Source organism: Zingiber officinale, chromosome 4B (genome assembly GCF_018446385.1).
Source record: "Zingiber officinale cultivar Zhangliang chromosome 4B, Zo_v1.1, whole genome shotgun sequence".
Classification (NCBI taxonomy): domain Eukaryota; kingdom Viridiplantae; phylum Streptophyta; class Magnoliopsida; order Zingiberales; family Zingiberaceae; genus Zingiber; species Zingiber officinale.
In genome coordinates, this window is record NC_055993.1 from 97,616,910 (window position 1) to 97,688,998 (window position 72,089).

At 40.6% G+C, this 72,089-nt stretch overlaps 2 protein-coding genes, 1 long non-coding RNA gene and 1 pseudogene across 3 annotated transcripts in view; all 4 read right to left on the reverse strand.

Moving 5' to 3' along the window:
* Positions 1 to 1,779: 1,779 nt before the first annotated feature.
* Positions 1,780 to 41,150, reverse strand: LOC121978431 (annotated as a pseudogene).
* A 1,247-nt stretch (positions 41,151 to 42,397) lies between these two features.
* LOC121978432 (aluminum-activated malate transporter 13-like) lies at positions 42,398 to 42,912 on the reverse strand. The gene is made up of 2 exons (XM_042530779.1): positions 42,780 to 42,912; positions 42,398 to 42,701 (listed from the first exon to the last, which is right to left on the reverse strand). Exons 1-2 carry the CDS (start codon positions 42,857 to 42,859, stop codon positions 42,398 to 42,400), a joined length of 384 nt encoding a protein of 127 aa, XP_042386713.1. The 5' UTR covers positions 42,860 to 42,912.
* Positions 42,913 to 45,738: 2,826 nt separating this feature from the next.
* On the reverse strand, positions 45,739 to 46,771 carry LOC121977757. The gene is made up of 3 exons (XR_006111032.1): positions 46,660 to 46,771; positions 46,423 to 46,556; positions 45,739 to 45,947 (listed from the first exon to the last, which is right to left on the reverse strand). It is a non-coding gene; the product is annotated as an uncharacterized LOC121977757 (long non-coding RNA).
* A 24,539-nt stretch (positions 46,772 to 71,310) lies between these two features.
* Positions 71,311 to 72,089, reverse strand: part of LOC121977758 (benzyl alcohol O-benzoyltransferase-like) — a 1,408-nt gene continuing 629 nt past the window's right edge. Inside the window, exon 1 of the mRNA XM_042530189.1 lies at positions 71,311 to 72,089. This exon is cut by the window's right edge and continues 629 nt beyond it. Within this exon, the coding sequence (XP_042386123.1) occupies positions 71,333 to 72,089 (757 nt within the window). The 3' untranslated portion in view covers positions 71,311 to 71,332.

Below are 72,089 nucleotides of genomic sequence, written 5' to 3' on the forward strand. Positions count from 1 at the left end.
TTTTGTCCTTTCTCTGTGCTTCTGGGGAAAAAGTACCTGACTTGAACGTCGGAGGGTCTGACCCGAGGAATTTTTCCTTGGTTCTTGATCTCTAACGCAGAGGCGGCTTGACTGAGTGTGCGCAGGACCCTCGCTTCGTCATCACCCCCCGTCATCCGCTCGTGTAAGCTCTCCCGGCGAGTGCTAGATCGACCAGGCTTCGCAGCGACTTTCCGTCAACACCAGCGACAGCGTGGCCTGCCTTCATCCGACTCAGCTTCCGGATGGGATCAATTATCAACCAATAATTCTTACTGAAAAACTTGTTGATCCTCAAGGAAAACTTGTTGATCTTGGAGGAACTCTTGGTAGAAGCATTACTCTAAACTTAGTTTTTTCAATCTCGGGCCATGATGCAAGATGATCTGAATATCTTTCATAATATTTTTAATAATTTTTGAGTTTTTTTTATATTTAAGGTATTTTTTTTGCCAATTTCCTTCTTTTATATTTTTGAATTTTGAGTCTGTTTAGGGATTTGAAAATTGTGAGTCTGTTAAGAATTTTTTTTTTCTTTACAAATTAGAATTTTTGAATTTATATAAATGTCTTATTAGTTGATGTTTAGGATAAAGTTTTGGGTTTAATAATAATTTTCAAGAGTGTCGTTTATTTTCCTATTTTCCGATACTCTTCGGCATCAACAGGTTTTAAAAGATTATTTTCAATATTCATACATAAATCAACTATTTAATAGTCCATAGGATAATCATAATCTTGTCTGACGTCAAGGATTAAAGTATTTTTTTTTTAACAATTCTTTTATCTTGAATCGTGTCTCCATGCATTTTATTTGATTAACAATATTTAAGAGCATGAATAAAAATCTTATATTCTTCGATTTTTAAATTATCAAAATCTCTCCGCGATTGTCTTCTTCTTTACTTGAAATTCTTCCTTTAATATTTGCAATGCTTCTTTTGTGTTCATGAAATAAAAAATAAGAGGAAAAATAGTTTTCCCAACCCTTTACTGAATGTAAGATAGTGATTTAGGGTTTTGCTTTTTTATTCTTTTAGTAATTTTTCATAATATTTATCGTTGCTGATTGAGATTTTGTACTTGTCGTCATCAATAATATCCCAAAAATCTAACGAGATAAAGAATGTCCGCATTTAGCTGTTTCAAACTTATAATATTCGCATTCAAAGTCGGTATTTAGCTTGTAGAATATGCAAATAAAGTAGATGAAATTCCCTTTAGAAAAATAATGCATGAGCCCTGCAGGAATTTTTTCCATAGATTCAGGTTGTGATATTTCGAAAATTCTGTTCTATCTTCAATAAAAAATCAGATCAAACTTGTTGTCAAACTTATTGTCAATATATATAGAAATATGAGAAGGCAGTAGCAGTAATTAGGAAGATAAGAACGAGCAGATCGAAATGAGGGAGCATAGAGATTTAAAGAAATGAGATTATAGATTAAAATGAGAAATGCTCAAAATGGAAGAATCTACATTAAAGTTAGTCAATCATATTAATTTTTAATAAGCTTGGGAAGCAATTATTCATTTATTAAATTTTGACCGTACAATATAAAGAATAATTATAATTCTTATTTTTTTAGTGCATCATTAGTGGGATATTTAGAGATGATATTTCCCAAAATATCACTCAATCCCAAGTATCCTCCATCGGAAGGGATATTGGAAAAAATAAGCTCTTAAAGTAACAAGCTTAAACTTTATTTTTATTAGCGAGTTCAAAGATTACATATTAATATCATTTAATATGGAAATCAAATTTTAGACTTTAGAGACAATGTTGGTTCCCCGCACTGTGACTGTTGCTCCGTTGCGTCCTTGTCATCGACCTCCTCCATCAGGTTGTGCACTTCTTGTGTGATCCTGTCCATGGTAGGGGCCAGTAAACACACTGGGACGACGATCCCCTCCTCCCCCTTGCTATTTTTCATAGATACGTAGAAGCTTGACAATCCAGGAATGGCTCCGACTCAACCCTTCCCTGGGCCTCCGTACGCTGCCTTCCCCCACCCGAAATCAACGTCTCTGAACCCTAACCGAGTCACGTCGGAGACCACGTACGACCACACCATCGTGAAGTGCGGCCGCCCGCGCAGCGCCATCAGGTCCGCCAGTGACCTCATGTACTCGTCGCTCACCGCCGACTTGGCCTTCTTTACCAGGTCCAGCGCGTACCCGATGGGGTTGCTGGACAGCTTTCCCGCCGTGGACACCGCCACCGGGAAGGCGAATGTGTTCCCGTAGTACCCTGCCGGGAGGCCCAGGCCGGATTTGCCACGAGCGTTCACGACAAAGATGATCCGGACCTCCTCCTCAGCGTTGGCTCCGATGGCGACGGTGCGGCACTTCCAGAGGAAGGCAGTGAGGATCTCGAAGGTGGAGCTGTTCCGGAGGTGCTCCGGAGCGTGGCGCCGGAGGGAGGCCACCTCAGCCTTGCCGAAGAAGAAGGAACGGTGTACCAGGTCGTCGATGTTAAAAGAAGAATAGAAAGAAGATAAAAATATTAGAGTAATAATTAATCTTATTGTTCATTGATACTTGCCCTCAAGACAATACAATATATAGTGTTTAAACAAGTACTTGGTCAATTAACCAATTAATAAATAACAGAATAATTCTAAAAATTATTATGAGAATTATTCTAATAATTATAACATAATTATTAGAATAATCCTAAAATTAATTTAATTTGATTTGATTATTTGATCCGGTCAATTATGGTATTTCTCTTTTATCTCTTTTACCCCCTGACAAACTTAACGGGAGATCTTTGACGTTGAGTTTGCTTGCTAACTTGTTGAAACATTGTCTGGATAAAGGCTTAGTAAAGATATCAGCAATTTGATCCTCAGCAGAGATTTAAGAGACAGATAATTGTTGAGTTGCCACACGTTCACGAACAAAATGAAAATCAATCTCCACATGTTTTATACGAGCATGAAAGATTGGATTTGCTGTGAGATATGTTGCTCCAATATTGTTGCACCAAATTTTTGGTGCAATATTTGATGCAAGATGAAGTTCAGAGAGAAGTGATTGAAGCCAAATAATTTTAGACGTTGTATTTGCTATAGCTTTATATTCTGCTCAGTACTTGAACGAGAAACCGTAGGTTGCTTCTTCGAATTCCATGAGATAAGATTTCGTCCAAGAAATATTGCATATCCACTAGTTGAGTGTCTATCTTCAGGAGAACTGGCCCAATCCGCATCACTATAGGTATGTAAATCTCGAGACGATTGACGATATAAAAGAAAATCATGTAGAATAGTACTTTTGAGATAGCGAAGTATTCTTTTTACATTATCCCAATTTTGTTCAGTTGGAGCATGCATGAATTGACAAGCACGATTTACTACAAAAGTAATATCAGGGCGTGTGATAGTGACATATTGTAAGGCTCCAAGAATGCTTCGATAAATCTGTGGATCAGACAGAGCAGGAGAGGATGAAGATGGAGAGTTGTTTATAGCAATTGGTATAGAGACCAGACGTGCTCCATCCATTTTGGCTCTTTGAAGAAGTCCAGTAATGTATTTGCTCTTAGAGAGAAGATAGCCATCCTCATGTGGAATAAGCTCAATACCAAGAAAAAAATGAGCAATGCCCAAATCTCGGATAGGAAATTCTTGATTGAGAAGACTTAATAAAGTTATGATGCCCTTGTGATCATAACCGGTTATCAGGATGTTATCTACATAAATAAGAAAAAATATCATGGACCCATCATTATATTTTTGAAATAGAGACGAGTCCGTCTTTGATCCAGAAAATCCTTGAGCTTGTAACCAATTGGATAGTCAATGAAATCATGCACGAGGAGCTTGTCGAAGATCATATAAGGATTTCTTAAGTTGGAAAACATGAGATGGAAATTGTGGATGAATGAACCCAGGTGGTTGCTCCATAAATACAGTTTCCTCAAGATGACCATGGAGAAACGCATTTGAGATGTCCAATTGGCGTACATGTCAATTGGAACTAACAACTATCAATAATAATAGTCTGACAGATGTAATCTTGATGACTGGACTAAAAGTGTCATTGAAGTCAATACTTGGTTGCTCACTAAAACCTTTGGCTACAAGTCGAGTTTTGTGTCGTTCAAGAGAACCATCAGCTCGATACTTAAGATGGAATACCCATTTAGAGCCCACAACATTCATTAAGGAAGTGCGTGGAACTAGACTCCATGTTTCATTGCGAAGAAGTGCATCAAATTCTGTAGCCATTGCACTATGCCAATTTGGATCCTTGTTTGCTTGCGTAAAACAAGTTGGTTCAATGGATTTTGAAGAGACCACTAGAGCCCGTGGAAGAGGATATCGAGTCACATTTGGTGGGCAACGTTCATAAATGTCACTAATGGGAAGCATGTGACGAGGAGCATTATCATCTGAATCACTTGTTGATGGTGATGAGGAAGTAGACTGACATGGTGATGTAGATGACGGACTTGCATTATCCGAGGATCCAGAACTATAGAGCATATTATTTTCGACCGGCGAGGTTTCCAAGATTGGAGTAGCATCCTGAGGTGATTCTGATGGTATAGGGGAGTTATTAGAGAGCGGAGCAGGACCTAGGATGTCATCATTTTTGACAATATTAGGTGGTATTAAGAAGGTGCCACCTGTATCTGGAGGACAGATCGAAGAAGATACTGAAAAAGGGAATAGAGCCTCATCAAAAGTAACATGTCGTGAAATATAAATTCGACCTGTTGGTATATGTAAGCAACGATAACCATGGTGCAAATTGCTGTAACCAAGGAAAACACATTGTAGTGAACGAGAGTCAAGTTTGTGTTTAGAGTAGGGGCGTAACCATGGATAACATGTGTAACCAAAAATTCGAAGAAAAGTGTAATTAGGAGTTTGATTATAAAGTGTTTCAAAAGGACATTAATGATTGAGCAATGGAGTAGGGAGTCGATTTATGAGATATACAACAGTGGTAACAGCTTCATCCCAAAATTTACGTGAAACTGATGCATGATGAAGAAAAGCTAAGGCAGTTTCGACTATGTGTCTATGTTTTCTCTCAATAGAGCCATGTTGTTCTGGAGTGTGAGGACAAGAGACTCGATGAACAATTCCACAAGAGACAAGATGACGATGGAGAGCTTGATATTCACCTCCCCAATCAGAATGAAAAGAAAGTATTTTACGATTAAAAAATCGTTCAACTTGATTTTGAAATTTACAGAATATATCCAATAAATAAGATTTTCTTTTCATAAGATAGATCCAAGTATATTTACTAAAATGATTAATAAAGGTAACATAATATTGGAAACCTTGGTTAAATAAAACAGGTGCAGGGCCCCAAACATCAGAATGAATTAATTCAAGTGGGAAATTAGAAACATAATCGGTTGAATAGAAAGGTAGCTTATGACTTTTAGATTCCATGCAGGCCCTACATGAATGAGATGGAGAGGAGGTAATGGAAGTAGGTAAACCATACCTATTGATGATTGACTGGACAATATGAAGAGAAGGATGACCAAGTCGAGCATGCCAAGCTGGTTTATTTGTACGTTCACCAACAAAAGCTTTGATTGAAGAACTTTGAAGATAGTAGAGGCCATTTTTTATTCCCCCATGAAACACAATAGCATTTGTTCCTTTATCTTTTATAAGATAATGATTATGATGAACCTCAAAAATGACATTGTTATCAAGACAAACTGACGGGTAGAAAGTAAATTTTTAGTGATAGATGGAACATGAAAGACATTGCGCATGTGAAAAGTTCGATTAGATAAATGAATATATGTGTTTCCAAGATTAGCAATTTACAAACCTGAGCCATCGCCTACTTGAACCGTATCTGAGCCATAATATGACATTATGTCTGTAAGGATATTATAATCCGATGTGACATGATGAGTTGCTCCAATGTCAATATACCAATCAGTAGATGAAAACTCTGGGGTTTTACCGCAAGTAGGCACAGATGAGAGAGCTTTAGGATATGCTTGTGAAATAGACGGTTGTCTTGAGGCTATAGAACCACCAATGAAATTTGAGGCAAATCTTTTAGGGCATAGATTTCCCTGATGGCCAATGATGTGACAAATTTAACATTTTACTCGAGAGCAATCAAGTCTTTTTGGGAATAAATTTCCAGTATGACCAATGATGCGACAAATTTGACATCGGACTGAATTTTGTTTTTGACCTCCTTGATAGTGTTGAGTATTTGACATCTAAAGTAAAATAACTTATCTTGTAGAGAGACTGGATCGCCGGAAGGGGGCCTTTCGCCTGGAGAAACTCCCCTTGGAGGAAATAGAAGCCTTGGCTGGAGCAACCACTTGTTGTCGACGTTGAGGTTTGGCCGGCGTTCGATGGACAACAGCGGTAGCACAAAAGGAGAAGCCCTTTGTCGTCTTGTTTTGCGGTTTCAAACAAAAAAGAAACTCCTCTTTTGTCTTGGGCGGCGACAGAAAAAGGAAGGGAAGAGGATTTATGAGGGAGAGAGAAGAGAAACAGGAGAGAGGAAAGAAAAGATTAATTAAAAGAAAAATAATAATAATAAGAGAATAGAAATAGAAACGTGATAATGTTAGCGGTGAAAGAAGGCAGACACCGTTATGGTGGGAGAATTAAGAGAAAGAGAAGGAACGAAGGATCATGGCTCTGATACCATGTTAAAAGAAGAACAGAAAGAAGATAAAAATATTAGAGTAATAATTAATCTTATTGTTCATTGATACTTGCCCTCAAGACAATACAATATATAGGGTTTAAACAAGTACTCGGTCAATTAACCAATTAATAAATAACAAAATAATTCTAAAAGTTATTCTGAGAATTATTCTAATAATTATAACAGAATTATTAGAATAATCCTAAAACTAATTTGATTTGATTTGATGATTTGATCCGGTCAATTCTGGTAATTCTCTTTTATCTCTTTTAGTCGAATGGGACGATGGTGCCGGGGACGTCTTCATACTCTCGGTGGACGCAGGTGACTCGGGGAGGGTGTCGCGCCTCCAATACCTCACGCAACCAGACCGGAGCTAAGGAAGGGCTGGCCGCCCCTCGTGCCAGCTCCGCCATGGCGTACATGAACTGAACGATGCCGGAACCGTCGAACATCGTGTGGTTGTGGCGGAGTATGAAGACGATGCCGCCGCACAGTAACTGCGTCACCTGAATCAATAGAAACGGGCAATGGAGGACGCCATCCGATCCAGGGACATTCCAGAGGAGCTTCTCTAAACAGGGGAACGACGGCTGCAGGGCGTTGCCGAACTGATTAAGACGGACGTCAGCGTCGGCCTCAATGAACAGCACGCCCTCACCGGTGCACTCCACCACTAGCTGTTGGTTAGTCCTAGGAAAACGTACCGATTCCACTATACAAAAATTTTTGTACAAGTGTCGAACATTTCCTTAAATAACCTATTGTGTTCTTTAGAAGTTAAATTAGGAATCGCAGACGGAACTTAACATTATTGATTCCAAATTTAACTTATGTGTTCTTAATGGTTTAAATTTGAATCGCAAGCGGAACTTAACACTATTGATTCAAATCCACCTAAGTTATTAATTCCATAAATATTAATTTCCAAAATTAGCTTCCAAGACTGCATGGCGAGGCACATGACCTTCTTGGATATGGGACCAACCACCACCGCCTAGGCAAAGCCTTTTAAGGAAAGCTAATATTTATTTCCTTAAATAATTCTAGGTTAACCAAAAAGAATAATCGAATCACAAATTAGAAAAAGAAGAAAACACAAACTCGAAAAACTAATTCGAAAAACTAGATCTAATGGCTCTTGTGTTTTGAATTCATACAAAAGAAATACAACTAGTATGATGCGGAAATTGATTACTAATTATACCTTCCTTTGTAAACTTTAATGACCTCTTGATCTTTTACTGTATTCCTCTTCTTATCCCAGACGTTGTGTGGGCAACGATCTACCGAGATGAGAATCCACCTAAGCCACCTTCTTCTCCAAGCAAGATTCGGCAACCATAAATATTCCAAGAATAGATGTGGTTCGACCACCACCACCAAGCTCCAAGGGATGCTTCCTTTCTCTCCTTCTTCTCCATGCTAAAATCCGGCCATCTTCAAGCTCCATGAGTTTACAAGATCCGGCCAATGAAGAAGAAAGAAAAGGAAGAAGCGAAAACTAATAGGACCGGCCACCCCAACCTGCAGGGTTTAATATGACAATCTTTATGAGCTCCTCTTAGGGACATTATCAACCTAGATTACTAGGACACAGTTTCCTTCTATAATCAACAAGTCACACTATAAGTAACATCATTTCCCAACTTATCGGGCTTATTGATTTATCGAACTAAATCTCACCCATTGATAAATTAAAGAAATGAATATCAAATATATGTGCTTGTTATTATATTAGGATTAAGAGTACACACTTCCATAATAACTGAGGTCTTTGTTCCTTTATAAAGTCAGTATAAAAGGAAACTACCTCTAATGGTCCTACTCAATACACTCTAAGTGTACTAGTGTAATTATATAGTTAAGATAAACTAATACCTAATTACACTACGACCTTCTAATGGTTTGTTCCTTTCCATCTTGGTCGTGAGCTACTGTTTATAATTTATAAGGTGCTAATAACATGATCCTCTGTGTGTGACACCACACACCATGTTATCTACAATATAAATTAATTGAACAACTACATTTATCATAAATGTAGACATTTGACCAATGTGATTCTTTTTTCTAGATAAATGTTTATACCAAATGCTAGGCTTTTAGTATACACTCTAACAATCTCCCACTTATACTAAAAGACTAGGCTGTCATATCTGCTGCCATACATCTGATTCCCAACCCTTCAACATGCCCATCAAAAGCTCTTGTCTTAAGGGCCTTAGTGAAAAGATCTATAGGTCATCATCTGATGCAATCTAGGCGGCAACAACTTCTCCTCGTTAGATGATTTCTCGTATTGGGTGGTACTTGAGCTCTATTGTGTTTACTTGCCTTATGGACTCATGGTTTCTTCGAGTTTGTTACTGCACCAATATTATTACAATAAATTGTAATAATCTTTGGACAAACTAGAAATCATATCTAAGTCCATCTTGAGGTTACTGAGTCATTCAACTTCTATAGCTGCCACTGAGGCTGCCACATACTCAACTTCCATAGTGGAGTCTGAAAAGCACCTATGCTTAACATGTTGGTGCAATATCCCTCAGGTCAAGGGTGACCTGGTTAACCAAGCTGAGTCTTGGTTAGGGTTTAGATGTTTGACAATAAGATATTGATTGAAGAAGAGTCAAGTAGGTCAAGGTTGACTGGATACTTGATTGGGAAGTCCTAACTGGAATGTCAGGCAGAAGGAAATCCTGGTGAGTGAAGCCAGGTGAAAGTCCTAGTGAGTGAAGCTAGGCAGATGGAAAACCCTAGTGAGTGAAGCTAGGTGAAAGTCCTAGTGAGTGAAGCTAGGCAGATGGAAAACCCTAGTGAGTGAAGCTAGGTGAAAGTCCTGGTGAGTGAAGCCAGGCAAGGAAGGAAATCCAGATGGATCAAGGATGATCGGACATCTGGTGTTGGGAAGTCCAAGTAGGTCAAAGGATTGACTGGATACTTGGCAAGGAAGGAAGTCCAGATGAGTCAAGGTTGACCAGACATCTGGTGGAAGTCCAAGTAGGTCAATGGAGTGACCGGATACTTGGCACGACGAGTAAAAGTCCAAGTGGGTCAAAGGGATTGACCGGACACTTGGTGGGAGTCCGGCAGGTCAAGGTGACCGGATGCGAGGCATGATGTACCAACAGTCAAGGTTGACCGGATGTTGGTTAGGGAGGTTTGAGACTTGGTTTGGGCAAAAACCAAGTCTTGGATCGATCCGTGGATCGATCCGGTCGATCGATCGGTGGATCGATCCATTCTTCCCTTGGATGAACCACGGATCGATCGTGGATCGATCCGAGGTCCCGATCGATCGGCCGATCGATCGGGACGATGCTTCGCGCGATAAGCGCCGGATCGATCCGTGGATCGATCCGAGGCTTTAGCACAGAGGCGCTCCGGATCGATCCGTGGATCGATCCAAGCCTCCCATCGATTCGGAACATTCGAATCGATCGGGATCAACGATGCGTCGGGTTTAAAGCCATGACGAGCATGGTCTTGGCATCTCTTACGAGCTCTTCTCGATTCATTCCAGCTCCTCCACGGCTCTCTACAAGCACGTGATCGTCGGTTCTTGAAGGTTCTTGGAGGCTTTCCAAGTCAAGAGGCGGATCTATTGCAAGAGGAAGAAGTTAGGGTTAGGGTTTTCATTGCACATCTTGTGAGCTTTTGCTTAACTTGTATTTCCTTTCTTCTTCTTGTATTGAGAGTGTTGTAGGGCTTCTCCGCCTTTGGTAGTTACCATAAAGGAGTGTTATTCATAGTGGAGGGTGTGTGCGTTGGTGTGGATCCTTGGATTAGTCACCTCTTGTGAGGTGGATACCAAGTAAAATCCTAGTGTTAGCGTGTTTGTGTTTGTTTATGTATTTTCCGCTGCGCATTCTTGAAGAAACAAGCAACACCGAGCAACGAGCAACGAGCACGCGACGAGCTATTCACCCCCCCTCTAGCTACTTTTGGTCCTAACAAGTGGTATCAGAGCGAGGCCGCTCTTCACCGGAATCATCGCCGGAAGGGTCAAGCATATCAAGAAAAGCTAGAGGGTGAAGAAGTTGGAGCAAATTCTTCAAGTTCAAGACTTTATCAAGCTCAACTTCAAGATGCAATTCCAAGATGGGCTTGGATTTGACACAAGGGTGGCTCCACCATACACTTCTACGAGTTTCGATTCTTGGAAATCAAGAATCGAAAATTTTCTTATGATGGAGATAGAGCAATGGTTTGCTCTAATGGAAGGCTTCAAGGCTCCAAGAAATTCAAAGGGCAAAGTTCTAAAGAAAAGCAAATGGAGCCCGGAGCAAGTACAAAGGTGCGAGGCAAATGACAAAGTGACCAAGCTTTTGGTCAATTTATTGCCAAGCACCATCCTTTGCAAAATTGGAGAGTTTGAAGATGCAAAGGAGCTATGGAGCAAATTGGCCAAGCTTCATGAAGAGATCCCCTCCACTGTACAAGATCAAGAAGAATCCAGAGAGGGTGACTCTTTGGAGCAAGACCAAGAGGAGGATTCCGAGGTTGAAAAATGCTCAACCTCCGAAGAAGAGGAAATCCAAGAAGCTTCATCCTCAAGGGAATGCAACGAAGGGAACAAGGAGAGAGCATACTCCTTGTTTCATATTCAAGATGATGAAGCCTCCACCTCTAGGATTGAGGGGGAGCAATCCTTGGTGACGCCGGATCAAGAAGAAGGAGAAGCTTCTACATCCGGGTCAAGAGACGAAGAGGAGGAAGAAGATTCTACCTCCACAAGTCAAGAAAAATCAAATGGAGGAGAATCAAGGTCCGATCAAGAGGAAGTCTCTACCTCCGGATCCAAAGGAAAAGATGCCACCCCTACAAGCGAAGGTAATAATATTTCAATTAAAAATAAAAATCATATAATATGTTTTGAGTGTAGGGAAAGCGGGCACTACAAGAGCAAGTGTCCTAAATTGGCCAAGAAGAAGTGCCAAGTGGCACAAAAGGGCAAGGTGAAGCCCAAGGAGACCGTCCCCGAAACGAAGAAGAGCAAGGAGCATATAATATGCTTCTCTTGCAATCAAAAGGGGCATTACCGGAGTCAATGCCCTAAGGGGAAGAAGACGGTCAAGGCTCAAGGAGGAAGCTCATCTCAAGGGAGAGCCTCCAAGGTAAAAAGAAAGGTAACATTTATTGAGCCCACCCCTTTACATCATGGTAAAAAGCATGATAGTTCTAATTTTTATCATTTTAATGCTATTTACCATAAAAATAGAAAGCATGAGGGCTTTAAGGAAAAGCATGTGGCCCTACATGCCAAAACTACCCAACCTAAGGTTAGGAAGGTAGATAGACACTTGGGCGGGAACACTAAGGAAAATAGATACATGCCCAAGATCAAAAATGCTCATGGACCAAAACCTAAGGATTTAATGATAGAAAATCAAGTCTTGAGGTCAAGACTTGATAAAATGGAAAAGACCCTAAAAAGGATGAAAAATATCCTAAAAGGGCAAAATGAGCAATACCTAGGGCTAGGAGCACAAAGGTCATCCAATGGCCATAGAGGTTTGGGATACAAACCAAAGGTTAAGAAGGATGCTCCCTCTTATCATAGAGTTCCATACAGTTATGGAACAAACCCTAGGTCTAGTGGTCAAGTCAAAAATACTAGGGAGGTCATCCCTAAGAGTGTTTTTACAATAAAAGTGACTAAGGCTTCTAAGAAGTCTAAGAAAGTCACCAACAAGGTCACAAGGGAGGCTATCCCTAGAGTTGACCTAGAAAAAGTGACCAAGGCTTATAAGAAGCCAAACAAGGTCACTAGGAAGGTATCTAGGGAAGTTATCCCTAGTGAATACCTAGAGCATCCAAGGAGCACCAATAGGTGTTGGGTTCCTAGGAGCATCTTCTCTACCCCATAGATGGGTTAGAGAGTGTCAACTCCGATTAGAAGGGTAGGTAACCCAACTTTGAGGAAATTGACACTCAAGGAGCATTTTCAAGGTTTTTGTTAACCTTTGAAAATGAAATGGAATTATTATTTACTCCTTGAAAGAGTAAAATGTGCCTAATGGTGGAAAATTGATTTTATCTTAAAATGGCACAAATTAGGAAAATCTTGAGAACTACCAAGTTGGGATTTTGGTATGTTCTTAGGAAATTTAAGGCAATCCGGGCCTTAAATTTAAAAGTGCTACTTTTGTGGAAAAATGAAATTTGCCAATATTTGAGGAATACACTTAATTTCAATTGGCATACATTAATCAAGGGAATTAGAAATGCCAATTTAGGCTTTGGTATTTTCTTGAAGCACTTTAGGGCAATCTAGTTGTAAGTTTAGCTAAGATTTTAAGGATGCTTAGATAGTTAATCTAGGTATATTTTATTTATGCTAAATCTTGTCATGATTGTTTGCCCATCATATGCCATGACATCATAACTATTTTTGCATTCATATTTTATTATGAAAAATACAAAAATACCATGTCATGTCATGCATACATCATGTAGTTATAGGAATATTTCTTTTGAAAGTTATTTTATTTTGATGTATGCCATAACATTATCATGCATTAGTTTAATTCCTTGTAATTAAGGACAAAAGGCATTTAACAACAATTATTAACAAGTGACATCCTTGGTGGATGTCTAGTATATATCTAAAATGCCTAGATAGATATGCATGATCCCTAGAATAGGGCAAAACCAAAATCTTACATCTCACAAGGACTATAAGATGACTTGTATGTGTTTTAGTGCACATTAGATACAAGTGAGATGTTAGGAAGATGAACAAAACTCAAGATGTTGATTTAGTGCATTCTTTTGAGTTTTAGGTTCATCAAAACACATAGTTATGTGTTTTTCCCATCATTGGGAAAGCTAATGTACAAGTCATGTGCATTAAGCCCAAGGAACATGGTGGGATATTGGTTTTGAAAATGTTTTCAAAATGATTTTGGAAAACATTGGTGAAGGCTATCTTTTGATAGTAATCACCATTGAATAGTTAGACACAAACTTGAAGAAAACAATACAGTTTTTGCAAGTTTTCAAGTTTGTGTCAATCTTTGAAAATATGATGTATTTTCATAGAAAACTATTTTTCCTTGATAGTATATACCCTAAACAAAGTCTACACAAAATTTCATGATTTTTGGATTTTTGTAAAATTTTCTAGGGGTCTCTGAAGTTGACTGAAATGGAATTTCAGCAACTATCAGAGCTCCGATCGATCCATGGATCGATTGGAGTGCCTGAATCGATCCGTGGATCGATTCAGAAGGCATTTCCCGTGAGCAGAAGCTCGCTGGATCGATCAGCCGATCGATCCAGGGTTTCTGAATCGATCAGTGGATCGATTCAAAGAGGTTCAATCGATTGAAACCCAACTCCAATCGATCCAAGTTGCTGATTTTGGCTGGGAAGGCCTGATTTCAGCATCTTTGAACCGATTTTAGTCTAGGTAACCATTCCAAACCCATACAATACATTTGTATACATAAAAAGGGTGTTTTCATGTGAAAACAAGGATGGATTGGTTAAGGAAGGCTAAGCTGAAGTTTAGGTTGAGGTTTGTTTCAAATTTTGAATATTTGAACCTCAAAACTTCTAAAATTGGTTTTCCTAATGGTTTAGGGATGCCGAGTCATTGTTGGTGCAATGACAGAAGTTACCACCATGTCTTTAGGGGGAGGGACTCTTTAAAGACATGAAAATTATTTTTCATGAACCTTGGAAGGTGGTTAACCTTCTGTTGTGAACTTGCTCAAGGTTGAGCATTTAAACTTGAAATGGGGATAAATGGGGAGTGGATATCCTCATCATTTCAAGTGGCAACTCAAGTGGTTGAAAATGCTCAAGGTTGGGTATTTGTCAACATTGAGGGAGAAGTTAAGGATAATGAAGGGTATGGGACCTTCAATATTGAGTTGATCACAATGAGTGAAATTGTGATCACGATGAGCAACTCTTCAGGGGGAGAGTCTTCAACAAATGGAGTTGTTGAAGTGTGCCCAAAATTGGAGCATAGGTTGATGTGTGTCCAAAGACGGGTTGATGTGTTTTATTAGTAGGGGGTTGATGTGTGCCAATAGGGGGAGAATGAAAGGAAGTAAGTTAGGTTTTCATTACCTAGAGGGAGTTTGCCCTCTTAGGGGGAGAATGAAAAGCTTAACTTATGTGTTCATTACCTAGTGGCATGAAGAAGGAGGCTATAGGATTAGCCTAACTTACATGTGGGATTGTAAGTGTTATTGTGGTATTGTCAAACATCAAAAAGGGGGAGATTGTTGGTGCAATATCCCTCAGGTCAAGGTTGACTGGTTTAACCAAGCTTGAGTTGTCTTGAGTTGGGTTTAGATGTTTGAGCAATATATAAGTGGTAAAGTGAGACGTTAAATAGGTTAAAGTTGATTGGATACTTGATAAGATATGGAAAGTCCAAGTGAATCATGGATGACCGGATGCTTGACGATCGAAAGTTCAACATAGAGTTAGCATGAGATGAAAAGTTCAAATGACTCATAGAGGACCGAACATTTGGTGATGATGGAAGTCTTGATAAGTCAAGATTGACCAGATGCATGTCAGATAACGAGGAAATCTTGGCAAGTCAAAGTTGACCGGATCCTAGGTAACGAAAAGTCTCAGCAGGTCAAGTTAACTGGATACTCAGTACAAAAAGTCCTGATAGGTAGAGGTCAACTGAATATCAGGAAAAATGAGAAGTCAAGTTGATAAGGTTGAAACAGGAGCATTAGGACGCATCGGTCAAAGGATTGACCGGACACTTGGTGGGGAGTCTGGCAGGTCAAGGGAGTGACCAGATGCGAGGCATGATGTACCAACAGGTTAAGGTTGACCGGATGTTGGTTAGGGAGGTTTGGGACTTGGTTTTGGGCAAAAACCAAGTCTGGATCGATCCGTGGATCGATCCGGTGGGATCGATCGGTGGATCGATCAGTTATCAATTACCAAGCTTCGGATTGATCCGTGGATCGATCGAGGTCGATCGATCGGCCGATCGATCGGGACGATGCTGGAATAGCCGGATCGATCCGTGGATCGATCCGGTGAACAGAGGCGCTCCGGATCGATCCGTGGATCGATCCAAGCCTCCGATCGATTCGGAACATTCGAATCGATCGGGATCCGACCGTTGCGTTAAAGCCACAGGCGAGCGTGGTCTTCGGCATCTCTTTACGAGCTCTTCTCAGATTCATTCCAGCTCCTCCACAGCTCTCTACAAGCACGTGATCGCCAGTTCTTGAAGGTTCTTGGAGGCTTTCCAAGTCAAGAGGCGGATCTATTGCAAGAGGAAGAAGTTAGGGTTAGGGTTTTTACTACACATCTTGTGAGCTTTTGCTTAACTTGTATTTCCCTTTCTTCTTCTTGTATTGAGAGTGTTGTAGGGCTTCTCCGCTTTTGGTAGTTACCATAAAGGAGTGTTATTCATAGTGGAGGGTGTGTGCGTTGGTGTGGATCCTTGGATTAGTCACCTCTTGTGAGGTGGATACCAAGTAAAATCCTAGTGTTAGCGTGTTTGTGTTTGTTTCTGTATTTTCCGCTGCACATCCAAGAAGAAACAAGCAACGCCAAGCAACGAAGCGCATCGAGCGAACGCGACGAGCTATTCACCCCCCCCCCCCCTCTAGCTACTTTTGGTCCTAACATAACACTCCTCTATAGTTATGGCTTTACCTCCTAAAGTAAACACAAAAACCCCGAAGTTGACTTACTATCATCCCTTATCTGATTGGAAGTCAAAATCCGTGTAACCCACAGAGATCAAACTATCTGCCTTGTAAATTAGCATATACTTTACGACAGCCTAGTGTCCCGGTCCTGGGTTACTTCGATATCTGCTAACTATGCATGGGGCAAAACAGATATCCAATCTCGTGCATAGAATACATTAGGCTTTCCAACAACCGAAGCATAAGGAACTTGCTTCCATGTCCTTTATCTGCTTTGATGTCTTTGGAGACATCTCTTTATATAAAGTTTCTCCATGTCCAAAAGGTAGAAAAACCTTTTATGGAGTCTTGCATGCTTAGACGAGCTAGGATAGTATGAAGCTCGGTATAAGCACATCATTCTTTTCTTGTGATCCTTTTGATCCCGAGAATATGTGCGTACTCTCCCAAGTACTTCATATTGAATTGTTCGGACAACCATACCCTTACTTCCGACAATACTTTGATATTGTTTCTAACTACCAAAAAATATTATCTATGTATAGTACAAGAAATACCACCACGCTTTCATCACACTTCTTGTATACACAAGATTTATCCGAACACTAAATCCATAAGACTGGATTACAACCGGATGTTCCAAGACCTTGAAGCTTAACTTCAGTCCATAGACCGATTGAGCTTACATACTCGATGCTCTTTGCCCTTTGCAATGAACCTCTCTGGTTGCTTTATATGGATGCATTCTTCAAGACTTCCATAAAGGAAAGTTGTCTTGACATCCATTTGCCTAATCTCATAGTCTATATGAGCAGCAATAGATAAAAGAATCCGGATAGACTTAAACATGACTACCGTTAAAAGGTTTCCCTTCTTAACTAGCCTTGCTTTGAAAGTTTCCAGTTTCCCATCTATCCCTTTTTTCTATTGTAGACTTATTTTCACCCAATGGTTTTTACACCATTTGGTGATTCTATAAGCTCCCAGAATCTATTAGAATACATATATTCTAATTCTGTATTTATTGCTCGTTGCAAAGATACTTCATCTTTATCTTGGAGTGCTTTGTCATATGTCCGGGGATCAGGTTCACGTCCACCTGGGATCAAGTCCAAAGACTTTCACAAAACATGAATCTTTTAGGTTGCCTAACAACCCTCCCACTATGATGAGGCACTTTCTGCAATTGTGTATCATTTGTGATACGTGTTGTAGTTTCTTGTGATATTTCATCTTGTACAGTTGGTACTAGATTAGACGTGTCCTTTAATTTCCTTAAGAACAATTTTAACTCATGGCCTTGTGGTTCATAGTATAGTCCTTTTCTAAAATCGGGCATTGGTGCCAACAATGACTTTCCGATTTTAAGGACTATAAACCTCTTTTCGTTTTTCTAGGATAACTCACAAACAAGTGAACTCATGTCCAACTTATCAGTGTCTCTCATGTGCTAGACCACCCAAATCCGAATATGCTTCAGACTAGACTTACACCCAATCTGTAATCTTATGGGAGTAGAGAGTTTTGACTTAGAAGGTATTATGTTCAATTCTATTTCCAGTGTATATCCTTAGAACGAATTTGGTAATTTTCTGAATAACTCATCATCAATCTAATTATTCTATAAGAGCCTTATACCTTCTTTCTACTACACCATTCTGTTGGGGTGTACCAGGTGCGATTAGTTGGGATTGAATCCCGACTTCTGATAAGTGACTCCTAAACTCTCCTAAGAGGTACTTGTTACTACGATTTCACCGTAGTATCTTGATACTTTTTCTTTGACGTTACTCCACATCAGCCTAGTATTCTTTGAACTAATCAAAGCACTTAGACTTGTGGCAAGTCAAGTAAATGTATCCTTATCTCGAATAGTCGTCTATAAAAGAGACGAAATATTCAAAACAACCTTTTGCCTGGATAATCAAAGGTCTACACAAATCAGAATGAACTAATTCCAACATATCTTTGGCTCTATACCCCTTTAAAAGCTTTTTGGTTATTTTTCCTTCCAAGTAAGACTCGCAGGTTGGAAAGATTTCCACTACCAATAAACCCAAGAGTTCATTGGTTATTATCCTTTGAATCCTACTCAAGTTAATATAACCTAGCCTTAGATGCCAAAAACATGATTGGTTCATTTCTGAAGGTTACTTTCTCTTATTAAAGTTAGAAAATATGTTATTAATTTCCATTTATTGCATAGTGGGAGTTATTGGATTATAAATTGTCAACCAGCGTACCAGAACAGATAACTTCTCTATTTTTCTTGATAACAAGTTTGTTTATCAAAATAGACAGAATATCTATTCTTTAATGGTTTAGAAACTGAAATCAGGTTCTTTCTAACAGGTTCTTTCTAAACTTAGTACGTAAAGACAATTTCTAATAATCCATATTTTATTCCTATCAAAGGATAAACATCTCCCACTGCAATAGCTGCTACTTTTACAGCAGTGCCCATGTGGACGGTGATTTATATAGTTGTCAGATTTCCTGGAACCCCTGCAATGAATTACAGACATAATCCGTGGTTCCTGTATCTACACACCAGGTACTGGTAGATAACACCACTAAATATGTTTCAACAACTAATAAAATACACCATTATTGTTCTCAGTTATGTGAGGACAGTCTACCTTAATGTCCAAGTTTTCCAATCATTACAATTGGGACTACTAAGTCTATTCTATAGTATAACAACTAGGGGATTGACTAATATTTGAAATCCTAAGAATCACAAAAAATATTTAGTCAAGACCAACACTTTAAAATCCCCGTGAATTTTGTATGCCACGATAGTGTGGACGTATACAAAAAAAGATTTTGTCTATTAATTTTATTATCTTGTCATTCTAACTTCATGACAAATAAAATTAATAGTTGGTCTATCTTTGATCAAATATTTTGGTCAAAACTTTGAATTTAAAATAACATTGATTCCTCAAACAATATTATTTAAATTCACCAACACCTCAAACACCGAGAATTATGCATGCCACGATAGTGTGGACGTATACAAAATTGAACATTTGTAAGAGGAGGGTTTTACCCATTAATTATCTTGTCAATAAATCTTTATGACAAATAAAATTACTTCAAACACCGTGAATTTTGTATGCCACGATAGTGTGGACGTATACAAAACCAAACATTTGTAAGAGGGGTTTTCCCATTAATTTTATTTCTTTGTCATCCCGACAAATAAAATTACCTCATACATTGTGAATTTTGTATGCCACGATAGTGTGGACGTATACAAAAACTCGACATTTGTAAGAGGGGGTTTTAATTTTATTATCTTGTCAACTTATCTTTTTGACAAATTAATAGTTGGTTTTCCTTTGGTCACACAAATAATAGCAGTGACTCCGATGGGGAGGATACTATTAGACGTGCCTAAGTGTATACCATTACTTGACACTAAGTCCATTAATAAGATTGTGCCCCTTCCGATGGGAAAGATCACACGCTCTTAATTAATTTTCTATAGTCATCCTAAATGGAAGTTTGATCTAGTGATCCGCAAACAAACTCATCCGATATAGCCAACGCGCAAGCTTGTTGCATCACTTACAAACCAGTAATAGAGACCATGGGATTCATATACTAATCCCTCTCCCACTTAGTTATTTATGGTGAGGAATTTTAACCTAGCTATCACACACATGCACACATATACAGTAAATAAAAAGCAATAAATTTGGAAATTATTTTCCAACTATTATGGCCTTTTTCCATCACTGTCCTCCGTGTGCTCCAACCCTAGCTGTTGCCATCTTTAGCCACCGCCATCGGGTCGAGTCGTCGCATCCATCTTGCTTCTTATTCTGGTGCGCCTCTGGTGTTCCAAAAGTACCATGCCTCGCAAGAATCCGATCTGCGACAAAAATAGAATTTTACATATATCGATCCTATATTCCACGAGGGAATGTACATGTAATCTAGATCGAAAATAAAATTCTAAAATCCTAGGGCTAATACAGCTCCTGCTGTATTAGTTACATACAACCATGCACAAACAAAATATTGCCCTTGACATGTACAAGGGTCCAATCACACACAGCATCAATAATCCATAATAGTTGGAGCCTGCAACCAAAGAGTTAGCACATCCTACTATTATCCTGCCTAAATTATGTATGACATGTGCATAACCTATTTGAATTCTAAACACACAGAGGCAAACCCTAGCTCTGATACCAATTGTTGTTTAATCCTAGGAAAACATATCGGTTCCACTATAAAAAAAATTTTGTACAAGTGTCGAACCTTTCCTTAAATAACCTATTGTGTTCTTTAGAAGTTAAATTAGGAATCGCAGATGGAACTTAACATCATTGATTCCAAATTTAACTTATATGTTCTTAATGGTTTAGATTTGAATCGCAAGAGGAACTTAACACTATTGATTCAAATCCACCTAAGTTATTAATTCCATAAATATTAATTTCCAAAATTGGCTTCCAAGACTGCATGGCAAGGCACATGGCCTTCTTGGATATGGGACCAACCACCACCGCCTAGGCAAAGCCTTTTAAGGAAAGCTAATATTTATTTCCTTAAATAATTCTAGGTTAATCAAAAATAATAATCTAATCACAAATTCGAAAAAGAAGAAAACACAAACTCGAAAAACTAATCTAATGCCTCTTGTGTTTAGAATTCATACAAAAGAAATACAACTAGTATGATGCGGAAATTGATTACTAATTATACCTTCCTTTGTAAACTTTAATGACCTCTTGATCTTCTACTGTATTCCTCTTCTTATCCCAGACGTTGTGTGGGCAACGTCTACCGAGATGAGAATCCACCTAAGCCACCTTCTTCTCCAAGCAAGATTCGACCACCATAAATATTCCAAGAATAGATGTGGTTCGGCCACCACCACCAAGCTCCAAGGGATGCTTCCTTTCTCTCCTTCTTCTCCATGCTAAAATCCGGCCATCTTCAAGCTCCATGAGTTTACAAGATCCGGCCAATGAAGAAGAAAGAAAAGGAAGAAGAGAAAACTAATAGGACCGGCCACCCCAAGGAAGAAAAAGAGAGGAAGAATAAGAATAGAGTTGTACGTTATGAAGACACCTCTACCTCCTCTTTTATAATCCTTGGTCTTGGCAAATAAGGAAATTTAAATAAAAAACTTCCTTAATTCTTTTTCCATGAAAAGAAAAATTTATTTAATTAAAAATAATTTTCTCTTCTCAATATACATGGCCGGCCACTTATTTCCCCAAAACAAGGAGAGTTTTAATTAAAACAAAAATTTAAAATTTCCTAATTTGTTTATGGAAATTTATAAAAAATTTCTCCAATAATTTTTCCCTTCATGGTGGGTTATAAAAAGGAAATTTTATAAATTAAAATCTTTCTTTTAAACATGTGGATAATTTCCAAAAAGGAAAGTCATCTCTAAAAAATTAAAATCTCTTTTCAATCTACAAATAAGGAAAGATATCAAAAAATTATTTGTAGAAATTAATAAAAGAGAATATTTAATTTTTAAAACTCTCTTTTAAATTTTGATCATAGTTAAAAAGGAAAGTTTCTTCAAAACTAAAATCTCCTTTCAATCTACAAATAAGGAAAGATTTCAAATCTTTTCTTAATCTTTTGTAGAAAGTTATAAAAAGAAATATTTAAATTTTAAGATCTCTTTTAAAACCATGATATCCACATAAGAAATAATTTTAATAAAAATCCTTTTTAATATTCTAGTGGTCGGCCACCTAAGCTTGGGGCCCAAGCTTTGGCCGACCACCAACTTGGCTCAACCTTTGGGTCTTGGCCGGCCCTAGCTTGGGTTCCAAGCTAGCTTGGCCGGCCACCAAAAGTGGGTAAGAAGGTGGGTATATGGTGGGTATAAATCTCTATATACAAGAGGCTACGATATGGACCGAGAGGAGGAATTGGTTTTGCTCTCCCGATGAAATTAAGCTTCCCGTGTTCGCCCCGAACACACAACTTAACTTCATCAATAATAATTCAAACCACTAAAGAATTATTATTGAACTACCGCACCAATCCCAAATTACATTTTTGGGCTCCTTCTTATTATGAGTGTATTAGTCTCCCTGTGTTTAAGATGTTGAATGTCCACTAATTAAGTGAGTTACTGACAACTCATTTAATTAATATCTTAGTCCAAGAGTAGTACCACTCAACATTATCTGTTGGTTGCTACTCGGAAAACCTAATGGTTCCCCTGTACAAAAATTTTGTACAAAGGTCTGAACCTTTTTCCTCGCTACCATGTGTTCTTTTAAATTAAACTTGGATCACCTGCGGAACTTAACACGTTTGATCCAAAGTTTAATCTATTTGTTCTTTTAAGTTTTGACTTGGATCTCCTGCGGAACTTAACACGTTCGATCCAAATCACCTAAGTTATTAATTCCATTAAATATTAATTTTCATAATTGGTTCCCAGTACTGACGTGGCGAGGCACATGGCCTTCTTGGATATGGGAGAAACCACCACCGACTAGACAAAACCTTTTAAGGAAAGCTAATATTTAATTTCCTAAAATAACTTTAGGTTAACCGAAAGGAACAATCAAATCACAAGGAAAAGAAAAAAAATGACAAAGAACACAACATCGAAAATAAATTCAAAATACTAGAATTGCATGCCTCTTGTATTTGGTATTATTTCCAAAAATAACTAGTATGATGCGGAAAGGAAAAATACTAGTTATACCTTTTAGAAAAACCTCTTGATCTTCTACCGTATTCCTCTTCTAACCTCGGACGTTGTGTGGGCAACGATCTTCGAAGATGAGAAACCACCAAAGCACCTTCTTCTCCTCCTTGCAAGGTTCGGCCAAATCAAAAGTTTCACCAAGGATGAAGAAAAAAAACACCAACCAAACTCCAAGGGATGAAAGCTTTCTCTCCTTCTTCTTCTTCTTCTCCAAGTAGTATCCGACCACCACAAGAGCTCCAAGCAAGAGAAGGTTTTGGCCACCACAAAGAGGAAGAGATGGAGAGAAGATGGCCGGCCACAACACCAAAGAAAAAGAGGGAGAGAATAATAAAAGTTGTGTGTCATGAAGGCACCCCAACCCCTTCTTTTATATTCCTTGGCTTTGACAAATAAGGAAATTTAATTACAATAAAATTTCCTTAACTTTCCTTGATAACAATTAATTAAGAAAAATTAAATAAAATTTCCTAATCAATTGTATATGGCCGACCACATCAACAAGACCAAACAAAGCAATTTCAATCACCAATTAAAATTCCTTATTTGTCTTCGGAAATTTTAAAAAAATAAAATTTCCTTTTAAAATCCCTTCATGATTGATAAAAAGAAATTTCTATAATTTTAATTATTCTACATGTGAATAATTTATAAAGAAAAAATAAAATATCTTTCCAATCTACAAATAAGGAAAGAGATCTAATCTCTTTCTTTAATCTTTTGTAGATCCTTTTAAAAGAGATATTTTAATTTTTAATCTCTCCAATAAATTATATCTTTCACATAAGAAATATTTAAAATTAAAATTCCTTTTAATTTAATGGGGGTCGGCCACCTAAGCTTGGGTTCAAGCTAGGGCCGGCCACCCATGAACCAAGGCTTGGCCGGCCCTAGCTTGAACCACAAGCTAGCTTGGCCGGCCCCCTTATCATTGGTATAAAGGTGGGTATAGGTGGGTATAGTACTCTATAAATAAAAGGCTACGATAGGGACCGAGAGGAGGAATTGGTTTTGGTCTCCCGATAAAATTAAGCATGTTCGCCCCGAATACACAACTTAATTTTATCAATAATAATTCATTCCACTAGAGAACTATTATTGAACTACCGCACCAATCCCAAATTACATTTTTGGGCTCCTTCTTATTATGAGTGTGTTAGTCTCCCTGTGTTTAAGATGTCGAATGTCCACTAATTAAGTGAGTTACTGACAACTCATTTAATTAATATCTTAATCCAAGAATAGTACCACTCAACCTTATCGTCATGTCGGACTAAGTCCACCTGCAAGGTTTAACATGATAATCTTTATGAGCTCATCTTGGGGACATTATATGTTGGTGCAACATTCCTCAGGTCAAGGTTGACCTGGTTGACCAAGCTTGAGTCTTGGTTTGGATTTCGATGTTTGACAATGTAAGGTTGATTGAAGAAGAGTCAAGTAGGTCAAGGATGACCGGATACTTGACTGAGAAGTCCTAACTGGGATGTTAGGAAGGAGGAAAATCCTGGTGAGTGAAGCCATGTGAAAAACCTAGTGAGTGATGCTAGGCAATTGGGAAGTCCTAGTGAGTGAAGCTAGGCAGGAGAAAAATCCTGGTGAGTGAAGCCAGGTGAAAGACCTAGTGAGTGAAGCTAGGCAATTGGGAAAGTCCTGGTGAGTGAAGCCAGGCAAGAGAAATCCAGATGGGTCAAGGTTGACCAGACATCTGGTGAGAGTCCAAGTAGGTCAAAGGGATTGACCGGATACTTGGCACGAGGAAGAAAAGTCCAAGTAGGTCTTAGGGAGTGACCGGATACTTGGCAAGAAGAGAAAAGTCCAAGTGGGTCAAAGGGATTGACCAGACACTTGGTGAGAGAGTCCTAGCTGGTCAAGGGTGACCGGATGCTAGGTCTTATGTACCAACAAGTCATGGTTGACTAGATGTTGGTTTAGGGGGCTTTGGGCTTTGGGCTTGGTTTTGGGCAAAAACCAAGATCTGGATTGATCAGCCGATTGATCCAGTAGGTTTGGATTGATCCGTGGATTGATCCAGCAGGTTTGGATTGATCCGTGGATCGATCCAGCAGATCTGGATCGATCAGTGGATCGATCCAGAAGATCTGGATCGATCCACCGATCGATCCGGTGAGTCCCCGCGAACAGAACCCCTCTGGATCGATCGGTGGATCGATCCAGAGGTCCCAATCGATCAGTGGATCGATTGGGACGCTGCTGCTTCGCACGATAAGCGTTGGATCGATCCGTGGATCGATCCAGAAGTTTTTCCAGAGCACAGAGGCGCTCTGGATCGATCCGTGGATCGATCCAAAACCTCCCCGATCGATTGGGAGCATTCCAATCGATCGGGATTTGACCGTTAGCGTCGATTTAAGCTGCAGGCGTTCATTTCCTTCGGTACAACTTCACCGATTCATTCCAGATTCATCACAGCTCCTCCCCAGCACTCTCTAAGCTCCTCACCGCCAGTTCTTGAAGGTTCTTGGAGGTTCATCCAAGTCAAGAGGCGAGTTGCAACGAGAAGAAGAAGAAGCTAGGGTTTTTACTGCATCTCTTGTAAGCTTTTGCTTATTCTTTACTACCCTTTCTTCTACTTGTATTGAGAGTCTTGTAGGGCTTCTCCGCCTTCGGTAGTTACCGAAAAGGAGTGTTTATTAGTGGAGGTATGTGTGTGTGCGTGGATCCTTGGACTAGTCACCTCTTATGAGGTGGATACCAAGTAAAATCCTATTGTTAGCATTGTTGTAGTTTGTTTCTTTGTATTCCGCTGCGCATCACTTTGAAGAAACAAGCAACGAAGCACGACGAGCACACGCGAAGCTACTTTTCGACCCTAACAAGTGGTATCAGAGCAAGGTTACTCTTCACCGGAATCACCGCCGGAAGGGGCAAACATAACAAGCAAAGCTAGAGGGTGAAGAAGTTGGAGCAAATTCATCAAAGTCAAAGAATTCAAGAAGCTCAACTTCAAGATGCAATTCCAAGATGGACTTGGATTTGATACAAGGGTGGCTCCACCATACACATCCACAAGTTTCTATTCTTGGAGATCAAGAATTGAAAATTTCTTGATGATGGAGATAGAGCAATGGTTTGCTCTAATGGAAGGTTTTAAGGCTCCAAGGAATTCAAAGGGCAAAGTTCTCAAAAGGAGCAAATGGAGCCAAGAACAAATCCAAAGATGTGAGGCCAATGACAAAGTGACCAAGCTTTTGGTCAATCTATTGCCGAGCAACATCTTGGAGAAAATTGGAGAAGTTGAAGATGTCAAAGAGCTATGCAGCAAATTGGAAAAGGCTCATGAGATCCCCTCCACTGTACCTAACCAAGAAGAATCCAAAGAGGGTGACTCATTGGAGCACGATCAAGAGGAGGACTCCGAAGTTGAGAGATGCTCAACTTCCGAAGAAGAGGAAATCCAAGAAGCTTCATTCTCAAGGGAGTGTAATCAAAAGAGCAAGGAAGGAGCATATTCCTTGTTTCATGTACAAGAGGATGAAGAAGAAGGTGAAGCCTCCACCTCTAGGATTGAGGGGGAGCAACTCTTGGTGACACCGGATCAAGAAGAAGGAGAATCCTCCACATCCGGGTCAAGAGAAGAAGAGGATGAAGAAGCTTCCACCTCCACAAGTCAAGATAAATCAATTGGAGGGAAATCGATTTCGGATCAAGAGGAAGCCTCTACATTCATATCAAATGGAGGAGCAAGTGCCACCCCTACACAAGAAGGTATAAATAGTTCAATTAATAATAAGAATCATATTATATGTTTTGAATGTAGGGAACATGGACACTACAAAAGCAAGTGCCCTAAATTGGCCAAGAAGAAGGGCCAAGTGGCACCTAAGGGCAAGGAGAAGCCAAAGGAGACCATCCCCGGAACAAAGAAGAGCAAGGAGCACATTGTGTGCTTCTCTTGCAATCAAAAGGGGCATTACCGGAGTCAATGCCCTAAGGGGAAGAAGATGGTCAAGGCTCAAGGAGGAAGCTCAAGTCAAGGGGGAGCCTCTAAGGTAAAAAGGAATGTAACTTTTATTGAGTCTATCCCTTTACATTATGGTAAAAAGCATGCTAGTTCTAACTTATATCATTTTAATGCTATTTACCATAAGAATAGAGAGCATGGTAAAATTAAGGAATATAATGTAGCTTACCATGCTAAAACTACCACACCTAGGATTAGGAAGGTAGATAAAAATCTAGGCAATCACACTAAGGACCTTAGCTACAAGCCTAGAAATAAAAATGCTCATAAATTTAATGGAAAACCAAAAACTAAGGACTTAGTGATAGAAAATCAAGTCTTGAGGTCAAGGCTTGATAAAATGGAAAAGACCCTAAAAAGGATGGAAAATATCCTAAAAGGGCAAAATGAGCATAGCCTAGGTCTAGGAGCACAAAGGTCATCTAATGGCCATAGGGGTTTGGGATACAAACCAAAGGCTAAGAAGGATGTAATCTCTTACCATAGGGTTCCATATAGTTATGGAACCAACCCTAGGTCTAGTGGTCAAGCCAAAAATACAAGGGAAGTTATCCCTAGTGAATACCTAGAGCATCCAAGGAGCACCAATAGATTTTGGGTTCCTAGGAGCATTTTCTCTATCCCATAGATGGGTTAGAGAGTGTCAACTCTGAGAAGAAGGGTAGTTAACCCAACTTTGAAGAAATTGACACTCAAGGAGCATTTTCAAGGTTTTTGTTAACCTTTGAAAATGAAATGGATTTATTGTTAATCTTGGAAAGAGTAAAATGTGCTATAAAGGAAGAAATTTGAGATGACTTTAAATGGCACAAGAAATCAAGTGTTAAGAAATATCAAATTGGGACTTTGGTATTGTCTTAGGAATTTAAGGCAAATCTAAGCCTTAATTTAAAGTGATTACTCTTATGGGAAAATGAAATATGCCAATATTTGAGGAATGTTTTAAATTTTTAATTGACATAATTAATTCAAGAGATTAAAGAAATGTCAAGTTGGGTTTTGGCATTTTCCTAAGGAAATTGGGCAATCTAGGGTTTATGCTTTAGGATTAACTAAGGGTTAAGGATACTTAGATAGATAATCTAGGTATATTTTAATTATGCAAAATCTTGCCATGTTTGGTTGCCCATTATATGTCATGACATCATGTTTTATTTGTGCATTCATGACTTATTATGAAAAACTCAAAAATACCATGTCATGACATACATACATCATGTAGTTATAGGAAATTTTCTTCTGAAAATTATTTCTTTTTGATGTATGCCATAACATTATCATGCATTATGTTATTTCCTTAAAATTAAGGACAAATGACAGTTATCATCAAGTGGCATACCAAATGACATCCTAGGTGGATGGTCAATATCCACAAGATGCCTAGATAAATATGCATGAACCCTAGGTTAGAGCAAAATCAAAATTAACATCTCACAAAGACCTATAAGATGACTTGTATGTGTTTTATGCACAATAGATACAAGTGAGATGTTAGGAAGACGAACAAAACTCAACATGCTGAGTTAGTGCATTTCCTTGAGTTTTAAGTTCATCAAAACACATAGTTATGTGTTTTCCCATCATTGGGAAAGCTAATGTACAAGTCATATGCATTAAGCCCAAGGAACATGGTGGGATATTGGTTTTGAAAATGTTTTTAAAATGATTTTGGAAAACCTTGGTGAAGGCTATCTTTTGATAGTAATCACCATTGAATAGTTAGACACAAACTTGAAGAAAACACTAAAGTTTTTGCAAGTTCTCAAGTTTGTGTCAATCTTTGAAAATATGATGTATTTTCATAGAAAACTATTTTTCCATGATAAATTATACCCTAAATAATGTCTACACAAATTTTACGATTTTTGGAATTTTGTAGAATTTTCTAGGGGTTTCAAATTGGCTGAAATTGAATTTCAGCAATTTCGGACCTCCAATCGATCGGTGGATCGATTGAGTGCCTCAATCGATCAGCCGATCGATTGATAAGGCATAGCTCGCTGGATCGATCAGCCGATCGATCCAAGAAGATTGAATCGATCGGTGGATCGATTCAGCAGGGTTCAATCGATTGGAACCCAACTCCAATCAATCGAAGATGCTGATTTTGGCTGGGAAAGCTTATTTTCAGCATTTTGAACCTATTTTAGTCTAGGTAACCATTCCAAACCCTGAAAATACATTTGTATACATAAAAAGGGTGTTTTCGTGTGGAAAACAAGGATGGATTGGTTAAGGAAGGCTAAGTTGAAGTTTAAGTTGAGGTTTGTTTCAAATTTTGAATATTTGAACCTCAAAACTTCTAAAATTGGGTTTCCTAAAGTTTTGGGGATTCCAAGTCATTGTTGGTGCAATGACAGAAGTTACCACCATGTCTTTATGGGGAGGGACTCTTTAAAGACATAAAAATTATTTTTCATGAACCTTGGAAGGTGGTTAACCTTCCGTTAAGAACATGCTCAAGGTTGAGCGTTTGAACTTTAATGGGGAGTGGATATCCTCATTGTTCAAGTGGTTTCAAGTGGATAATGCTCAAGGATGGGCATTTTCCTACATTGGGGAGAATGTAGGGTTAAGGTTAATGAAGGGCATGGGACCTTCATTATCGTGTTGATCACAACGAGTGAAGTTGTGAACGACGATGAGCAACTCTTCAGGGGAGAGTTTTCAACAAGTGAATCTGTTGATGTGTGCCCAAAAATGGGGCATGGTTTGATGTGTGCCAATAGGGGGAGAATGAAAGGGAGTAAGTTAGGCTTTTATCACCTAGAGGGAGTTTGCCCTCTTAGGGGGAGAATGAAGGGCTTAACTTATGCATTCATTACCTAGTGGCATGAAGAAGGTTTAGGCTATGGGATTAGCCTAACTTACATGTGGTTGTAAGTGATAGTGTTGGTATTGTCAAACATCAAAAAGGGGGAGATTGTTGGTGCAACATTCCTCAGGTCAAGGTTGACCTGGTTGACCAAGCTTGAGTCTTGGTTTGGATTTCGATGTTTGACAATGTAAGGTTGATTGAAGAAGAGTCAAGTAGGTCAAGGATGACCGGATACTTGACTGGGAAGTCCTAACTGGGATGTTAGGTAGGAGGAAAATCCTGGTGAGTGAAGCCAGGTGAAAAACCTAGTGAGTGAAGCTAGGCAATTGGGAAGTCCTAGTGAGTGAAGCTAGGTAGGAGAAAAATCCTGGTGAGTGAAGCCAGGTGAAAGACCTAGTGAGTGAAGCTAGGCAATTGGGAAAGTCCTGGTGAGTGAAGCCAGGCAAGAGAAATCCAGATGGGTCAAGGTTGACCAGACATCTGGTGAGAGTCCAAGTAGGTCAAAGGGATTGACCGGATACTTGGCACGAGGAAGAAAAGTCCAAGTAGGTCTTAGGGAGTGACCGGATACTTGGCAAGAAGAGAAAAGTCCAAGTGGGTCAAAGGGATTGACCAGACACTTGGTGAGAGAGTCCTAGCTGGTCAAGGGTGACCGGATGCTAGGTCTTATGTACCAACTGTTGGGGTTGCAAGGTTGCAAACATAGTCCCATATTGAAAACACATGGAAAAGATCATGAGTTTATAAGAGAAAGATATCTCCATTGGCATGAGGCCTTTTGGGGAGAGCCCAAGAGCAAAACCATGAGGGCTTAGGCCCAAAGTGGACAATATCATGCAATTGTGGAGATATCTAAATTCTTTTCGATCCTACAATTGGTATCAGAGCCCGGACTGCCAGAAGGTTTAACCGCCGATTGTGCACAAGAGCTATGGTCTGATTGAACCATGTAAGTACAATATTGACCTCGAACAAAGAAAGTGGGGGCTCCTATGTTCGGATCAAGAGGACCAGACACCAGGCAGGAAGTCCTAGTTGCGGCTAGGCAAGGAAGTCCTAGTAGGTCGGGTGGACCGAGGGGCAGGAAGTCCTAGTTGCGGCTAGGCAAGGAAGTCCTAGTAGGTCGGGTAGACTGAGGGGCAGGAAGACCTGGTGGGTCGAGGATCGGACGTGGGAAGCCCATGGTCCTTTGTTTGAGGGGGGGATTGTTGGGGTTGCAAGGTTGCAAACATAGTCCCATATTGAAAACACATGGAAAAGATCATGAGTTTATAAGAGAAAGATATCTCCATTGGCATGAGGCCTTTTGGGGAGAGCCCAAGAGCAAAACCATGAGGGCTTAGGCCCAAAGTGGACAATATCATGCAATTGTGGAGATATCTAAATTCTTTTCAATCCTACACCAACAAGTCATGGTTGACTAGATGTTGGTTTAGGGGGCTTTGGGCTTGGTTTTGGGCAAAAACCAAGATCTAGATTGATCAGCCGATTGATCCAGTAGGTTTGGATTGATCCGTGGATTGATCCAGCAGATCTGGATCGATCAGTGGATCGATCCAGAAGATCTGGATCGATCCACCGATCGATCCGGTGAGTCCCCGCGAACAGAACCCCTCTGGATCGATCGGTGGATCGATTGGGACGCTGCTGCTTCGCGCGATAAGCGCTGGATCGATCCGTGGATCGATCCAGAAGTTTTTCCAGAGCACAGAGGCGCTCTGGATCGATCCTTGGATCGATCCAAAACCTCCCCGATCGATTGGGAGCATTCCAATCGATCGGGATTTGACCGTTAGCGTCGATTTAAGCCGCAGGCGTTCATTTCCTTCGGTACAACTTCACCGATTCATTCCAGATTCATCACAGCTCCTCCCCAGCACTCTCTAAGCTCCTCACCGCCAGTTCTTAAAGGTTCTTGGAGGTTCATCCAAGTCAAGAGGCGAGTTGCAACGAGAAGAAGAAGAAGCTAGGGTTTTTACTGCATCTCTTGTAAGCTTTTGCTTATTCTTTACTACCCTTTCTTCTACTTGTATTGAGAGTCTTGTAGGGCTTCTCCGCCTTCGGTAGTTACCGAAAAGGAGTGTTTATTAGTGGAGGTGTGTGTGTGTGCGTGGATCCTTGGACTAGTCACCTCTTATGAGGTGGATACCAAGTAAAATCCTATTGTTAGCATTGTTGTAGTTTGTTTCTTTGTATTCCGCTACGCATCACTTTGAAGAAACAAGCAACGAAGCACGACGAGCACACGCGAAGCTATTCACCCCCCCCCTAGCTACTTTTCGGTCCTAACATTATCAACCTAGATTACTAGGACACAGTTTCCTTCTATAATCAACAACACACACTATAAGTGATATCATTTCCCAACTTATCGGGCTTATTGATTCATCGAACTAAATCTCACCCATTGATAAATTAAAGAAATAAATATCAAATATATGTGCTTGTTATTATATTAGGATTAAGAGCACACACTTCCATAATAACTGAGGTATTTGTTCCTTTATAAAGTCAGTATAAAAGAAACAACCTCAAATGGTCCTACTCAATACACTCTAAGTGTACTAGTGTAATTATATAGTTAAGATAAACTAATTTTTAATTACACTACGACCTTCCAATGGTTTGTTCCTTTCCAGTTTAGTCGTGAGCTACTGTTTATAATTTATAAGGCACTGATAACATCCTCTTCTGTATGTGGCACAACACACTATGTTATCTACAATATAAATTAATTGAATAACTACAACTAAATGTAGACAATTTGACCAAATGTGATTCTTTATTCAAAATAAATGTTTACAAAAGCTTTGGCTTTCAGTATACACTCTAACAATCTCTCACTTATACTAATGACTAAGTTGTCATATCTTCTGCCATACATCTGATTCCCATTCCCTCCACATGTCGATCGAAAGCTTTCGCCGGAAGGGCCTTAGTGAAAGGATCTGCCAGGTTATCAGCTGATGCAATCTTGGCGATGACAACTTCTCCTCGCTTCACGATATCTCGTATCAGGTGGTACTTGTGCTCTATATGTTTACTTGCCTTATGAGCTCGTGGTTCCTTCGAGTTTGCAACTGCACCGCTATTATCACAATAAATTGTGATGATTTTGGGCAAACCAGGAATCACATCTAAGTCCATTAGAAAGTTCCTGAGTCATACTGCTTCTTTAGCTGCCTCAGAGGCTGCTACATACTCAGCTTCCATGGTTGAGTCTGAAACGCATTTCTGCTTAACACTCCTCCATGGAATGGCTCCACCTCCTAAAGTAAACACATAGCCTGATGTAGACTTACTGTTGTCCCTATCTGATTGGAAATCTGAATCCGTGTAACCCACAGGGAGAAAATCATCTGCTTGGTAAACTAGCATATAATCTCTAGTTCTTCTCAGGTACTTTAATATATGCTTTACCACATTCCAATGTCCTTGTCCAGGATTACTCTGATATCTGCTAACCATGCCCACAGTAAAACAGATATCAGGACTCGTACATAGCATTGCATACATTAGGCTTCCTACAGCCGAAGCATAAGGAACTGCTCTCATGTCCTCTATCTTCTTTGATGTATTCGGAGACATCTCTTTAGATAGAACTACTCCATGCTTAAAAGGTAAGAAACCTTTCTTGGAATCCTGCATGCTAAAACGAGCAAGGATTGTATCAATATATGAAGCTTAGGACAGACACAATATTCTTTTCTTGCGATCCCTTATAACTTTGATCCCAAGAATGTGTGCACAATCTCCTAAGTCCTTCATATCAAATTGTTTGGACAACCATATCCTTACGTCCGATAATACATTGACATTGTTGCCAATTAACAAGATATCATCTACGTATAGTACAAGAAATACCACCACGTTTCCGTTACACTTCTTGTATACACAAGACTCATCCGGACACTCTTGATAAATCCATATGACTGGATTACTTTATTAAACTGGATGTTCCAAGACCTTGAAGCTTGCTTCAGTCCATAAATGGACCGATTAAGCTTGCACACTAGATGTTCTTTGCCTTTTTCAACGAACCCTTCTGGTTGCTTCATATGGATGTTCTCTTCAAGACTTCCATTAAGGAAAGCTATCTTGACATCCATTTGCCAAATCTCATAATCCATATGAGCAGCAATGGATGAGAGTATCCGGATAGACTTAAGCATGGCTACTGGTGAAAAGGTCTCCTCATAATCGATTCCCTCTTTCTGAGTGTACCCTTTCGTAACAAGCCTAGCTTTGAAGGTTTCTACCTTCCCGTCTGTCCCTCTTTTCCTCTTGTAGATCCACTTACATCCAACGGCTTTTATACCATCAGGTGGTTCTACGAGCTCCCAGACCTTATTAGAGTACATAGATTCTATTTCAGAATTCATTGCCTTTTGCCAAGATGCTGCATCTATATCTTGGCGTGCTTCGTCATATGTTCGGGGATCAGGTTCATGTTTACCCGGGATCAAGTCTGAAGACTCTCCCAAAAACATGAATCTTTCAGGCTGCCTTACAACCCTCCCACTACGACGAGGCACTGTCTGTGGTTGTGTATCATGTGTGACACGTGTTGCAGTCTCTTGTGGTACTTCATCTTGTACTGTTGGTACTGAAGTAGACGTATCCTCTCTAAGTTCTTCTAAAATAACTTTTCTACTGGGCTTGTGATCCATTATATAGTCTTCTTCTAAAAACTGGGCATTGGTGATAATAATGACCTTCTAGTCTTTAGGACTATAAAATAAACCACCTTTCGTTCCTTTGGGATACCCCACAAACACGCGAACTTCTGTACGAGATTCTAACTTATCAGCATCTGGTTTCAGCACATGTGCTGGACTACCCCAAATCTGAATATGTCTTAGACTGGGATTTCCCCCATTCCACAATTCTGTGGGAGTAGAAGAAACTGATTTAGAAGGTACTAAGTTCAGAATGTACACTGCTGTTTCCAGAGCATATCCCCAAAACGAATTTGGTAATTCTGAATAACTCATCATCGATCTAACCATCTCCATAAGAGTCATATTCCTTCGTTCTGGCACACCATTCTGTTGGGGTGTACCAGGTGCAGATAGTTGGGATTGAATCCCGGCCTCTGATAAGTAATTCCTAAACTCTCCTAAGAGGTATTCGCCACCACGATCAGACCGTAGTGTCTTGATACTTTTACCTAGTCATTTCTCCACATCAGCCTTGTATTCTTTGAACTTATCAAAGCACTCAGACTTGCGGCGCATTAGGTAAATGTATCCGTATCTTGAATAATCATCTATGAAAGAAACAAAATATTCAAAACCACCTCTTGCCTGGACAGACATAGGACCACATAAATCAGAATGAACCAATTCTAACACTTCTTTGGCTCTATACCCCTTGGCCTTGAAAGGCCTTTTGGTCATTTTACCTTCCAAGCAAGATTCACAAGTTGAAAATTTTTCCAACTCTAATGAACTCAAAAGTCTATCGGCTATAAGCCTCTGAATCCTACTTAAGTTAATATGACCAAGCCTTAGATGCCAAAGATATGCTTGGTTCATTTCTGAAGATTCTTTTCTCTTATTAGAGTTAGAAGATGAGTTATAAATTTTCATGTTTTGCTTTGTGGAAGAAATTGGATTTAAAGTATACAAATTGCCAACTAATGCACCAGAACAGATAATCACTTTATTTCTCTTAATAACTACATCGTTACTAAAGGAAACTGAATATCCATCTAAAAATAGTTTAGAAACTGAAATTAAATTCTTTCTAAAACTAGGTACATAAAGACAATTTCTTAAAACCAAATTTCTATATCTATTAAAAGATAAGTAGACGTCTCCCACTGCAACAGCCGTCACCTTAGTAGCATTGCCCATGTAGACGGTAATCTCTCCTTCAGATAGTCGTCGGGTTTCCTGGAACCCCTGCAAGGAATTGCAGACATGATCAGTGGCTCCCGTATCTACACACCAGGTGCTGGTAGATAACACCGCTAAACATGTTTCAACAACTAGAGCATGAGATATACCTTTGTTGCTTTGATTCCTACGAGGACAGTCCGCCTTCCAATGCCCTGACTGCTTACAGATGAAGCACTTTCCCTTCGGCTTCTTCATTCCAGCTTTAGATCCTGTACTCTGAGATTTATTCACTTTCTTTGCTGGACCAACTTGTTTCTTCTTCTTCTTTCCTTTCAGTTTAGAAGTAGAACCATTTTCAGCATAGTGAATATGAGAATTGTGACGAAACAAACCTTCTGCTGCCTGAAGTTCTGTCAGTAGTTCCGCCAATGAATATACCCTTTTGTTCATATTGTAATTCAGGCGGAATTGCTCAAAACTTCTAGGTAGTGTTTGGAGGATCATATCGATCTGGGTTTCCCCATCAATTTCTCCTCCAAGGATCTGTATTTCGTTCAGATAAGCCATCATCTTTAGGATATGATCCCTCACAGGAGTACCCTCTTGCATGGTGGCTGTCATTATCTTTCTCATGGCTTCTTGTCTAGAAGCCCGATCCTGATGACCAAAGAGTTCCTTGAGATTGTTCATAATATCATAAGCTGTTGGTAAATCTTGATGCTGATGTTGCAATACATTTGACATTGAAGCCAAAATGTAACACCGCGCCATCTCATCTGCTTTTACCCATTTCCTATGATATTCAATCTCCTCTTGGGTAGATTCACCAGTGGGTGCATCAGGACAAGGCTCAGTCAGTACAAACTTATAGCTTTCAGCAGTAAGAACAATGTCCAAGTTCCTTTTCCAATCTATGTAGTTAGGACCAGTAAGTCTATTCTGTTGTAGTATGATGGACAGTGGGTTGAAAGTCATCCTAAGAATCACAAATAACTTTTGGTCAGAACTCTAAATTTAGAATAATATTGATTCCTCAAACAATACTATTTTAAATTAACCAACACCTCAAAACACCGCGAATATTGTATGCCACGATAGTGTGGACGTATACAAATTCAGCATTTGTAAAAGGAGGGTTTTAACCCATTAATTTTATTATCTTGTCAACCTAACTTTTTGACAAATAAAATTAATAGTTGGTATCCTTTGGTCACACAAATAATAGCAGTGACTCCGATGGGGAAGATACTATTAGATGTGCCTAAGTGTATACCATTACTTGACACTAAGTCCATTAATAAAATTGTGCCCCTTCCGATGGGGAAGATCACACGCTCTTAATTAATTTCCTATAGTCATCCTAAATGGAAGTTTGTTCTAGTGATCCACAAATAAGCTCATCCGATATGGAGGAAGGTACTCAGAGCCAACGCGCAAGCTTGTTTGCATCACTTACAAACCAGTAATGGAGACCGTGGAATTTATTTAAAATCCCTCCCCCACTTAGTTATTTATAAATGAGGAATTTTAACTATGCTAGCCTACTAAACATGTATACTAACATACACACACAACACAATATAAAAGCAATAAATAGAAAATCTAATTTTCAACTATTATGGCTTTTATCTATGGTTGTCCTCCGTGTGTTGTCATCCCAAGTTGCTGCCATATTTGGCCACCGCCACCGGGTCTAGCTGTCGCATCCATCTTGCTCCTTGTTCTGCTGCGCCTCTGGTCCTCAAAAAGGTTCCACGCCTTGCAAGATTCGATCCGCGACATAAATAGAATTTTACATTTTTCGATCCTATATTTCTCGAAGGAATATACATGTAAACTAGATCGAACATAAAATAAAAAATTTACATCCATCGATCCTATATTCTATAAAGGAATGTACATGTAACTAGATCAAAAAATAAAATCCTAATAAAAACTAAATACAGCTCCTGCTGTATTTTATAAACAATCATGCACAAAAAAAAATGCCCTTGACATGTCCAAGGGTCCAATCACACATAAAAAAATTATAAGCCATAATAGTTGGATCCTACATCCACAAAGTTAGCACATCCTACTATTAACATGCCTAAATTATGTATGACATGTGCATAATTAAACTAATACCAAATACACAGAGGCAAAACTCTAACTCTGATACCAATTGTTGGTTGCTACTCGGAAAACCTAATGGTTCCACTGTACAAAAATTTTGTACAAAGGTCTGAACCTTTTTTCTAGCTTCCATGTGTTCTTTTAAATTTACCTTGGATCGCCTGCGGAACTTAACACGTTTGATCCAAATTTTAATCTATTTGTTCTTTTAGGTTTTGACTTGGATCTCCTGCGGAACTTAACACGTTCGACCCAAATCACCTAAGTTATTAATTTCATTAAATATTAATTTCCATAATTGGTTCCCAGTACTGACGTGGCGAGGCACATGACCTTCTTGGATATGGGAGCAACCACCACCGACTAGACAAAACCTTTTAAGGAAAGCTAATATTTAATTTCCTAAAATAACGTAGGTTAACCGAAAGGAACAATCAAATCACAAGGAAAAGAAAAAAAAATAACAAAGAACACAACATCGAAAATAAATTTGAAATACTAGAATCGCATGCCTCTTTGTATTTGGTATTATTTCCAAAAATAACTAGTATGATGCGGAAAGGAAAAATACTAGTTATACCTTTTAGAAAAATCTCTTGATCTTCTACCGTATTCCTCTTCTAACCTCGGACGTTGTGTGGGCAACGATCTTCCAAGATGAGAAACCACCAAAGCACCTTCTTCTCCTCCTTGCTAGGTTCGGCCAAATCAAAAGCTTCACCAAGGATGAAGAAAAAAAATACCAACCAAACTCCAAGGGATGAAAGCTTTCTCTCCTTCTTCTTCTTCTTCTCCAAGTAGTATCCGGCCACCACAAGAGCTCCAAGCAAGAGAAGGTTTCGGCCACCACAAAGAGGAAGAGGTGGAGAGAAGATGGCTGGCCACAACACCAAAGAAAAAGAGGGAGAGAATAATAAAAGTTGTGTGTCATGAAGGCACCCCAACTTCTTCTTTTATATTCCTTGGTTTTGACAAATAAGGAAATTTAATTACAATAAAATTTCCTTAACTTTCCTTGATAACAATTAATTAAGAAAAATTAAATAAAATTTCCTAATCAATTGTATATGGCCGGCCACATCAACAAGACCAAACAAAGCAATTTCAATCACCAATTAAAATTCCTTATTTGTCTTCGGAAATTTTAAAAAAATAAAATTTCCTTTTAAAATCCCTTCATGATTGATAAAAAGAAATTTCTATAATTTTAATTATTCTACATGTGAATAATTTATAAAGAAAAAATAAAATATCTTTCCAATCTACAAATAAGGAAAGAGATCTAATCTCTTTCTTTAATCTTTTGTAGATCCTTTTAAAAGAGATATTTTAATTTTTAATCTCTCCAATAAATTATATCTTTCACATAAGAAATATTTAAAATTAAAATTCCTTTTAATTTAATGGGGGCCGGCCACCTAAGCTTGGGTTCAAGCTAGGGCCGGCCACCCATGAACCAAGGCTTGGCTGACCCTAGCTTAAACCACAAGCTAGCTTGGCCGGCCCCCTTATCATGGGTATGAAGGTGGGTATAGTACTCTATAAATAAGAGGCTACGATAGGGACCGAGAGGAGGAATTGGTTTTGGTCTCCCGATAAAATTAAGCATCCCTCGTTCGCCCCGAACACACAACTTAATTTTATCAATAATAATTCATTCCACTAGAGAACTATTATTGAACTACCGCACCAATCCCAAATTATATTTTTGGGCTCCTTCTTATTATGAGTGTGTTAGTCTCCCTGTGTTTAAGATGTCGAATGCCCACTAATTAAGTGAGTTACTGACAACTCATTTAATTAATATCTTAATCCAAGAATAGTACCACTCAACCTTATCGTCATGTCGGACTAAGTCCACCTGCAGGGTTTAACATGACAATCTTTATGAGCTCATCTTGGGGACATTATCAACCTAGATTACTAGGACACAGTTTCCTTCTATAATCAACAACACACACTATAAGTGATATCATTTCCCAACTTATCGGGCTTATTGATTCATCGAACTAAATCTCACCCATTGATAAATTAAAGAAATAAATATCAAATATATGTGTTTGTTATTATATTAGGATTAAGAGCACACACTTCCATAATAACTGAGGTATTTGTTCCTTTATAAAGTTAGTATAAAAGAAACAACCTCAAATGATCCTACTCAATACACTCTAAGTGTACTAGTGTAATTTTAAAAAATAGTTAAGATAAACTAATTCCTAATTACACTACGACCTTCCAATGGTTTGTTCCTTTCCATTTTAGTCGTGAGCTACTATTTATAATTTATAAGACACTGATAACATTCTCTTCTGTATGTGGCACAACACACTATGTTATCTACAATATAAATTAATTGAACAACTACAATTAAATATAGACCATTTGACCAAATGTGATTCTTTATTCAAAATAAATGTTTACAAAAGCTTAGGCTTTCAGTATACATTATCGTCATGTCGGACTAAGTCCACCTGCAGGGTTTAACAGGACAATCTTTATGAGCTCCTCTTGGGGACATTATCAACCTAGATTACTAGGACACAGTTTCCTTCTATAATCAACAAGTCACACTATAAGTAACATCATTTCCCAACTTATCGGGCTTATTGATTTATCGAACTAAATCTCACCCATTGATAAATTAAAGAAATGAATATCAAATATATGTGCTTGTTATTATATTAGGATTAAGAGCACACACTTCCATAATAACTGAGGTTTTGTTCCTTTATAAAGTCAGTATAAAAGGAAACGACCTCTAATGGTCCTACTCAATACACTCTAAGTGTACTAGTGTAATTATATAGTTAAGATAAACTAATACCTAATTACACTAAGACCTTCTAATGGTTTGTTCCTTTCCATCTTGGTCGTGAGCTACTGTTTATCATTTATAAGGTGCTGATAACATGATCCTCTGTGTGTGCCACCAAACACCATGTTATCTACAATATAAATTAATTGAACAACTACATTTATCATAAATGTAGACATTTGACCAATGTAATTCTTTTTTCTAGATAAATGTTTATACCAAAAGTTAGGCTTTTAGTATACACTCTAACACTAGCTTCCTTCCCTTTGTCTCCCTGATCCGGCCGACGAAGGGGTAGTAGAAGAAGAGAGCCCGGCCAAGGCTTCCTGGATCACCATGCAAGGGTCTTGCCCTGCCATGGAAGGGTGGTCATGGTAGAATTGGATGACCGGGACGTGGAAGCGCAGCCCATCCTGGTCGTCCACGTCGGAGAGGCGCTTGAAGTTATGAGGGGTGGTCTCTGCAGGAGCCACCAGAACGACCTCTCGCCAGTGAACGGTGAAGGTGAGGGAGGAGGATGCCATGGCAGTAGAAACAAGTTACTCTGCTCTATGATCTGGCCTTTGAAACAAGAATGCTCTGTATTTATAATATTATCAATTGGCCAAAAAAAAGTGATGATACGATTATTTCTTTGGAGAATCGCCCCCTGCTTTCACGTGATAATTTAACAAATCCCAATTCGATTATTCGTGGGGATATTTATAATATTATCAAGCGCAATGGCGGTTGAAAGTTCATTTCAATGAACAATTATCTGGTGGGAGGTTATGGTGCAATAGTAGGATATTTAAATTGTCATTTAAGTATCGTAATTCGAGTTCTAGTTATGGTGAATTTATCTTCTCTAAATGGGACATGCAACTAAAGAACTTCCCGATTTACCCTGGTGATTGGTGAGAAACTTCCATGGATCGGATTAATCATTTTTTTTTCATTTGATAGGGTTAATCGAGTGGAATTAAATAATCATTTATCACTTCAAAATTTATAAAAGAAATCATATTTTCTCTAAGAAGGATCCCGAAGCTTATGTTAATATGGATTCAGGAGAAGGATGGGATGGTAGTGAATATATTTAACTAGTTTTACTTTATATTATATAAAAAAATTATTTCTTCACACTACAACAAAAACATTAAAAGACAACGGTTAAAAACCGTTGTCGTAGGCCCTTTAAAACCGTTGTAATTGCCAGTGTTGTTAAAAGTGGGGGCTACGACAACGGTTTTAAACCGTTGTCTTTGAATGAAAAGATAATAGTTTTACAACGGTTTAAAACCGTTGTCTTTGAATGGAAAGACAACGGTTTAAAACCGTTGTTGTTTAGTGTATTTTTCTACCAGTTACAATCGTTTTTGGGGCTACGACAACGGTTTTAAACCGTTGTCTTTGAGGGTGATAGACAATAATAATGATTTTAAACCGTTGTCTTTTAAATTATTATCTTTTAATACCAATATATCATATTTCAATATAAATATATAATAAAAAATCATAATCACAAAAGAATGAATATTCCCCACATAATATCATTCAAAATGTTACTTATACAAGAATTACAATCACAAAAGAAGAAACATGTCTCATGTTCAAATAAAATTTATCCCAATACAAATAAACAAATAAACTCTATTTACAACTGATGAACAATAGCCAAAAGACTAGAAACTTTTAATGGTGGTTCATGCCATGTAGGATTGCACTTAATTATTATCAACCTAAGTCTCATCACAATCTTCAACTTGTAGGATTTCATTGGACTCCTCTTTCTCACTTATTTTTTCATACCAACCTTTTCCAATATGAAGTTGGTGCCGAAGACTTGATAAGGTGCTTGGATGAGAATGAGAAGGGAGATGAGGAGGCAAGCCAAGCCAACCTTGAGGGAAAAGGTCACCCTGTCTGTGTCCTCTCTGGCAAAGTCCCACACTTCCCTCATAAATTTCCTCATTGGTATTGTGGCTTTGCCATTATGATCCTTGGTAGACTTCTTCATGCTTTCTGATTGTGGTGTTGAGTTTGGCGCCAAGCAAATGTCGATCTGAATATTGCAACCTTTCTTTCCGTTTATTATAGTTCTACATGTAAGAAAACAACATCGATAGCACAGGTATACAAGAAAATTTTAAAAACAAAAGTCTATCTATATATCTTACCTGAAGAATAGGATGATTGTTGATGTATATGAAGCTAGCTCTTTGTTGGTGCTGAAATGAGTGAATGGAGAGATCAACATCGGAGAGCATTTAAAGAGAATTTGTAGATGAGATCATGTTAGTGCAAGTGTATGAAACAATGGGGTAGTGGCTAAATTTTAGCTTAATGTGGAGAATGATACCTGTTAATAGTAGAAAGAAAGATGCATTTAGTAAACATGCATAGACATAATTTGATGATGTGGTCATGGATGCTTGAGAACAAAATAATGTATTACAGATAGAGAATTAGAATCATGAATGCGTGGTTTGCCATTGACGCGCGAAACATTAATTAATTAACTAGCTACTTTTTGCTCAGCATGGTTCCATCACCGTGCCTACTCAAAGCATGTGGAATAACAAGACAAATAGTATTTATATCTGGCACAAGTAAATTTGAAAACTTGAATATGATCCCACTGAAAAACACTGAAATTGTTAGCGTCCACCATTTATTTTACATGGAATAAGTGCATCTTGTGCCCAAGCTGTTATATTATAGGTTTTCAAGAACCTTAAACAATTCATCCATAACACCTAATACCATATTTAAATGAACATGAGATTAAAAGTGTGTGCACAACATGATAATAAAAAACTTTTTGTATCCACATTGTGAGTCCTCAATTTACTAACATATGACAAATAGACAATATTAAGAAAATAATAGAACTTCTTGTCATTTACTTGATTTAGTTTAGGGAGTTGAGAGTAATTGGACTCAAGATAAGGAAATTAACAATTTAAAGAAAAACAACCCTAGCTGTTTATCTACTTATATTTTCTTATTCTCAATTTCAATGCCTACTAATGCTATATGAAGTTGGAAATGTAAATTTTTGATAATCAGCCTTCTTGGGAGTATATATAACTAATATACTATTTTTACTTTTGATATAATCTTGTTCAGAATTCTATATATGACCACTGAACTCGAAACAGATTTCCTTTTTAATTCCCTCTTTCACAGTGCAATGAGATTTAAGCGACATTTCAGCTCTTGTATTACGACATGCCATAATTGAGACCAACTCTCAGTTTCACTAAATCAAGTTATCTGAAGATCATATCAAATTGGGTACGCACCAGTTTTAGATGCGCACTAGGTTCAACAATATTTGATCTAAACATGTGACCTTAAACCCATGGACAGTGCATCAATCCGACTCCACTCCAACAAACAAGAAATACAAGAGAAGGAATTTGGAACATAAATACTAAGTCTCTTTAAATGTATGAAATTTAAACAAGTTAAATTATGATAACTCTCAAAGAAATTAGACTTTCACAAATGCCTAACTTCAAATTTCATTGAATTCTATATATTGCTTAATACTTCACGTGTATCTGGAGATTCTATATATTGAAAAGTTGAGAATCTATTAGAGTAGAAGGTTGTAGGAGCAGATCGCAGAAGAAGACAAAAGAAAATATACTCCATTTGTACAGAATGGTAAAGAGGTAGATCAACAGTGACAGGATCACTTTCTTCAAGGAGTCTAGTTTAGACATAGCCTATGCTCATTCAATTCTAATCCTAGAAAGTGACTGTGGACCTGTAGTAGTTTGGACTTTTAATATCACGAGTTTGTTAGTTAGTTTGCTTACAAAAAGTAGTCTAAAAGCATAAAATAATGTATGAACTTCACATCACTGTTCCATAATCAATGTTACTGAACCTTGTTGGTGCCAAGGGAGAAACTAGAAACAAAAGAAACTTTATACAAGATAGACAAATTCATCATAATATTTTTGTCTGACACAACTCTCTATATTGGTTTTAGAAATAGAATGAAATGTCAATCACGAATGCCCATCCTCTAAGGCAGGACTTTGCTAAATGATGACAAAAATTCAATAATCAATCACAAATAACACCTAACAAACCACAAGAGGGAGTAAGTTACTAGAATGGTGAAATGGTAAGTACTGGATCCACAGAATAGTCATAAAAGTGAAATAGAACAAACAATTCACTTACCCACACATCCCACACATAAGTCGACCTATGAGAAGAATTGTCAAGGAGTTGAGATCATAGGCCAATGCATAGAGAACGTTGCCCAAAAAGAGTACGATGCTGCTAAATACCAGAGGTCTGAAGTATGACTTGTTAGACCATGCACTAAAATAAACTGAAGAGAACACTTGTGCTACAGCCATAGAGCCAATAATGATCCCACAAACTGTTGCAGCAGCTCCAAGGCTCATCGAGTAGTCATCAGCAGTTGGCACAATGATAAAAGTGTTGACCATATAAAGAAAAGTATTAACCAAGTTCAAAAGAAGTGACACAAAGTGATATCTTCTCTCATCAACATGTTCCTCAGCTTCTTGGATAAGTGCATGTTGTCCCAAGAATTTCAAGAAATTTGTAGAGCGAGTCAATTTTTCCAATGATGCTTGTATTAAGCAAATGACAGGGTCTTACACCTGATGATGCCAGCAAAATTAAAAAATAAATAAAGGTCTAAAAATATCAAATATTGATAAGATAGTTTATTACAAAAATATATAGACACACACACATATGTATGGCTGAAACAAAATTGGTATTGCATTGACACTCAATTAACAAAAATATATCATACCACCATAGCTGTTGAGGGCTGATCATAAAGAGAGAGATAACTTCCTTGGTGTTCTTGAAGCTCAACAAGATTGCGAGACAAGGCTCCTACAACAGCTGCAATACCTTATTTATTCAAAATATGTAGCCTTTTAACAATAATTACCACGAGCAAAAGCAAGATACCAAGAATTAAGAAGGATGATTGGAAGGACAATGTTGAAAAAAGGCAGACATATTACCATATGCTTAAATACTTGTTGTATCTGAGAATAAGGATGATTTGATCTAGTACTTAGATAGTAATCAGTGAACTTGTAGCCAAATCGTTTATCATTTTTTTTTCAAAATTTTACGAATCCCAGTAGCATTCATATCTACAAATCTGAGAAGCTTTAAAAGATCATGTCCAACTTCAATATATGCTTCTTGCAGATTAGATATAGCTTAGATATCTCTGGATACTCAAGAAGTATAGTATGCTCCTCTCCCAACTCTTGAATCCTGTGTGCAATAATTCCTTGTTGCTCCAGAAAGAAGAGTACAGTCTTCTCAATCTAGACAAAATAATGAAGGAATCTTAGACCAATCAGGATAGTAAACAAAATGTTCTCACAGAATAAACAGAAAAAGGAAAAAAAATTGTAAAGAGAACTAGAGGATAGGTTCACAGCCATTGTTAATTAGAAAGAAATAAAATTCAACTTCCTCCAAATCAATGTGCCCATGGAGGGAAAATAGTCGATGAATATTGCCTTATAGTATGAAGTTAGCTTGACAGAATAACAACAACACCAACATCAACAATTGATAACCAAAATATAGAATAGGTTTCTAAGTTTCATATACGAGTTTGAAGCTGTCAGAAGTCCAAACTTCAAAAGTGCAGGAAACCATAAGCCATTAAAATAGTGAGATTGTTCATAATAGAGTAAATTAATTGATCGAATCTATATTTATATTCTGAAGTTTGAAAGAGCTTACTGGACGCTTTATGACAGCAATTTTTAAACAATCTTAACCACAACTAACCCTACACAAGTGTCAATCCCCCTCTTCTCTTTCATTCTGCTTGTTTCTCTCATCTTTCAAGTTGAAGTTTAACACTGTGATGATAGCCTTCTTGGGAGCATCAGTCTTCGATTTCCCCCTCTTCATGGCGAGATCTGTAGCAAAGATAATCAGATCTATCCAGAAAAGTAAAAAAAAAACACACACACAGACACATATAAAAAAATCACATAAATCATGAGAAATCGTAAATTTTACCTTGAGATTAGGGTTCTACGGCGTAGGAGAGGAGGAGCGATCGATCAATGGGATGCGGAGGCGAAAGCGAAGAGGATCAGAAGAGAAGGCGAGGAGGGGTTCGTAGATGAGGTTCGCCAGTGTGAAGAGATAAAGAAAGAAAAACACGGCGGCAAAAAATTTCGGGGAGAGGGAAAGAAAAAACTCGGCGGCAAAATATGGCGAAGGGGAAAAAACAACGAAGGAAAAAAAACAACGACATTCAACAACACTTAATAGACAACGGTTTTCAAAAGCCGTTGTCGTAATCCCTAAAAAAGCACACATAGACAACAGTTTTCAAAAGTTGTTGTCGTATCCTTTAAAAACCGTTGTCGTAGCCCCAAAATAGACAACGGTTTTTAAAAACCGTTGTCGTAGGCCAAAATAACTACTAAAAGACAACGGTTTTTGTTAAAACCGTTGTTAAAAGGTAAAAAGACAACAATTTGGTATAAAACCGTTGTCGTTTGAGTGTTGTTGAATGAGGATTTTCTTGTAGTGTCAACTTAAATTCACGATCTCAAAGTCATGTGATAATTGATCCAATCTGAAATCGGGGAGAGGGGGCACTAGGCATGGGACGTTGAGGTGACTTTGATGTTGATCGTGTGAAAACTATGAACAAGAACAATGTGGCCGGGTGAACTTGGGGTTGGAGACTGCAAGTCTGCGCGCACCACACAGAGAGCCAACAGGAACATTAGAACGATAATCAAGGAGGGAGTCTCTAGCATAGACATCCCGATGCTCAAGTCAAAAATGTAGCTCAATGGAGAAAAAGATGAACAATAGAATAGTAATGTGGATGCGTGTGCGGGGTGTGCGCACGTAAGAGAGTGTACCTAGCCAACGGAGATAACCCCTTTTTATACTGACCCTCATAACCTCCATAATAATGAAATGTAAGAGAATGTCTAGTGTCAAAATATTGTAGGTAACAGAGGGTGTATTGCAACCTTCTGCCAAAAGGTTTTGTTGTATGTATATGTCAGAATAGTTGAATGTTATCTAATGAGTAGTTGTTATTCTCTGATAAGTTATTGCGATTCTCTGACAATGTTGTCTCCTAGAGGAGATCCGACAAGTTCTAGGATCAGGGCGGATGTAGGTTGGGAGTTGCGTCCAAGAGAAGTGAGGAACTAAACTTTGGAGATCTGACTGGCTCTAGGGTCGGGCGGATGTATGCAGGGAGCCGCGCTCGTGAGTAGTGAGGAACTAAGTCTGAAGATCTGATCAGTTATGGGCAGGGCGGATGTATGCTTGGAGCTGCACTTATGAGTAGTGAGAAACAAAGTCTGGGGTTCGATCGGCTCTGAAACCGACCAGGCATATACTGGGAACTGTGCTCATGAGTAGAGGAATTGAGTTTGAAGGTTCAACCAACTCTGGGGCTAACTGGATGTATGTTGGCCGCTGAGCCACAGAAATATGGGGATCCGATCTTCGTAGGTTTGACCAGCTCTGAGACCAACTCGACATATGCTGGGAGTCGCGTTCATGAGTAGAGGAACTAATTCTGGAGTTCCAACTAGCTCTAGGGCCGGGCGGATGTATGTTGGGCACTGATCCCCTGAAGTATGGGGAGCCGAGCCATGTAGGTGTGACCAACTCTCGGACCGACTAGGCATTTGCTGGGGGTGGGGAACTAAGTCCCAAAGATGAGTGGTCTGTCCGGCTACACACACCTTGATTGCCACTTTACATTGACTTTGACTACAATATCACCTTGACTATCGACCCCACATTATCCTTGGGCCCCCCACAACCCGTCATATCACAAGTCTCCCCTTTAAGTCTAGTCGAAGGAAGAAACAAGCTCGACTGGCTAGACATTCATGTCGTTTTGTGTTTCTCGGCCTTTACATTTCTTCCTTGGTGTTATGTTAATATGTGCACACCAATTCATGTAAGTAGTATTTAAACGGTTGCTAACTCGAGCAAGCCTTACCTCGACCGATCAAAAAGGTTTCCACCTTAATGTATTCGTGAAGTGCTTGACTCGATTATCTTCCATTTGACACTAGTTTGTGACAACTCGTTTGGGTAATATTTGTCAAGTGACCATTCGATTGAATGATCATTGGGTGCATGAGCAAGCACGCTTACAACTCGACCGAATAGTATGAGAGTCTGAGACTTAGGCGCGTGAGCAAACACACTTATAGCTCGGTCGGATGGCACGAGAGTCTAGAATTTGGGTGTGAGAGCAAGCTTGCTTGTAACTCTGCCAGATGGCACGAGAGCCTAGAATTTAGGGGTGAGAGCAAGCTTGCTTATAACTTGGCTGGATAACATGAGAGCTTGGAATTTGAGCACGAGATCAAGCTCACTTATAACTCGGTTGGGCGGTATAAGAGTCTGGGATATAGGCACGAGAGCATACTCGATTATAACTCGGTCGGGTGGCACGAGAGTCTGGGACATAGGTACGAGAGCAGGCTCGCTTATAACTCAGCCGAGCAGCATGAGAGTTTGTGACATAGGCGCGAGAATAGGCTCGCTTATAACTCGACCGAATGACACAAGGATCTGGAACATAGGCGTGAGAGCATGCTCACTTATAACTCTACCGAATGGCACAAGAGTCTAGGATATAGGCGTGAGAACGGGCTCTCTTATAACTTGACCGAGCAACATGAGAGTCTGAGACATAAGTACGAAAGCATGCTCGCTGATAACTCGGTCGGAAGACACGAGAGTCTGCGATATAGGCGTGAGAATAGGCTCGCTTATAACTCAGCCAAGTAGCACGGGAGTTTGAGATATCGGTGCGAGAACATGCTCGCTTATAACTCGGTCGGGTGGAACGAGAGTCTAGGACATAGGTGTGAGACCATATTCGCTTATAACTCGGCTAGGCAGCACAAGAGTTTGGAACATAGGCATGAGAGCGAGCTCGCTTATAACTCGACTGAGCGACACGAGAGTTTGGGAATAGACGCGAGAGCAGGCTGGCTTATGACTCAGTCAAGCGACATAAGAGTCTGGACATAGGTCCAAAAACAAGCTTGCTTATAACTCAGCCGGACGACATGAGAGTCTGAAACATAGGCATGATAGCATGCTCACTTATAACTCGTTCGAACGACATGAGAGTCTGGAACATAGGCGCGAGAGCAGGCTTACTTATAACTAGGTCAAGCAGCACTAGAATATGAGACATAGGCATGAGAGCAGGCTCACTTATAACTCGACCCAGCGGCATGAGAGTCTGAGACATAGACATAAGAGTAGGCTCACTTATAACTCGGCTGGGCAACATGAGAGTCTGGGACATCAGCACGAGAGAATGCTCACTTATAACTCGGTCGAGCAGTATGAGAGGCTGGAACATATGTACGAGAGCAGGCTCGCTTACAACTCAGTCAAAAATCATGAGAGTCTGGGACATATGCACGAGAGCAAGCTCGCTTATAACTTGGTCGGGCGATATAAGAGTCTGGAACATAGGTGTTAGAAAACGCTTGCTTATAACTCGGTTGAGCGGCACAAGAGTATGGGACATAGGCACGAGAGCATGCTCACTTATAACTCGGTCGGATGACACGAGAATATGGAATATAGGCGCAAGAGCAGACTAGCTTATAACTCGGTCGGGCAGCATGAGAGTCTGGGACATAGGCGTGAGAATAGACTCATTTATGACTCAGTCGAGCAACACGAGAGTTTGAGATATAGGCAGGAGAGTAAGCACGCTTATAACTCAGTCGGGCGGCACAAGAGCCTAAGATATAGGTTTGAGAGCAGGCTCATTTATAACTTGGCTGGGTAACTCGAGAGTCTTGGACATAGGCACAAAAGTAGACTCGCTTATAACTCTATTAGTCGACACGAGAGTTTGGAACATAGTGTTGGTGCAACCTTAGGTCAAGGTTGACCTGGTTGACCCGACTCGAGTTGACGTGACTCGAGTTGTATTTTGATATTTGATTTGGGAAGATTGTCGGTGCAACCTTAGGTCAAGGTTGACCTAGTTGTGTTGCATGTTGATGTTTGACACTCGTGAGAGAGTTCTATTCTTGATGTGGGACAAGAATAGATGTTTGGGAAATTATTGGTGCAATCGAGGTGAGGTGAACTGATTCGGAAAAGTCCAAGTATGGAGACTTGGCACGGAAAAGTCAAGTAGGGAGTTTGGAAAAGTCCAAGTATGGAGACTTGGCACGGAAAAGTCAAGCAGGAACTTGGCACGAAAAGTCCAAGTATGGAGACTTGGCCTGGAAAAGTCCAAGTATGGAGACTTGGCACGGGAAAGTCCCAGTGAGTGAGGCGGTGGGAAAGTCCTAACTGGGATGTTAGGCAGTTGGAAAGTCCTGGTGAGTGAAGCCAGGCAGTGGGAAAGTCCTAACTGGGATGTTAGGCAGTGTGGAAATCCTGGTGAGTGAAGCCAGGTGGAAAGTCCTGGTGAGTAAAGCCGGGCAAGGGAAAATCCAGATGGATCAAGGGTGATCGGACATCTGGTGTTGAGAAGTCCAAGTGAGTGAAGCTTGGCATATGGAGTCGGAGAGGGCTCGGTAGCTCGTTCTCCGAACTAGGTTAGAGAGGGCACTCTAAACCTAGGAGTTGGATCGGACTGGTGACCGATCATAATCAGATCAGTGGCTCACTGATTATAATCTGATCGGTCTGGAGACCGATCAGGAGGCAACGCAACTTGCGAGAAGAAAGCCGTGGATCGGTCTGCTGACCGATCCACCCATGGCCTAATCGATCGGCAGACCGATCAGGATGAGGGGATTGAGAGAAGGGGCGATCGGTCTATGGACCGATCAGAGGTTCTGATCGGTCGACAGCGATCAGGGCTTGATCGCGACACCTGATCGGTCCGGGACCGATCGGTGACAAGCAAGCTTCGCGCCTGGGCGATCGGTGCGGCCGATCGAGTTCTAGCGTTGACGCAACGCGGCTAGTTTCTTTGTCTTCTTCGCGGTATAAAGGGGTCGAGTGCACTACTTCTTCTTCCTCTTCTCTTCTTCTCTGCCTGCTCTGGTGCTTGAGCTTTGTTGAGCTCTTCTTCACAAGCTTCGCGTGAGCTTCTCGACTGGGATATCCTGTTGTTGTAGGTGTTCTGAGGAGCTGCTGCTTCAACGAATCCAGTCGGCGAGGAGGCAAGGAAACCTGTGTTTTTACATTTATTGTTCTTGTCTTCTTGTATTTCTTGTTGTATTCCTTTCTTGCTGTTGCAAGAATATTGTGTCGAGGTTTCTCCACCCACAAGGAGTATATTGTATTAGCCGGTTTTCGGGACTCATCCACCGACGGATCGATAGGATTCGTCCACCTTACGGACACGCCGAGGAGTAGGAGTTTCATCTCCGAACCTCGTTACATCGACGAGTTGAGGTTTGGTTTGTTTTGTTTTCGTTTCCTTTTGTTATTTCCGCTGCTAACCTAATTTGTAGAAAGAAACGAGCAAAGATTTGGGGTCGGCTATTCACACCCCCCCTCTCTAGCCGTACGAAGGATCCTAACAAGTGGTATCAGAGCGAGGCCGCTCTTCATCGGATCAACACCCGTGGGAGCAAAGCTAGAGATGGATCTCTATGGAGAAGATGTCACGATTCAACCCTTCTACGAGTCTCACGACAACTTCACATATTGGAAGGTAAGGATGATGTATTTTCTTAGGACTAATATGTTAAATTGGTTTTGTGTACAAGAAGGGTTTTCCCCTCCGATGGATGAGGAAGGAAAACCTATCAAGAAGAAGGAGTGGACGAAAGAGCAAATCCGACAATCCGAAATCAATGACGAGGTAACGAAAATCATTGAATTTTCTTTACCTAATGATGTTTTGTGTAGGGTAGAAGGATACAATAGTGCCAAGGAGTTGTGGAACAACTTGGCCAAACTTCATGAGAAGAACTCCACTTCAAGTCATGAAGAGGAGACAAGTGAGTCATCAAGTAGCTCACTTCATGGAGATAGAGAATTAGGAGTTGAGGGTTACTCAACATCTAAGGAAGAAGAGGAGGAGAGTTCTTCTTCAAGTTCGGAGCAAGAAGAAGAAGCTTCTACCTCCGGAAGGGATGAAGAAGAGAGCTCGCATCCACCCTCATCCCTAGGTAACTCAAGTATTTTAGTTTCAAATAAATTACATATATTATGCTTTGAGTGTAGGGAGTATGGACATTACAAGAGCAAATGTCCAAAGAGAGTTAGGAAGACTCCACCGGCGCCAAAGGTCAAGGTAGCCGGAGTCCCGACACGCAAGGGCAAGGAGCACGTGGTGTGCTTCCAATGCAAGCGAAGGGGACATTATCGGAGTCATTGTCCGAGGGGGAGGCAACCTCACAAGGGCAAGAGACCGAGCACATCGATAGGGGGAGCTAAGGCAAACCCTAAGGTAACCTCTAAGGTTCATTTTTGCAACTCTAATAAAATGCATGCTAGGAATTTTATTGCACTTGTCGATAATAACAAGCATGATAACCTTAGGAATCAATACATGTGCTTAGGAGCCAAGCATGTTAGCCTAGATAAGAACAATTCTAGAAATGCTAACCCTAGAATTAACTCATCTAAGGCTAAGGAGAACCTAGGTAGAAACCCCAAAACAACTAGACACATGCCTAGGAATACCTCAAAGAAAAATGACAAATCAAAAATTGAGGTATTAGAGAAGGAGAATCAAGTCTTGAGGTCAAGACTTGATACTTTGGAAAAGGCTCTTAAGAACTTGGAGAAGTCATCTCTAGGGTTTAAGGGTCAAAAACCAAAGTCCAAGGACAAGAAAGGTTTGGGTCACAAACCTAAGTCCCAAGTGGTCAAGCCCACTTACCACAATGTTCCATTCGATTATGGAATAAAACCTAGGGCTAGGAAGACCATTACCAAGGTTACAAGGGGAGTCACCCCTATAGTTGACCTTGATGAGACCCAAATGACCAAGGCTTCAAAGCCTAAGAGGGTCATTAGGAGGGTTGCTAGGGAAGTCATCCCTAGTGAATATTTAGTGAACCCAATGAGCTCAAGTAGGTATTGGGTTCCTAGGAGCATCTTCTCTACCCCATAGATGGGTTAGAGAGTGTCAACTCCAATAAGAAGGGTAGTTAACCCAACTTTGAGGAAATTGACACTCAAGGAGCATTTTCAAGGTTTTTGGGAACCTTTGAAAATGAAATGGAATAATCTTTATCATTCACTCCTTGGAAGAGTAAAGTGTGCCAAAGTGAGAATATATTAATCTTACTTTAAATTGACACAATTTGGAAAAACCTAGAGAAATATCAAATTGGGATTTTGATATTCTCTTAGGTAATCAAGGCAATCCGGGCCTTAATTTAGAAATGCTACTCTTGTAGAATTTTAAATGGTATAAATCAAACAAGAGATCAAGAAATGCCAATTTGGGTTTTGACATTTTCTTGGAGCACTTTTGGCAATCTAGGATTAGAATTTAAGTTAGCTAAGTGATTAAGGATACTTAGATAGGTAATCTAGGTATTTTATTTGTGTTAACTTACCATGGTTGTTTGCCATATGCCATGTCATGACATCATATTTAATTTATGATCATTTGAAATGTCATGATAATGCTTAGGTTATTATATGTCATGCTCTAGTTAAGTTTCATACTTTATGCCATGACATCATGACATTGACACATGTTTTCCATTTATGATATCATTTTATGTCATGTCATCATCTCTTGCATTAATAATCAATTGAATTGATTTAAGGATGAAAAACACATTTTGATATTGAGATCAAATTTGTGTTTAGAAAATGCATGAGACCTTAGTCTAAGATACCTAAACCCATATCTCACATCAAAATTGACATGGATGTGTTTGATACACTTTAGATGTGTGTGAGATATTAGGATCATGAGTTAGGATCAAGGTGCATAGTTCTTGTACCTAGATGAGCCTAATTCAAGAAATGGAGGATCATAGGGAAAGCTTGTGTACAAGTCATGTACATTTAGCCCTAAGATTATGGTCCTAAATTAAAAGGTTTAAAATCATTTTGAAATTGATTTGTAAAACCTTGATGAAGCCATCTTAGTGATAGCATTCATCATTGAACATTGTGATACAAAGTTGAGTTAAACTTGAAATATTTCAAAGTTTTTGAACTTTGTATCAAGATTGAAAAATGGAAGTTATTTTCATAGAAAACTATTTTTCCATGATAATATATGATATGAGGAATGTATCCTCAAAATTTTACGATTTTTGGAATTTTCTGGAATTTATTAGGAGTTTCTGAATTTCCGGGAAGGGAAATCAGAAATCTCTGATTTCAGAGTATGGATCGGTCACCGGACCGATCCAGGGAAGTTCTGATCGGTCTGGTGACCGATCAGTGACGATCCAGTGCGATCGGTGAAGGGTGGATCGGTCTGGGGACCGATCCAGGGGGATTCTGATCGGTCTGGGGACCGATCAATGCGTGCCAGTTTCTGATTTTCAGCTGTTGGTCTGAAATTTCAGCTGGAAGTTGGGTTTTGTGGATTTCTAAAGGTTTGAAACTCGCCAAGACATTGTTGGTGCAATGGTCAAGGGGGAGTTGACCTTTAGGGGAAGTTTTACCTAATTGTCAAGGGGGAGTTGACTTTTAGGGGGAGTTTTTACTCCAAAAGACTTTTAAGGATTAGTGATATGGGATTATCACTAAGTTGATTGTTGAGTTTAGTATCAAGGGGGAAATTAAGAGTTTCAAATGAAAGGTATGGGACTTTCATTAGGAAGAAACTCTTGACCTTGATACCCTCCTTTTTCTTTTTGATGTGTGTCAAAAAGGGGAGAGTGTTCATTGGAGAATTATTGGAGAACCCAAGTTAGGTTATCGGGTTAACCTAAGCTAGGGGAAGAATGTCAAGGAATGTTCAAGGAAGAATATTGGAATTCTTTTTGATGTGTGTCAAAAAGGGGGAGAATTATTGGGGAACCCAAGTTAGGTTATTGGGTTAACCTAAGTTTGGGGGAGAAACGTTCAAGGGAGAATATTGGAGTTTGGAAAGAATGTTCAAGGAAGAACATTGGAAAACCTGAGTTAAGGTTATCGGTTTAACCTAACTTGATTATGGTTTTGTCAAACATCAAAAAGGGGGAGATTGTTGGTGCAACCTTAGGTCAAGGTTGACCTGGTTGACCCGACTCGAGTTGACGTGACTCGAGTTGTATTTTGATGTTTGATTTGGGAAGATTGTCGGTGCAACCTTAGGTCAAGGTTGACCTAGTTGTGTTGCATGTTGATGTTTGACACTCGTGAGAGAGTTTTATTCTTGATGTGGGACAAGAATAGATGTTTGGGAGATTATTGGTGCAACCGTAGGTCAGGGTTGACCTGGTTGACCTGATTCGGGAAAAGTCCAAGTATGGAGACTTGGCACGGAAAAGTCCAAGTAGGGAGCTTGGCACTGGAAAAGTCCAAGTATGGAGACTTGGCACGGAAAAGTCCAAGCAGGGAACTTGGCACGCGAAAAGTCCAAGTATGGAGACTTGGCAAGGAAAAGTCTTGGCACGGGAAAAGTCAAGTATGGAGACTTGGCACGGGAAAGTCCCAGTAGGCGAGGCAGTGGGAAAGTCCTAACTGGATGTTAGGCGTTTGGAATCCTGGTGAGTGAAGCCAGGCGGTGGGAAAGTCCTAACTGGATGTTAGGCGGTTGGAAATCCTGGTGAGTGAAGCCGTTGAAAGTCCCGTGAGTAAAGCCGGGCAAGGAAAATCCAGATGGATCAAGGGTGATCGGACATCCGTGTTGAGAAGTCCAAGTGAGTGAAGCTTGGCATATGGAGTCGGAGAGGGCTCGGTAGCTCGTTCTCCGAACTAGGTTAGAGAGGGCACTCTAAACCTAGGAGTTGGATCGGACTGGTGACCGATCGGAGTTGGCATAGCGACCGTGGACCGACAAGCTCGGTTCATCGATAAATAACGATCCCTGATCCGCGGTCAGAATCGTTCGGACCTCAAGGTCGATCGAGCTCAATCTTCCTCCACTCTGATCTAGGAATGGGTCGAGTGAGCACCGATTAGGTGTTGTACCCCATGGACCGATCAGGGATCCTCCCGATCGGTCCACGACCGATCGAACTATAGCGAGACCCATCATGTCGTTGGACTCGTTTGAAAGTTTATGTCACTAACAACAAAGCATGTCCAGCCTACAAATCATATTTTATGTCTTCTTCGCAGGTATAAAGGGGTCGAGGGCTGCTGCTGCGAAAAAAACTTCTTCCTCTTCTCTTCTGCTACAGAGCTGCTGTTCTTGTGCTTGAGCTTTGTTGAGCTCTTCTTCGCAAGCTTCGCGTGAGCTTCTCGACTGGGATATCCTGCTGTTGTAGGTGTTCTGAGGAGCTGCTGCTTCAACGAATCCAGTCGGCGAGGAGGCAAGGAAACCTGTGTTTTTACATTTATTGTTCTTGTCTTCTTGTATTTCTTGTTGTATTCCTTTCTTGCTGTTGCAAGAATATTGTGGCGAGGTTTCTCCACCCACAAGGAGTATATTGTATTAGCCGGTTTTCCGGGGACTCATCCACCGACGGATTGATAGGCTTCGTCCACCTTACGGACACGCCGAGGAGTAGGAGTTTCATCTCCGAACCTCGTTACATCGACGAGTTGAGGTTTGGTTTGTTTTGTTTTCGTTTCCTTTTGTTATTTCCGCTGCTAACCTAATTTGTAGAAAGAAACGAGCAAAGATTTGGGGTCGGCTATTCACACCCCCCCTCTCTAGCTGTACGAGTACAAAGGATCCTAACACATAGATGTGAAAGCATACTCACTTATAATTCGGCCAAACAATAAGAGAGTTTGGAACATAGGTATGAGAGCAAGTTCACTTATAACTTGGTTGGGCAGCACGAGAGTCTGGGACATAGGCGCGAGAGTATTTTCGCTTATAACTTGGTCGAGCGACACGAGAGTCAAGAATTAATCTTGGAGTTTGGTGGCATGACATTAGAGGCACGGTGTATTACCCGGATGTCTTGTAGAGTGAAGACATAGTGTATGACCCAAATACCTTGGAGAATGATGGCATGGTATGTGACCCGAATTCCTTAGAGAATAAAGGTACGATGTATGACTCGAATGCCTTGGAGAATGGAGACATGGTGTATAACCCGAATACCTTAGAGAGTGGCGACATTGTGTATGATTCGAATGACTCGGATAATGGAGGCATGGTGTATGAGCTGAATGCCTTAGAGAGTGGAAGCCTGGCGTTGGAGGCACGGTTTATGATCTGAAAGCCTTAGAGAGTATAAGTTCGACGTTGAAGGTACAGTGTATGACCTGAATGCCTTGGAGAGTAGAGGCACGGTGTATGACCCGCATGCCTTGGAGAGTGGAGGCCTAGCGTTGGAGGTACGGTGTATAACCCGAATGCCTTGGACAATGGATGCACGATATATGACCCGAATGCCTTGGAGAATGGAGGCACGGTGTATGCCCCGAATGGCTTAGCTTTTGGACTCTCTGCTTTGTTAAAAATAGGGATATATTTTAAATTTTAAAATATAAAATTTAAATTTTGGACTTATTTGTCGAGCTTGCTTGAGCGAAAAATCTCCAGTTGTTAAATTAGGGACGAATGAGCCGCTTGGTATGGCCGAGCTGCCGGTCGGGGCTACTGAGTGGACAATAGATTGAAAATTTTCCTGAATGGAGATGCCGAAAGGATTTGCCAAATGAAATTGTCATAATTTAAAAGTCCTACAATTAGAGCTATTTTGGGAACTATTGATCAGATTGAAATTTTGGTCCTTTGGATTTCCGATCGGATGCTCATTTTGACTTTTGCCTATTGGACTTCCCTTGCTAGTTGGCATTGTCCATTTTGATTTTTGATGGGCATTTTGATTCTTGAAGTTACCGATCGGATGTTTGGTATGGCATCAACTAGGCTCTTCCCACTATATTGTTGAAGGAGATCCTCGAGTGGGGAGCGAGGATGATCCTTTATTCACTTCTCCTGATTCCATCATTTGGCAGAGCCTCTTGGCATATTGATGGGATTGATGGTAATCATAAAAATATCAATGCTTTTTAGGAAGTAACCGATCTAGCACGATAGTTGATTCTTGGATGCCTTCCACCTTTTGCACTGCTCTGTCCTCCCTTCTTGGCTTAAGTGGATAGCTCGGATGCCAACTTGCACCTTGTGAGGGTGGAGGGAGAGCCTTGCACTCTGTTTGGGTGATGACAGGAGTTGATGTACTGCTTTCTTTTCTGCTGGATTTAGCTTCCTCCACACAGACATACTTGATCAATCAGCTCAACAAATTATCAAAATCTGTTGGGGGCTTCTTCACTAGAGAGTGGTAGAAATCTCCATCAGAAAGGCCCTGTGAGAAAGGACTCACTAGTACTTCCACATTTGCAAAGGGGAGGTCTAAGGCAACTTGATTAAATCTCTTTATGTATACCATCAGTGTATCCTTGGTCCCTTGCTTAAGAGAAAAAAAACTCAACATGGTCTTGTGACAGCGGTGACTACTAGCGAACTGGTGGAGAAATACTTTGCGAAAATCCTTGAAGCAATAAATGGACTCGGTTAGGAGCCGATTGAACCATCTCTGGGCTGAGCCGGAGAGAGTTGTGACGAACACTCGACACTTGTCTCCATCCATGTATTGATAGAGGATAGCCGCATTCTCAAATTTGAGGAGATGATCCTCAGGGTCAGTCGCTCCTCCATATTCTTCAATCGTTAAAGGTCGAGAAAGTAGCTTGGCAATTTGCCCTCCAATATATCTTGTGAGAACAACATACTTATCTGCTCAAGGGAGCCATTAGCCATCAGGGTTTTCCTCTTTTGAAGATCCTGAGCGAGCGCATCTTTGGAAGATGATCCTTGAGGCCTTTTCGCTCGACCCTTATCCTTGAATGGCATGTGAAATAATGTCTGGTGATAGGCGATCGGAGAGGAAGGCCGGGGCGGCAGGTTAATCGGCTGCGCGAGCACTTGTATGAAGCCAACCGGAGGAGGAGGAATTGGTTGGAACCCAGTCGGTCCTTCCACTCGGGTCCCTTGCTTGGTGTGAGGCCCCGTCATCAATACAGCCGGGTCTTGCGGTAAAGGAGCCCTGATTGTTGCATGTTGCTGCTGCACTAAGTTTTGCGCTAGGTTAGTTATTAGTAGCTCTAAGTCTTCTTACGACAAAGTAACTGTAGTGAATCATCCAGTCTTCTCTATCTTCCCGTTTCAGATTCAGGCAAAGTTCCCACAGACAGTGCTAAATTTGATCCTATCTGAAATCAAGAAGATCACTTGGCATGGGGCATCAAGGTGGCTCTGATGTTGACCGTGTGAAGACTGTGAATAGGAAGAATGTGGTTGGGTGAACCTGGAGTTGGAGACCGCAAGCTTGCACACACCATAGAGAGAGCCAACAGGAACATTAGAATGAGAACCAGGGAGGGGGTCCCTGACACAGACACTTCGATGCTCAAGTCAGAAACATAGCCTAATGGAGAAGAAGATGAATAGTATAATTTCTCATGTTCTTTGTCAAAGAAGACACGAAGCCTATACAATTGTAGGGGAAGGTGGTAGTATAATTGACCTTCAGAATTTTGATATTTATTTAATAACATATTTAATAGAGTCTTATAAAGATTGGTCAAGTAATTTGGTAAGATTGACTAAGTTAATGAGAGTATCTAAGTAAGTCCAGATTTATTAGATGCTTGAAAATGAGTCGGTAAGAAGTCTAAACAAATTAATATTGACCAAATGGTTGGTAGACTTGGGAGAAGACCTAGCAGGTCAAGAGTAACCAGATGTTTGGCAAAAGAAAAGTCTAAATAAGTCAAGATTGATCAGATGTCTAAGAAAGGAAAAATCTAGACAGATCAAGGATGATCGAATGCTTGGAAGGGAAAATGCTACTCTTTATACTAACAGTTGTTTGAGAGAAAGATCCACGGTCGGGAAGTAAGCACTACTGGCATAGGCACAAAATGACCGATCGGATAACCCGGCCTGGATTATGTTTAAATCTGTTAGGAAGTCACGAAAACTGAGGTACTCTTGATGAAGTCCTTAAGGGCCTTATCGGGTCCTAGTGTCTCTCTCCTACTGGAAGCCACCAGCCGGATTCCTCTAGACCTAGACTGATAGTTCGGGCCTAGTCAAGCAGAAATCTAAAAATCTCACTCGCGAGTAGCTCGCACAACTCTTAGTATAATAAGTGTTGCCTTAACTTACACTCACTTGAGGACTCGATCTAGAAAGCATCCTCATGATGGTACCTGTCCTAAGGAAAAGTCATGAGGCATGCACAGAAAGTAGGAATGTGAGAGACAGAAACAAGCTTTCATAAATAAGTAATGGATGCACTATACAGAGAATCATTTGAACTCTGAAAAAACATCATCGGATATTTCTTTAATGATTCGATGATGGTCCAAGAAGTCCTCTGGAGGGTCAGACAACAGGTACCCTCCTCCCTTAAGATGCTGGACTACTCCTATTGCCCCACAAGTAAGCGATCAGATGAAGCGATCTCCTACTTGGGAGCCAAATTTTGGAGAGCGCAGGTACTCCTCTCGATTGGTACAAAGATGATCGTTCTCCTCCACTTTATAAGCTTCCAGGGCAATAGTAGAGTTAGATAGGGTAGAGCGGGCTTGAGATAGCTCCATCTGTAAGGAACCCAGTTCTGTGGTCTTTCAGGATTTTATTTTGCCGGTACATGTTCATGGACACCTGGCTCAAGCGCAACCCCTAGGCAAAAAGCTAGCCATAAAGAGGGTCAATGGAAATCAGAAGGGAAGACTAGTAAAGGAAGGTGAAGGCTTACCGCAACAGAGTTTTCAGAGAATAGATCTACTTGGTCGGGAAGTGAAATGACATCTAGTTGCTCTATAGATTCCTTCCAAGCGTTTGCCAGTTTTCCCCACAGCAAATGGAGCCGGCATGAGGAAGGGGGTCTTCATGCAGACCCCTCTAGGAAGGCGTAGTCACATGAAAGTGAAGCAGTTGTGACCTAGAAGATCTACGAGTAGTCCCGCTGGTAGTAGGACGGGTGAAAGTGGAAGGTTGAGGAGAGGAAGGCCTGACAGGGACAGCTGGTGAAGATCGTCTCTCTGGAGCACTCTTCTCCTGATCGACCAAGGCTTTCCCTTGGTCAGACATTGTTTTGTCTTCCGAAAGAATAGTAGAACTGCCCGAAGGTCTGGACTCTGAAGCGAGGGTGGAAGCAGGCCGGGGTAGCTGGGTAGCCGGGGAGGCTTCCGCAGGCCTGCACCTCGGTCGACGCATGAGTGGCTGCTCGTCTAAATCTAACTCCTCTTCCAGGGTCTAGGGGAGACGAGCGCGAGAAGCAAGTGGAGTTTGTCGAGTAGGAACAGAAGTGCAATAGATGAGCTATGTTACTTGAGGGGCAGAAGGATGAGAGGTAGAAGTACCCATGACCATCCGGGAAGCATTCGAAATGGAGTTCCGAACGCTTCGATTGACCAAAATTATTCGCCCTCGGCAATTTATTTCTAGAGTACTCAACGGAAGAGACCTCATCGTAGAAGCCCGGGCAATAGTATCCACTGCAGAGAAGTAAAGATCAAAATAAAAAGGCATAAGAGGACTAAAGTCGGGTAGTACTTACCCAGAGAGTGCGGCAGCCTTGATAGCATGAAACTTAGCCCAAATAGATACAGGACATCCTCTGTCAGTAGCATGCGTAAATCAAAGCGACAGCCCGCTAGTTGGGTTGATGCCTCCATAAATACGGGGTCTGAGTGATAGTCTCTCAAAAAAGCCATAGAAGGGAGAGCGATCTGGTGCCCGGTCGGCCACTCTACAACAAAGGGAAAGCGGAGGAAGAAATATCTCTCTTTCTACTCTAGCTCTGAGGAGGGTAAAGGAATGAAAAAGGTAGTCCTGGGGTGAGCTTGGAAACAAAAGAGGCATTCACTGTGGTGACAAGGGATGAAAAAAATAGTGAAATATGCGAGGAGTCCAGCGGATGTCACACAAGTTACAAATGAGGATGAACCCGCATAGAAACTGGATGAAATTAGGAGTGAGATAAGAAAGGCAGATGCAAAAATAGTGGCTCATGTCGGAGAAAAAGGGGTGGATGGGAAAACGAAGACCTGCTATGATCTGCTCCTTAAAGAAAGTCACATAACCTTGAGGAGGCTGGTAAAAGCGATGGATCTCGGAGGCTAGGATAATATGCATGGTAGTAGACACTTTGTACGAGAAATGAAGATCATCTAGATCTACACCGCTAAAGGTCAACATTCCGGGAGCATACCTAGACTCTAGCGGATCCCTGAAAAAATTACACAAGAGAGCGAGGAAGGCAAAGTCAAGAAGAGAGGAGAGAAGGGAAGACGCCTTTGACTATCAGCGACAAATCTTGAAGAAAAGGCGAAGGGGACTATTTATAGCCAGCAGAAGGAGTGCAAGGTGCGGGGCCTCGACATCAGCACCAATCATACGATCATAGTAGAAGTGGATGGCGTCAAGAGGTTATGTCAGTTGTTGGATCATCATAAAAAATCACGCCAAAGTTTGTCTTGATTGGAAGAAGGGAAGTAGATAGCCACGTGATAGAAGGAGAATGAAAGCCTTTATGACATTCGAAATATGCGAGTCAATAGTAATCTTGCTCGGGCAAGTAGGGTGACTCTGGAATCACGGGACTTCACGACCAGATGAGCGGTTGACAATAACATATGGTGACTTGCCCGGGAAAAGAGAGTGACTGATGTTTCTGGTTAGGAACGACCAAGAGGAGCGATCCTCCCTTGAAATAGTAGCTACTCTAGCAAACGGGCAGACCAGGCATCCACTAAGTGGTTAGGCACTTAGCTTATCACTTAGCCATAAAAAGGGTAATGCTAAAGGACCTTGGGTAGGCCTCGCAGACATTAAAGCAACACAATTTGCTAACAATAAATCCAATATAATAACCACAGTGCAAAGGTTCAATAGAACATCCAAGACATTACATCATTAAGTAGAGGAAGATAGCTACAGGATGCGCTAAACTATTCAAAAATGAGGAAAGCCTTTTCAGGGAGCTCGTTGAGTAGGCGGGTACAATCTAAGAAATCATCAAGAGGAGTTGATCACAACAAACCCTTCTCTTGAAGCTGCAACAGGGCCCCTTCGCTTCCATAGCATATCATTTGGTCGATGAGGAAGCCTACCTTAGCCCCAAAATCCTTGGAAGCTAAGAAGGAGGTCTTGTGAGCAGCAAGACGAGGAAACCTTCCCCGCCCAATACTCCTTCAGCTCTTCATGGACCTTCTTCAAGTCAGCTTGAGCCTCGTTTAGCTCCTGGAGTGTGGTCGTGGCCTTGGTCTGGGCTGTCGTAAGCTCCGCTCATATCGACTTGATGGTAGCCTAGGCCGCATCCACTTGTTTATGAAGGGTTGCCTCCTGATCAGCATTAGAAGACAGTTCAGTCATTTTGGCCGCTAGGTCTATCTGTAGGGAGGAGTGGGCCTCCTGCAGGTCCAGTAGTTGAGAGAAGAGGTTGGTAATCTCTGTTTCCTTCGCCTCCAAATCAGTCAAGATTTGGAAGCACCTTAGACCCTCAGACTTATGCTTAGCCACACTGGTCTTCAAGGCGGCCTCTAGGGATTTCACCTTATCAAACTCAACACAGGCCAAGTCCCTAGTGATATGAGTTTGGTCCTCCGCTATTTGCAAGTGAGATTGTACCAAACTCTCCGAGGTCGTGAGGTCGAAAATCCGACCCACTGTCGTAGGGGATGCCAGTTCTTGAATATGTGCCCTTAAGGACTCATTTTCTCGACAAAGGTCGACCACAAATTGAAAAATGCTCAGCCCCATGACGCCAGTCTACAAATAGCACCAGATCAACAATAGTTCGAGGAAATGAAAAGGGAGTAGCTAAAACTTAACGACACCATCTGTTGGAAAAATGTGTCAGACAAGTCCAACTGTGGGCTTTCCAAAATATGGTTGGCCATGTTCTTCCAGGAGTCGGCCAGGGTGCCATGTAGTTGTACCTGGCCGCAGTTGGGGAGAGTGCTGGAGGAAGGAGTTGTTCCTAACACTTGGATGGATGGTAGCTGAAAGGAGGAAGTAAACACATACCACCTATTCGAGTGGTCCTTAGAGCAGGAGGAAGGTGCAGGAGCTGCTGACGACGGCTGAGCCACGGATGTGCGAGGCAAGGAAGGCGTGGATGTCACGAGCGGGCCACTCGGTCGGGAGGGTGTCTGCTCTGTGACCTGAGCAGGGATAGGAGAAGAGGCTGCGACCTCTGAGGAGACTAGAGAGTTGCCCCGAGAAGGAGTCTTTTCCTGGCCAGACACCCGCAGCATGAGCGGCCTCTTAGGGGAGGACTGGACCGAAGGAGTCACACGTCGCCTCTTGCATTCAAGGCGCAAAGGGTGCTCGACCACTAGAGAAGAAGTCCTCTCACTCGATGCAGCGGTGGCACAAGGTTCCACGGAAGGGCGAGATTCTTCTTCCAGAACCTCATGTTCTCCCATTTTTTGGGAGGAGGCTCTTACTGAAGCGCTGGCCTGGGGAACCTCCTGGTCGGACATAATCTTTCTTCCGCGCTTCCGCAAAATGTCATTGGACAGCGTGGAGGAATCGAGGGCAAAAGCTCTGAACATGATGACTTCTACAGATGAATGAAGATACCTCAGTTAGTGAAGATATGAGGGAAGAGTTGCTTGATCTTACCAAAAGATGCAATCAAGGGAGTCTGCTTGATCTTACCAAAAGATGCAGTCAAGGGAGTCTGGATGGGACTTAGCGCAAAGGTATACAGTACACTCTCCCTCAGCAAGGAAGGGAGTTGGAGCTGCACCTTGGCCAGTTTCTCAAAAGCAGTGAAGCAATCTGGTTTGTGCTGATGGTCACTTAACTCAGAAGGAGGGGGAAGACCTGAGCGCCACTCAGTGGGCCAAGCCACAGGATCGGGTAGTTACACATAGAAAAAATGGGACTTCCAACCTTTATTAAAAGAAGGCATGCCCGTGAAGAACTTACACTTAGGCTGAGATTGTTCCATAAAAACGCCGGGCTCCGATCATTTGAGGGAATAGAAATGATGAAAAAGTCGAGGAGTCAAAAGAAGATCATATAGACGACATAGGATTATCATCCCGCACATAGAACGGAAGGCATTGGGAGCAAACTAGGACAAGGGGATATAAAAGTACTGACTTAACTCTGTAAAGAAAGAGGGGATAGGGAAACATAGACCACCAAGAAGTTGATCCCTGAAGAAGGTCACACAACCAGGAGGAGGATGACATGGATGATCATCAAGCCCATGAATGCGAAAGGTGTAGTCATCAGAAAGTTTCATGCTAGACTGCACCGACTTAAGGTCACTCCTATCAAAATCGGAGTTGAAGAAGACATACTAGGGGACTAAAGTTTCTCCGACCATAATCTGAAAAACACATAAGCAAGAGAAAAGAAAAAGGAACACTTACAAAAGAAACACACGAACGCTAAGGCAAGCAAGAAGGGAAGAAGAAGTATCAATGAACAATCACTTGATGCCTTTAGGGTTTTTAAACTAAACCCACTAAGGGGCATAGGGATGTGAGCCGGATAATTGAAATGACACTACGAAGGATAACCGTCGGATCGCTAGAAGAGAGGCGCTATCGAGTCCCATGTGGAAAGCGTGTGTTAGCCGTCGTATCAAAGGAAATCAGTCAGACACATGCCATCTTCCTAAGAAATAACATTTATGATGGAAAAGATAGGAAAATCATGGGGCTGATTTGGTGAAACTGGCTCCATGCCTCGAAAACCAAGAATTCCATGCGGTTACCTTAGGAATAAGAGTAGAAGGTGGCGGGAAACGTTGATCAAAATTTGGCATTTCTCCCCAACTCGAAATTAGAGTAAGATTCAAATTTCGCCAAGGCCTGATGACCGAGTGGAAGCTATGACTACAAGTTACTCTAAGGGCCACAGAAGATAAGTCCATGGGCGACCAATGACCTCTTTACTGGCATTCCAGACTCTCGCCCCAACGTGAGTTATAAGTGAGCATGCTCTCATGACCAATGGCCTCTCGACTAGCGTTCCAGACTCTCACCCAAGTGCAAGTTATAAGTGAGCATGATCTCACGACCAACGACCTCTCGGTCGGTGTTCCAGACTCTCACCCCAGCTCGAGTTTAAGTGAGCATGCTCTCACGACCAACGACCTCCCGGTCGACGTTCCAGACTTTCACCCCAACGCGAGTTATAAGTGAGTATACTCTCATGACCAATGACCTCCCAGTCAGCATTCCAGACTCTCGCCCTAGCGTGAGTTATAAGTGAGCATGCTCTCACGACCAACGACCTCTCGGTCGGCTTTCTAGACTCTCACCCCGGCGTGAGTTATAAGTGAGCATGCTCTCACGACCAATGACCTCTCGTCCAGCATTCCAGACTCTATCCCCAGTGCGAGTTATAAGTGAGCATGCTCTCACAACCAACGACCTCTCGGTCGGCATTCTAGACTTTCGCCTCAGTGCGAGTTATAAGTGAGTATGCTCTCACAACCAACGATCTCTCGGTCTACATTCCATACTCTCGCTCTAGCACTAGTTATACGTGAGCATGTTCTCATGACCAACGACATCTCGGTCGACATTCTAGACTCTTGCTTCAGCATGAGTTATAAGTGAGCATGCTCTCACGACCAACGATCTCCTGGTCGACGTTCCAGATTCTCGCCCCAACACGAGTTATAAGTGAGCATGCTCTCACGACCAATGACCTCTCAGTCTACTTCCAGACTCTAGCCCCAACACGAATTATAAGTGAGCATGCTCTCACGACCAACGACCGCTCGGTCGACGTTCCAGACTCTCGCCCCAGCACGAGTTATAAGTGAGCATGCTCTCACGACCAACGACCTCTCGGTTAGCGTTCTAGACTCTCACCCCAGCATGAGTTATAAGTGAGCATGCTCTCACGACCAACGACCTCTCGATCGGCTTTCCAGACTCTCACCTCAGCGCGAGTTATAAGCAAGCATACTCTCGCAACTAATGACATCTCGGTCGGGCTACTGATTCCCACCCCGGCACAAGGTATGAGCCAACACTGCTCTTGCGAACACTTGTTAACAACCTGAGCGTTTGGATCATCTTCATTTATTCCAACATCGCCGGGCCAATGGCAATACTATGACTCGCCACCTTCACTGGACCGATAGCAACACTATGACAAGGATACAAGTTTCAGTCTTTGCAAAGATAATCAGCTACATGTCAGTCCCTTGTACGCAGGTGGAGTCATAAGCGTGCTAGTGTCTAGTCAGTCGGACTTGAGCCTCTTTCGACTAGACTTGGAGGGGAGGCTTGTGATACGGTGCATAAAGGTAGGGCTCGATAAGGTCAGACAGTCAAAAGTCAAGGGGGCGTGACAGTCAAAAGTGAAGGGAACATGACAGTCAAAAGTCAAAGGGATGTGGCAGTCAACGGTCAAGAGAAAAAGAGAGTTACACCACCTCACCTCATCGGCCACATATTTCCTGGACGGTCACAGCCAGGGCAGGCTCCCGATATCTAAGACATAAGATGGAGTTCATACTAGTTCCTGATCTGCCTTCGACTGATCGAACTTCCCCAGCTCGGGCCGTGTAGGCATGCCTAGTACTTTCACTAAGATAACTCCCGGTCAGCCCTTCAGCGATCAAGGCGTGAAAGATAGGTCCCTTGCCATAGTCTCAGATAAAGCCCAGGCAGGTCGCCACGACTTATCCTCCTCATTAAGACTCAAACCGGGTGGCACATCTAAACGGTCATCCCGAGCTGTCTATAGCTAAGCTTGGGCAGGACGGAAAACGCTAAGCGACAACAATGTAAGGGAATCTTAACCTCCTGTCAGGGAATAACTGTCATATGTTAGGGAATATTTCCATGGTCTGCTATCACCTATAAATGGAACCTTCCTTCCACCAATAAAAGGTCACCGTACATTCTCTCTCACCCGACAGGACCTGACACCCGACATTCTCTGACAACCAGCATACTCTGAAGGTATGCAACGTCATATAAAAAGGGAAATCTTCTTCCTTAGCCAGGTACACACACATACCCACTCATCTTTAACAGTTCAATATTTTCCATCGTACACTGTTCTCCTGGGGAAAAAGGACCTAACTTGAGCGTCGGAGGGCCTGCGCCGGGGACTTTTTCCTTGGTTTATGGTCTCTAACGGTTCGGGTGTTTGTCTGAGTGTGTGCAGAGTTCAGGTACTACCAGTCCTCATACTATATATCAAGGAGTTCCACGTGGGGGTTTGCTTTTTGGACGTGCATACACCGGGTGTATCAAAGTCGTCTCTTCGTCAACACTAATATTATCTTCGTCGGCCTTCGTCTGACTCAGATTCTAGACAGGATTAAAGACCCATGAAAAAAATCACATATTCCTCCATTTTTAAAATATCAAAATCTCTCCAAAAATTGAAATTTGAATGCAATTGTGTTTTTCTTCGATCCTTAAAGTTCTTCCTTTAATATTTGCAAAGCCTTTTTGGCTTTCATGAAATCAAACATAAGAGGAAAATTAGTTTGCCCAACTCTTTCTTGAATGTAACTTAGTGCTATTGGGTCTTGCTTTTTTATTCTTGTAGTAATTTTTCATAATCTTTATCGTTGTTGGTTGTGCCTTTGTACTCGTCGTCATCAATAATATCCTAAAGGTGTAAACTGTAAAGAGATAAAAAAAAATATCTGCATTTTGCTGTTTTAAAACTCATAATATTCACTTTTAAAATAGTTATTTAGCTCGAAGAATATGCGAATAAAAAAAGATGTCATTTAATCAAGTAAAAAAAAAAGAAATATTCTTTAAAAAAATCATGCATGAGCTATGTTGGAGTTTTTTCCGTTGCAGATTCAGGTTGTGATATTTTGAATGAAGATTCAAATTTTAGAAAATTCTGCTCTATTTTCAAAAAAAAATCAGATCAAACTTGTTGCCAATATTATAGAAATAACAGAAGACAGTAGCAGTAATTAGGAAGATAAGGATGAGTACATCAAACTTGTTGCCAATATTATAGAAACAACAGAAGATAAGGATGAGCAGCAACAGAAAGTAATATGAGGATGATTGATGGCTCTTATATCAAATTTGTTAGGTGAGAGAAGTATAGAAATTTAAAGAAATTAAATGAGATCTTAGTGTAAAATGAGAATTGCTACAATACACTCTTTATACTTTCTCTCTTAATATTTTTTAACTATGATAATAAAATGGAACAATGTACATTAAAGTTAGTCAATGATATTAACTTTTGGTAAGTTTTTGATACAACATATCATTATCGGTTTCGTTGATATGTATATCAGTACCAAAAATGATCTTTTAAACTCTATTGATTTCATAGAATACCAGGAGATAAACAATTAAACTCAACATTTGGAAAGAAACGGCGTGACCATAAATTTGTATTAATCAAAAACTTATTTACATCAACCCAAATAATTATTATACAAACTCCAAACTCTAAAACATAGAGAAAGGAAAGAAATCCTAAATGAAAAATTCTAAACATAATAAAAATCTAAAATATTCTAAACGGACTCAAAAATAGAAAAAATATAAACAACAGAAATTTTCAAAAATATCCTAAATATCAAACTCGATAAAACTAATAAAAAGATTAAAATTATTCTTCAATTCCACATTATTCTCCCTATGGTGTAGAAAATTCGCCGTTGAATTATTGGTCATATCATCAGAAGCATTGTCGACGTGTTGCAGTCTTCTTGGTGTGAAGTCGTAGAAGTTATTGAATCAGTTGATTCGTGCATGAATACAAGAAGCAATCTTCTAAACCTTGTTCATTCGTGCATGAATACCAAGAAATGAAAAAACAAAACTCATCATTCCTAAAGGAGACTACTCCACAAGATCATACTAACTGATATAATGAATAATTATTGATTCCATTGATTTATGCATTAATACTAGAAATGATCTTCTAAATCCTATTATTCAGTAGAATGTTAGGAGATAGACAACTAAACTTTATATTTAGGAAGAAATGACATGGCCGTAAATTTTTATTAATAAAAAAAAAACCCTAAAATAACTAAACATGTGTTTAAATAGATTCAAGACTCTAACATTGCAAAGATAAAAATACTCTCAAAACCCTAACTCGATAAAAATAATAAAAAGATTAAAATTGTTCTTTTGTTCCCGTATCATTTTTCCCGTGGGAGAAAATTTATTCTCGAATTGCTAGTCATATCATCATCAAAAGCGTTGTTAGTGTATTGTGGTCTTTTTGGTGTGATGCATCAGAAAACTATTGAATCCATTGATTCACTCTAATACCAACTAACGTAGCGATAACTATCAATTCTGTTGATTCACACAAGAATATCATGAAAAATCTTCTAAACCCTACTAATTCAATGTCAAGAGATATTCAGCCAAATTCCATATTTAGATAGAAATGATATAGCCAGAAATTATTATTAAATAAAAAATTTTAAAAAAATCCTAAAATAACTAATCACGTGTTTAAATACATTCAACACTTAACATTTTAAAGATGAAAATGCCTTCACAAACAAAATAAAAAGATTAAAATTATTTTTTTTCCGCATCAGCTTCCCAAGCAATTCTTCATTTATCAAATTTTGACTATGCGCGCAATATAAGAATAATTGTAATTCTTCATTTTCTTATGCAGTTGTACCCTATGCAATATCATTTAATATGGAGATCAAAGTTTAGAGACATTATTGGCGCCCTGTGGTTGTTGCTGCTTTGCGTCCTTGCCATCGTCCTCCTCCATCAGGTTATGCATTTCTTGTGTGAACTTGTCCATGGCAGGGGCCAGTAAACACACTGGGACGACGATCCCCTCCTCCCCCTTGCTGTTTTTCAAAGGTGCGTAGAAGCTTCCCACTCCGGGAATGGCTCCGACTCCACCCTTCGCTGGGCCTCCGTACGCCGCCTTCCCCCACCCGAAATCAACGTCCCCGAACCTCGCCCGAGTCATGTTGGAGACCAGGTACGTCCGCACCACTGTGAAGTGCGGCCTTCCGCGCAGCGCCATCAGGTCCGCCAGCGACCTCATGTACTCGTCGTTCACCGCCGACTTGGCTTTCTTCACCAGGTCCAGCGCGTACCCGATGGGGTTGCTGGACAGCTTTCCAGCCGTGGACACCGCAGCCGGCAAGGCGAAGGCGTTCCCGTAGTACCCCGCTGGGAGGCCCAAGCCGGATTTGCCGCGGGCGTTCACGACGCAGATGATCCGGACCTCCTCCTCGGCGTTGGCTCCGATGGCGACGGTGCGGCACTTCCAAAGGAAGGCGGTGAGGATCTCGAAGGTGGAGCTGTTCCGGAGGTGCTCCGGCACGCGGCGCCGGAGGGCGGCCAGCTCGGCCTTGCCGAAGAAGAAGGAACGGTGTACCATGTCGTCGAATGGGAGGATGGTGCCAGGGACGTCTTCGTACTCGCGGTGGACGCAGGTGACT

Excerpts from the sequence above, each read along its gene's own strand:
- LOC121978432 (XM_042530779.1), bottom strand. The coding sequence starts at position 42,859 with ATGTTGATCTCTCCATTCACTCATTTCAGCACCAACAAAGAGCTAGCT. Across the intron at positions 42,702-42,779 it reads ACAATCATCCTATTCTTCAG|AACTATAATAAACGGAAAGA; the intron begins GTAAGATATATA and ends TCTTACATGTAG.